General features: G+C 52.1%; 1 protein-coding gene across 1 annotated transcript; it reads right to left on the bottom strand.

Moving 5' to 3' along the window:
• Nucleotides 1-38,908: 38,908 nt before the first annotated feature.
• IGFN1 (immunoglobulin like and fibronectin type III domain containing 1) lies at nt 38,909-68,665 on the bottom strand. Its single transcript, XM_078076879.1, has 24 exons — nt 68,648-68,665; nt 68,046-68,154; nt 66,763-66,902; nt 65,729-65,828; nt 64,244-64,288; nt 63,917-63,962; nt 62,962-63,136; nt 61,955-62,068; nt 60,620-60,788; nt 59,172-59,444; nt 58,404-58,457; nt 51,990-52,103; nt 51,368-51,492; nt 50,272-50,413; nt 49,629-49,931; nt 48,765-49,064; nt 48,058-48,231; nt 46,902-47,030; nt 44,750-45,052; nt 43,678-43,766; nt 42,227-42,422; nt 41,184-41,483; nt 40,093-40,419; nt 38,909-39,211 (listed from the first exon to the last, which is right to left on the bottom strand). Exons 1-24 carry the CDS (start codon nt 68,663-68,665, stop codon nt 39,198-39,200), a joined length of 3,759 nt encoding a protein of 1,252 aa, XP_077933005.1. The 3' UTR covers nt 38,909-39,197.
• Nucleotides 68,666-70,779: the final 2,114 nt, after the last annotated feature.

Raw genomic sequence — 70,779 nt, 5'->3', positions numbered from 1 at the left:
TAAAATGAAATGAAATGAGAAATTCAGTTCTTCAGACACACCAGCCATGTTTCAAATGCCTGATAGCCACGTGTCCCTAGCGGCCACTGTGTGGGACAGCACAGGATCATGCTGGAGCTTCCAGACCTCTGTCTGGGTTTGAGTTTTATTCTGAGAGGGATAAGAGGCCATTGAGAGGCCTTAACCAAGGAGGTGACAAGACACTCCCACCTCCTGCCTTCCTGCCGCTTGTCAACATGTCCATCCTATTGATCCCCGCTGAGGACTTCTCAAATTAAATTCAATACCCTCCCCTGGGACCCTTTGTACCTGGTGCCTACTTGTGCTAAAACTCTTGTCCCTCGTCACCGTTTTCACCTGCCTGTGTGACTCTGGGCAGCCTGTGTGCTATTCGTCTCTCTCTCCCCACTGTCCACATTGCTGGTACACGTGGGTACTCAGTGGATGTTCGTCTCCTTGAACTGAATTTCCCTTCTTGCTCCGGAGCAAGTTCTTCACTGGGTCTCTTGGATAACTTAGACTCAGTGCACCCAGGTCAAGCCTTTGCTTTTTTCTAAAGGTCAGTTTCTCTTACGACCTTTTGTCCTCATCTTCCGCGGGTAGGGATACTCTGGGGAATGCACGCGCAGTCCCTGCGCCATGGCGCTGAGCTCCGAGAGAGCACAGGGAAACTGCCTTTCTCACCGCCTAAGGGAAGTTTACTTCGGGAAGTCAGAATGTGTTCACCCCTTTGCCCTGTCCTGGTCAGCTCGGGAGAACCCAATCCAGGAAGCCATCTTCCCAAGCATCTGAATGGATGAAACTCTGGAGTGAACTCATCAGGAACGGGCCAGACTCTCTGCCTGCCCCCTGGTGTGACCTTAGGACACCCTCGCCGTGGGTGCCTGCAGCAGGTCCGTTGCCCAGGACCATTGTGCCTGGAAGGTACACAGGGTGCCCAGAGAGCCTCCCGGCCCTGAACAAGGATACAGGGAAAATGGAGGGATGGGCGCAGCAGAGGCCACGCCCCAAGCCCTTTGGCAAGCACCCTGATTGGAAGAGCAGAGCACGTGACTCTGGATCTTCCCACCCATGAAGGCCTGGACCGGAGGGTTGGCCGCTGCCCATTCATAGCAATGCTGCTCTGCTCTGGAGGAAGATGAGCAGGAAGGGCTTGGCAACAGGAGATGAGAGAGCAGGGGGGTCTGGTGCGGAGGCCGGCAGAGCTGGGCCTGGATGAGTCCAAGGCCGGCGGGGCTGGCCAGCTAGGGGGCGAGGCCAGGGTGTGCACCCAGGGCTCCCCGACAGGCCAGACCCACTGTCTCAGAGCTGCCTTTCTAGTCTCTCTGGGCGGGGTGGGTGGAGCCACGGCGAGAGCGGGAGGGAAGGTGATGAATAACACGGCAGTGTCCCAACTGCTTGCTGTCAGCACTAGATTGCCTCTGCATTCCCCCCCACCCGCCCCCTGCCAACCCAAAATTCTAGTTGTGCGCTCCCGATACCAGCATCCGCGGGACCTGCCTTTCCATCTGTCCTCTCCCCCCAGGCCAGCAGTGCTGTTGTGCAAACCCTTGGCAGGACTCCGGCTCTGGGCTTGAGCGCCAGCCTCAGGACGCCGGGAAGCGCTCGGATCTCTGCCCTAGCAGAAGCCACTTGAGCACAGACCCCAGGGCCTTCCCGGGGAGGCACCCTGGGGCAACAGGAACGGGGCTGGGGAGTGCGCAGAGCAAGTTTTGCACCCCAGCATTGCTACCGCTCCTGTGTGAGCTTGAACAAGCCGCTTCGCCTCTCTCGGTACCTCAGTTTCTTCATTTGTAATGTTAGGTTAGTCACACCGACCCGTCAGAGTTCCGGGGACCATAAACCTATATAAGCTATCTAACACAGCCTTCCTTCCTCCCTTAGCGCCTCTGACTGCCCTCTTTTCTGCTCTCCACTTGACCCTGTTACCCACTTCCCAGCGTGGGCCTCTCCTCCTCAACCTCAGAGCCTCACACATTCCTCCCTCTCCTGGGCCATGCCCCCTGCCAGGTGCTGTCGACCTCTCTCCCATCATCCCTGTCTCTCCTCCCCTCCTGGCCCAGTACTGCTGTCTACAACGGGGCCCTGTCATGATTGCCCCTGGAAACGTCAGAACCTCAGAGGTGGAGGGGACCGCGGAGACCATCTGGTCTAGCTCCTTGATTTGTCGGAAGAGGCAGCCGAGTGCAGAGAGGCACCGTGACATGGCCCTGTGAAGGCCTGGGTGTCTGGGTCGGGGGCACGGTGCCCTCCTCCCTTTGGGGGAGGATGGCGGTAGGGGATTGGGGGATAGGCCTGGGGTTTGAAGGGAAGCCAAGGCAGGAGAGGGGCCCAGGAGGTGGCGGTTCCTGGAAGTGCCACACCTGCGGCTCAGCTGGAAGAAGCGCTAGCATATGGGGGGGGGGGGCAGCAGCCCAGGGAAAGGCTGTGGGAGCCACGAAGCAGGCAGCCTCGTGGGGTGTGTGCCCAAAGAGCTGGGCAGCCGTGCTCTCCCCGTCTCTGCCTCACAGTCACCGGCCCAGCCCCAACCCCAGCCCCGCACAGCCTCGATGGTAATTTGATGAGTCACCCGCCCTCGCCTGCAGGCAGGGCAGCCACACCCAGGGCAGGTGGCACCCCGACAGTGTTTCTGTTCCGAGCTGCTGGGCCAGCAGCCTGCCAGGCCGTGGACGGGCACTGAGGGGAGCCATGACGCTCCGGGGCCCTGGGCCAGGCTAAGGACCTGCTGAGTGGCAGAGCCTCCTGTCTGCATTGCCCCATTGCCATGGCCAAGGCCTCCTGAGAACGCCCCAGCCCAGCTGCCTTCTTATTAGGAGCACCAATCACAAGCAGTGGGCCAGGCGCCTCCCAGATCTGTGCTCAGTAGGGCCCTGGGCTTCGGGCAGCTCCCAGATCTGTAGGCTGCCACCAACCGGATCTGAATTCGGAGCCAGGGCGAGTCACTTGATCTAGCTCCCTCTGCCTGGCAGGCTGTTCTTTCATCTCTGCCCATTCAGTCCCCTTGTCATCCTGCCCACCTAGCCCATCTCAGATGTTCCCACCTTCCCCCCACTGGCTCCCCAGATGTTCTGAGCTGAAAGTCCTCCTGTCCCTCCCCCAACTTTTGGTATAATTTGTACCTCTCTTGAGCCACTTAGCGCAGCATGCTTTCCCCCATGGGAACACTGTAAGCTCTTTGCATCACCAGCAAGCCTCCTGCAGGGCCCTGAATATTGCAATGGCTCAGCAAACATTTGTCCTGTTGATCTACATTCCATCTCTGTGCTCTGTTACCACATCCCTGTGACCAGACGCCCCTTTCGGCACTTTTCTGCTCCCACCTATCCCTGCCCTCTTTCCAGGTCCTATCATACCAGAGGCCTTGACTTTGGGCCCTGCTGGAGTTGGGGCTGGGCCTGGGCCCATTTTGGCAAAGCGCTCTTGAGGAATTGTGGGGTCGGTCACATGGCACCTGGACCCTCCAACTGTCTCTAGTCTTAGCTGTCCACTGGCTGCCACAGTTGCCGAAGGTGATGGGGCAGGGTGGCCAGATCAGGGGAATCTGTTCCCCTCACTCCTTTCCAAGGGGCCTGTAGACATGCTTTGCACCTGCCAGTCTTGGACCTTGACAGGCTGCCCTGCGAGCCCCTCCTGCCCCAAGAAAGACCCCGAGGGGCCTCTATGACAGAGGATTCTTTCTTCCACACCCCACCCCTTCATGGTCTTGGAAATTGGTCAGCCAAGCAGGAATCACTGGGGTTGGGTTGGCACGAGGGGTCAGTGCAGGACTCCCCTGGTGACTTCCGAACTCCTGTTTATGCTCCAGCACTGGGGCTAGGGATGAGGATGGGCCTGGGGAGGGTGGGCAATGTGACAGCAGAGACAGAATTTGGAGACCTTCTGGAAAACAGGCAATAATGGACAGCACAGAACTGTGGAAGCCAGCTTTGTAGTCCAAGACAAAGAGTTTTTGCTTTTAGTGTGGCAAAGGGAAATCATGCGATGACTCAAAAAGAGTGAATACTTCTGATTACTTGCTGGTGTGGCTGGGTTTTGCATCTGCTCTCATCTGTTTGCGAGTGGAATTACAATAATGCTTCACATCTATCTAGTTCTCTACAAAGTGGTTTTCTGTCTTTTGCCTCTTGGGATCTGCCTGTCCACTCGTTGAGAGGAATATTCAGCCCTGTTTTCACCCCATTGCAAGGTTGACAAGACTGAGGCTCATTGAGGACTTGCCCGGAGCTGCTGCTGGTGAGTGGCAGAGCTGAGTCTCAGAGGTCCTTCCTACAACCCCAGGCCAGTGCTTTTCCTCCACACCACACCACACATACCACAAGACCCTTCTGGGGTGGAGAAAAGCTGCTGAAGTATAGTCTTTGGGGGACACTGTAGTAGGTTGAATGGTGGCCTCCCCCCAAGAAGCTATGTCCATGTTCTAAATCCTAGGACCCGTGAATGTGACCTTATTTGGAAAAAGGGTCCCTGCAGATGTCATTAGGTAAAGAATCTTGAGATGAGATCATCCTAGATGTAGGTGAAGCCCTAAATCCAATGACAAGTGTCCTTCTAAGAGAAAGGCAGGGGAGGTTTGAGACACAGAGGAGAAGGCCATGTGGAGACAGAGGCAGAGCCTGGAGTGATGTTGCCACAGCCAAGGAATGCCAGAAGTTGGAATAAGTGTGGAATGGATTCTCTCTCAGAGCCTCCGGAAGAAACCACCTTGATTCTGGATTTCTGGCTTCCAGAACTGTGGGTGATAAATTTCTGTTGTTTGCGGTGATTTGTGTGGCTGCCCTAAGAAACAGACACTAACTCGAAACTCTGTCAGTCACCTGACATGAGCTGTCAGCCCCTCTCAGCAAACCCACTCAGCACGTGGCTCGGTGGGTATGTGAGACCCAGGACCAGCCCTGGGCCATGAGGTGGGGCGGGGGACACACTGGAATGACACAGTCCCTCAGCAATGGTACCAGGCAAGGACCGGCTGGCTCCCAGTCAGCACCAGACAGCCAACCTCTCACCCCTCTGCTCCGCCCACCGTGCCACTGACTTTTTGTTTGGTTTCACTCCATGCCAAGGACAGACTGATGCACCAGCGGCTCTGGGAAAAGAGAAGCGGCCTCGGACGACGTCACCTCTCCCCCAGGAGGAATTTATGAAACCAGTTACGCCTCTGCCAGGAAGTCAGAAGGGCCCAGCCTCTAATAACTGCCAACCTCTCAGCCCTGGCGGCCCATCATTTTCATACTTCCCACTTAATGGGGTGTCTTTAGGCAGTCAACGCCACGCAGCCACAATTAAACACAAGAAGACATAATGGGACTTTGTCTTTCCACAGGGCTTTCATTCTGAAAGCTCGGGCAGTTTTATGAGCCTGGGGAGGCCCCCTGATATTCCCTTTTGAGATGGGTAAACTGAGGTCCTGCTGAGGAAGAGAGCCAGCACAGGGCTACTGGGCAAGACCTTGTTTCTGAAGGTCCATCTGGCTCCCACCTTTGGTTATGTCTACCAGGCTTCAACAAGAAGCTTAGCTTTTTTTTTTTTTCCTTCCAGAAAAGTCCTCAGGATTCACTGTACCTTCTTTGAGATGGTCAGAGTGGGGCTAGGCCAGTCTCCCCAGCTTTGTGAGCAGTGGGAACTGAGTGGGGCCTGACAAGATGGATGGTGAGGTAGAAAGAGCATGGACTGCCCTTCTTCACTACCTCACTCTACCTGGTACAAGGCAGAGTTCTGGGCCTGGCTTGGCCACCAACTTGCTGTGTGACTTTGGACAAGCCATTTGCCCTCGCTGGGTTGCAGGTTCCCTGCTTGTAAAATGAGGGGGTTGGAGTAGATGCTCACAGTCAGTACTTCTCAAATCTTAATGTGCACTGAATCACCTAGGGATCTTGTTAAAATGCAGATTCTGATTCAGCAGGTCCGGGGTGGGGCCTGACGTCCTGCATTGCTAGCAAGTAACCAGGTGATGTCGATGCTGTGGGGCCTCAGACCACACTCGAAGTAACAAGTCTCAGGACAGCTCACCTAACCATGATCTGTCAAATGCCACCGTCTCTGTTACTGCCCTCCCTAGGGTGCTGTTTGAAGAACAAGACTCCCTGTTTGGTACAAGAGCACTTGATAGGCTCTAAAGCAATGTACAAATAAATTTTTTTTTTTTTAAAGATTTTATTTATTTATTTGACAGAGAGAGACACAGCGAGAGAGGGAACACAAGCAGGGGGAGTGGGAGAGGGAGAAGCAGGCTTCCCGCCGAGCAGGGAGCCCGATGAGGGGCTCGATCCCAGGACTCTGGGATCATGACCTGAGCCGAAGGCAGACGCTTAACGACTGAGCCACCCAGGCGCCCCCAAATAAATGTTTTTTAAAAGATCACCAGAACTATGATTAAGACTTGATATTTGGAGCCAAGCGACTTGGCTCAAGACCAGCACTTGTCACAGCTAAGGACCTCTTAGGTGAACACTTCATTTATCTGAGCCTGTGAAATGGGGGGAAGCACCTACCTCACAGGCTTGTTACAAAGATGAAATAAAAGAAGATCGTTGAGAGAAGAAGGAACAGCATGGAAGAGCTGCACAAAGAAGGCACTGGGCCATCCTTCCTCCTCTTGACCCTGCTCCCATTTACAGGATGGGAATAATCAGGGGGAGTCTGCTGCTTCCGCCCTGTTTTTTCCCCTCCTATCCTGGAGTCCAACCTGCCAGGTCATGATAGAATGTCCAGTTAGTCCCCAGAGTCCCCCCAGGTCCCACACAACCTCCTCTGCTTCCCTACTGCCCTGAGGTGGGACCACCTGCTCTTCCAGATCCCCAGACGGTGCATGTGTCTCCACTTGGAACTGCTGGGGTACCTGAGTGAGGCCTGGAGGTCAGGGGTTTGGGCGAGAGGGAGGCCAGTTGGCTCAGGTCAGGGGAATCTGCATTTCATTTCCCTTGGGAAACTGCCTGTTGCCTGAAGGTGAGTGGGTTTGGCCAGAGCAGCGGTTGGTCTCCATGGTGATGTGGTTTGTGGGTGTAAGCAGGCAGCGGGGACCCCAGTGCCACTGGATGCTGGGGGCGTGCTCAGGGCTCCTACCCCCGCCTTCCAGGCCTAGATAACGGGACTTCCCCCAGCAGCAGCTTTTCCTCTCTGCACCCCACCTCCGCATCCCCCCTCCCCTAGCGCGAGCACCTTGCAGGTGGGCGCCATGACAAGCCAGAAGCAGCAGTATGTAGCCCTCGGAGAGGCTGCCAGGTGTCGACTCTCTCCCGAACCCATGCAGTGAAGTCTGGTTATGTCTAAACAGAACAATTACCCTAATTGCTGTTTGCGTTGATTATACCGTCATCATTGGTCTGACAATAGGAGAGGCATTACTCACCCCAACTGGCCATGGAATAGCAGCCCGCTGGGAGCCAGAGCCGGGGCCATGGAAGATCCCTGACCGAGCCGGGATGCCCAGCCCAGTCCTGTACGAAGCCAGAGCCACTCTGCACTGTGCTCCAGGCCTTTGGGGTCTCTGACCCTGAGGAGGAGAGTTCTTAGTTTCTAGGTGTGAAGGTGTAGGTTTGCCAATGTGTAACGTGTACAAAATATACTCAAATGTGCAAAAAGGGGAAAAAAGTAAATTAGCTTATTGTTTTATACTTGATCCTATGGAATTCCCGGGCCCCCTTTCGGATTTTGATGATGGTGGGAAATCTCTGACAGAAAACAAACCGAACTGCCCATTTAAGGTAACTGGGGTGCTTATTTAGAATAAGGTCTTTTGTATTCATTCACAGTTATCTGCGGGATTGAGCCATTCAAAATCAAAATTCCCCATCAGGGCTGATCCTGTCCATTTCAAGGGTGCCCCAGAGACACCTTTGAGATCCTGGAGAGTGAGGTGTGCACACTGCCCTCTGCCTTCAGTTTGCAGCTCCGTCTGCCCTGTCTGAGGCCAAGCTCTGGGGTTGCTCCCGAGGAGCGTGGCCATCTCCCTTGCCAGCCAGATCCCATCCTATGCCAGCTCCCACTGGCCCTGAAGATGCCCTGAGTCCTGGCCATGACAAAAACTCCATCCCAGCCTGGGTGCACCACCCTGCTGCCTTTGGGCTGCTTTGCCCACTGCAGCCGTGACTCCTTGGCATGTCTTTCAGTCCAGACTCTCAGATCCTTTGGCAGGACCTTCTGGGTGTCCCACGTGCCTCATAAAGGAGGTGGGGAGCCAGGGGGCAAGAGCACAGGACCATCTCTCTAGATAACCCGCTTGGTCATTCAAATCTGCTGCCCTGTCCCTTTTCATATGTGGCCCCATGGGGACTAGGCTTTCCCGATGGGCTTGCCATTTTCAGGCCCATATGCTAAGAAGCTAAGAGCAAGACTCCTGCATGGGGATCCCCACCAAACCTCTCTGCGTGTTCACAGCCCCAACTTGCACTTCTTCCCTCCCTTGTCTGGAACCTGAAGGTGGGCGGAGGGCAGGACTTTCATGTCTCCCTGCCCTGCTCCCTCTCCCAGGCCACAGAAGGGATTTCTCATATCTCCTCCTGTTGGGTGGAAGCTTCTTTACATCATCCCCTTTTCTATAGTCTTCCCTGGGCAATAAACCTTCTGGATTTTCCTAATCACAGAAGAACTACAGGGAAAGGAAGAAAAAAAACAACTCTGGATTACATTAGGAGAGATTTGAAACACCGCAACAACATTATCCACAAAACTCATGGCAACCAGGGATAGAGGAACGCCTGAGACTGGGAGCCAGAAGGACTGGTTTGGGACCCAGCAAGGCTTCTTCCTTCCTCTGCTTTTTGTAGGCAGGAAGAGCACAGAAAGACAGGGATGTGGGAGCAGTGTGGGGAAACCGGGGGTTGGGGTGGAGCTGGGACAGCCCCTGGGAGTTCTTATGTACCACGCATAGGCACCCAGGAGCCATGGGAGAGTATTGGGACGATGGGAGTTCCAGCCTTTTTTCGAGAACACCTCCCCCCTCCAATTCACATGGGTACAGCGGCAGCAGCAGGGCTCCCAGGCACCCTGCTTCTAAGGTGTGATGCAGCTCGGCCCCAGGCTGCAACCATTGGTTCATCCTCATCTCTGGGTGGTGGGGACCCATGTGTCCATGGTGTTGACCCGCAAGCAGAGAACCCCAGTGCACAGAGAGACACACACAGGGGAGAGAAGAGGGAAGAAATGAGCGTCTCAGTGGACTCCTAGCCCCTGATTCAGGTGACCTTGCAAAGTCCTCCTGGTGGGCTCCATGACAACCAATAATGGACTGTTTTGAGCAAGGGAGGGGCCTGGTCCACGGAGAATAAAACCAGTGATGACAGCACCCCCATTTACCAGGTGATGCCACTCGCTCTGGCTCACAGCCAGTGTCCACCCTCTCCCAGACGCTTCCTGCGGACACGTCCCCGGGGATAAACCTCTGTGAATAATGAATCATCCTGGGATCCAGACTTGGGGGTACAGGGGAGTACAGGGGAGTCTGACAGTGATGGGAGGAAGGACCCGATGACCTGTTAGGCCCTTCCTGTCCCAGAGCCTCCCATCCTAAAGAATAGCTCTGCTGGTGGCGTCAGGTCACAGCAGATGCGGGTTAGCTCTCCCCGACCCTATCTTGGAGCTTCTACTGCTGAGGCTGCCAGGTCAGGTCTCCCCAGGGAAGATGGGCTTCTAACGGAGACAGCAGGCTGCCAAGGACACGGTCCTGCACCAGCAGAAAGAGGAAAATGGTGTTCCTGGACACAGCCCCCTGGTCTTGGGAAAACTCTGGTCATTCCACAGACTCCTTCAGCTGCCCAGTTTCTTGTCATTAATCCAGTCTCTTTGCTCTGATCCTATTGAGCCATTGGTTCTTAAACTAGAGAGCCAAAGAATCATCTGGAAGTACTTCTTTTAAAAGGCACATTTTAAGAACCCACCCAAGTCTGGGGCGAGGCCTAGGAATCTGAATTTTAAAGAGACCTCCAGGTCCATCTAATATTTTGTGTGCATTTAAAAAATCGCAGATAAAAAATATATATAACATAAAATTTACCACTTGGACCATTTTAAAATGGGCAGATCTATGTCAGTAAGTGCATCCATTGCTGTGCAACCATCATCATCATCCATCTCCAGAACTGCTTCATCACCCCAAACAGAGACTCTGTGCCCATTAAACACGAACTCCCTCTCCCCCACCCACTCCCTTCACTCCTGCAACCATCCTTCTACTGCCTGTCTCTCCTAATTTGACTATTCTAGGTCCTGTAAGTGGAATCATATGATATTTGTACTTTTGTGACTGGCTTGTTTCACTTAGCATATTGTCTTCCAGGTTCATCCATGTTGGAGCAGGTGTTGGAATTTCCTTCCTTACTAAGGCTGAATAATATTCCATTGTATGTATATACTACCTTTTGTTTATCCGTGCATCTGTGGATGGACACAGGAGTTGCTTCCACCTTCTGGATTGTGGATGGTGGATAATGCCGCTTTGAGCATGGGCGTGCAAATATCCATTGGAGTCCCTGCTTTCAGTTCCTTTGGGTCTCTACCCAGACCCCACACTCACTCTAACTCTGCCATTTCACCCATTTTGTTCCCATTTTCTAGAACACCTGTTTGGGTTTCTGTCTTCCAAGTCCCATCATATTTCTCTTGCCTCTTCTAAACCTACTCACACTTCTTGAAAGCCAACCTGGGAGGCAGGGGAAGAGCATGGACTTTGGGGCTGGACTGGGTGGCTTTGTGCTCCTGTCTCAGAAGTTCATCAGGCTGTGTCCTTGGACTAGTTACCTAACTTCTCTGAACTTCAGTTTTCTCATCTATAAAAGGAAACTAATGAAAACTCACTTACAGGACAGTTTTGAGAGGATTAAGTGTAAAGATAAGTGTAAAGCGCCTGACACTTAATAAATGGTGGCTTTTGTTGGAATTACTCAAGAAAGGCTTTCCCGACAGGGTGGATCTGGGTGGAGGAACTTTGCAAAGAAATCTCTGTGCTTAGAGAAGGTGGGATGAGCCAAATCCCTCCCCACAGCAAAATAAGCCCAAGATTTTTGCTCCTATAAAATTAATTAGTGGCAGGCAAACTCTTGGAACTTAGCAGGCTATGTTTTCTGAGTAACCTCAATTTCTCTTGTTATAATTTAAACACATTTTTTCTAGTTTTGTCCCCAGTAAACTTTCAGAACTGCCATGGAGAATCCTCTGTCAGTATAAAACACTCTTTCAGGACTTGAGAACGTAATACAGCCCCAACCGCTCATCATTCTAGTCAGAGCTCAGATATCTAGTTGTGTGTGTGCGGGTCCAGCAGTATAGCAGGGAACAGAGAAGAATGAAGTATGGTCCTTGTCTCTGGGATGCCGCAGGCACGAGGGCAAGATTTACATGCATGAGGCAATCCAGGGAGCCGTACAAGACTAATGTGATTCATCCGTTTTATATCAAAGCTAATAGAGGGTGTGGACAGAGCTGCTCATGTTAACATAAGCAATATGAAAAAGAAATAGCACAGCAACTCTGAAAATCTACTATGGGGGCAGGGAGATAGGAAGGAAGGAACACAGCATGAAAACGATAGGTGAAGAATCCCTCCTGGAAGAACATCAAAACTGAAAACAGAAACATAGCCCTCACTAGTGTTTCATGTTTGGGGAGCATGTTAATTCAACATTCAAAGGCTAGATAATAATAAAACTGAATGAGATGAAAAGAGGTTGCAGGGTTAGGAAAACAAAGTGAGAACTAAATACAATTACTAATCTAATGAACGATTTCAAAACAATAACACAGAAGACTAAAAATAGAATGGCACAAAAGAAAGGCTTGACTCCATCGCAATCAACGCAAAGAAAAAGACAGAGATAAAAACAATTAGAGAGAAGATAATAGGTTTGGAGGACAAAAAAAGAAATAAATGAAGATCAGCTAATATAAGAATAATTAATATTCCTGAAGTAGGGAACTATACAAAAGAAATAGAAAAGATATTTAGGGCTATTTTTTAAAAAGATTTTATTTATTTATTTGTCAGAGAGAGAGAGAGGGCAAGTGAAGTGAGCAGAGGGAGAGAGAGAAGCAGGTCTCCCCTCCCTCCCCTCCCTCCAGCAAGGAATCTGATGCAGGACTTGATCTCAGGACCCTGGGATCATGACCTGAGCCGAAGGCAGACACCACCCAGGCGTCCCTATTTAGGGCTATTGTACAGAAAAGTTTTCCTTTAAATAAAGGAAGGATTGAGTTTGCTGAGACAAAGGGCACATGGCATTCCAGAAAAAATAGATCGAGAATGGTCAACGCTGAGACACATCCTGTTTAAGTTACTGAACTTCAAAGTATCAAGAATTGTTCAGGCATTCAGGCAGAAAAAAAAACAAGTCATTACAAGAGGGAAAACCCAGGTTAGCCTCAGACTTCTCCACATTCAACGCCAGAAGACCAGGAAGTAATGGTCACAAAATCCGGAGGGACAGAAAGCATGACCCACAGACAGTACACCACGTAAGTCTAAAGGCAACAGGTATCTTTAGACGTCAGAGCCTGTCTTGAAGATGTGACAATAAGTGGCAGAAAGCCATGAATGATTCAAGCTAAAGAACTCAAAAGTAAAGAAGCCAAAGGAAAGACGGGTGGTGAGCATTATATCCAGTTAAAAATAAAGTTGCAGAATATAAACATTTAAAACTCCCAACAAAATGAAAATTGTGTAAGCAACAAAAATCAGGATGTGGGAAAAGCAGAGGGATGAAGTGCAGGGTGCTTATCATCTCGTCTTTCATAGCAGAATCAGCCACACTGTCTCTAATGAAAGCATAATTTTAAAAAATCAATGACTATGACCTTTTTTAAATTTGAAAAATAATCATTCTCTTATACGTAGAAGCAGTTTATAGGTACGAATGTCTCTTGTGGTTAAGAAACATTTAACCAAGATACAATAATGCCTTCAGTTTTATTTTCCATTTTATTTCCTGTTATATGTAAGTACACATAAACTTAACATTTTTATATTTTAAAAGCATGTAATATATGATCCCATTCTTAGATAATTATTTCTGTTTGTCTAGCATCTACCTACCATTCTATTTGTATCTGTGCTTAGAGATATGTCAGGACTGATGTTCAGCAAATATTTATGTTGGTTATTTCTGGGTGGTAGGATCTGGGTGAGTGATTACATTCTTCTATGCAGATGTCTGTGCTGTTCGAATTTTTATAACAAGCATGTGCCATTTTGGCAGAAATCATCAAAAGCATTACTTAGGAACACAGACAGAAAGCTGAACGTGACTGTAGCCAAGAATCAGTGCTACAGCAGAAGCGGTAGGTCCTGCAGGCTGCTGTGGGTGGGATGCATTGGCTCCTTCCATGAACTCCATCTACCTGTCTGATGACAGGATGGGCAGGAGACAGGAGGAGCTTTCTTGGAGGAGGTCGGCTTTGAGCTGGACCTTGAAGAACAGGCAGTTTTGGAGAGCATCTCTTTTTCCAGACACATCATGGATTATCTTACTTAACCCTTCTGGGTCTGTGGGGTAGATAGTATCATCTCCATTTTTTGGGTGAGGAAACAGACCAGACAGAGAAGTGAGGGGAGAACATGGTAGACAGAGTACAAAGCACAGGCACAAAGCACAGGGTAGACTGGGGACTCAGGAAGCCAGCTGGCCGTGCTCGGACCTGGCCTCCCCAGGGCAGAGGCAGAGCAGAACTCTGAGGGAAAGTTGCCCTGGGCACAGTAAGAAGGTCCCATACAAAGACTCTGAGGAAGGACCTCATGACTGTATGTATGAACACAACAGGAAGTGCCCTCAAAGCATAATGGCAATGAGACTGGACAGGGAAGAGAACAATGATCGGTGCCATCCCATGTCACTACTACGAACAGGGCCCGAGCTCTGGGACCGGCTCCCGGTAGCTGTGGGCTGTGTCTGGTTTAGGTTGAGCTCCTCGATGGAGATTCCCCAGGCCCAGGGGAGGAGGGGGCCAGGAAGACTGAAGCCATAAAGCAGGCAAAGGTCAGGCTGGTGACTACACCCACCCAAACCTGCAGGGCATGGAGATTCAGCTTTCTACTGGGGTCATGCTCTCAAAGGCCATAAATGGCTCCTTCACCTCCCAAAAGGTCATTAAGTCATTAATTACATAGCAAGTGGCAATAAAATGGTCTTGGGTTTCCTCATCTTCCCCAGAGCCCAGGGCCTTGTGATCTGAAACCCAAGGGCTCTGTTTTGAGCCAGCTGCCTTGCTGTATCTGGACTTCAGCAGCCCAGTGGAAACTGGTCATTGCCTGGATAGCAAAACAGTCATGGCCTAGGAGTCTTGGCCTCTATGTCCAGCCCCACTACTCACTGCTGGACAACCATGATGAAGCCATCCAGCCTTCTCCCCATACATGGCAGGGGCTGTTTGTAAGCTCAGACTCATAGAGGGACTCAGATTGTCCTCTGAGAACATTCATCCTACCCCCCATCATCACTTTGACCTTTGAAGTTCATCCCTTCCCTTCCCATGGACGGAATTCCCAAACCCAACTCCCACCTCCAGGGCTCTGAAACCACCACATGGGACAAGCTAGAGGTTAAGAGTCCAGACTTTGAAGTCCAATAAATTTTATTTGAATCATGGCTCTGCCACATACTAAGCATGTGACCTAGGCTGGCTTCATCAACCTTGTCAGAGCCTCAGTTTCCTGACATAAACTAGAGATAGTATTATCTACCCCATAAAATGTCGTGAGGATTAAATGGAATGGTACAAATAATGTGCCAGATGTACACTGGATGCATGACCCTTCTGCTGGGCCCTTTTCTCCATGTTGTGCTTGCTGATTTCCTTCGCATTCCAGATCCCTACTCAGATCTACATTCCAGCTGGTGGCTCGGATCATCAGGTGTCCTCCCTGGGCTGTTTCTTCACCAGCACTGATAGGCTGCCAGTCTAGTATAATGACTAGGCCTCTGACCATTGGACCTCATTCACAGTCCCGGAGGTCGGCCAGTTAGGAGGGTAGAGCTGGGCTGTATGCAGTGCAGAGCCCTAGGGTTCCAGACAGGGCAGGGAACCACCAAGAGACACATCGAGATCGTGGTGGTCCAAAAAATATAATGCAAACCACGTATGTAATTTAAATTCTTCTGGTGATTGCATTTAAAAAAGTAAGAAGAGACAGGTGAAATTAATTTTAATAATATTTTTTTTATAATAGTAGTTTTTTTTTTAAGATTTTATTTATTTATTTGAGAGAGAGAATGAGATAGAGAGAGAGAGCATGAGAAGGGGGAGGGTCAGAGGGAGAAGCAGACTCCCCGCTGAGCAGGGAGTCCGATGTGGGACTCGATCCCGGGACTCCAGGATCATGACCTGAGCCGAAGGCAGTGGCTTAACCAACTGAGCCACCCAGGCGCCCTTAATAATATATTTTATTTGACACAATATATCCAAAATAGTACTTCAACATGCAATCGATATAAAAATCATTGAGATATTTTAGCCTTCTTTTTATCATATGAAGTGTTTGAGATCTGCACTCTATGATCAGGTGTGGTATTGGACAGCACAGATTTTCAAGCTAGAGACACAAAGAGTATTAAGGCCAGGAGACTGGTCTGGACAAAGGAAATAATAAAATATGCATTTATTCATCCATTCATTCATTCAGCAACCATGAGCTCCTCCTCCTGACCTTTGTCAGGTTCTATGCAGGAGGACCCTGGGTGGTGTGATTCCCTCTCCTGGCCCCCGAGCCCATCAGCCATTCTGTCACATTCCTCCCCATCCCCCATCTTCCCTGGCCCTACTTCCCCATTCCCAGGGGCAGCTCTAGGCTAAATGGTGAGGCGTCGAGCCCAACTGTGGGTCCCATTCCTGACAACTTGGCTCTCAGCAGGTCCCCTACCTGGGGGAAGGGAAAGGAAGGGAGAGGAAGGGACAAAGAAAAGGGCCCTCTGGATCTCTGTCCCTGAGGGGATTTGGGAACAACAGGATCCAGCCCCAAATTTTCTCCCCACAACTTCACTTAACACATTTAATGGGGCATCAGGAAGGGTGGTAAGTAGGCCGGCGCAGCCTCTGCCCTAACAGAGCTTCTACTTCAGAGAGGAGCAGACTTGCTTGGTGCTCATGAGGCTTCATGCTTGTCTGGAAAGAGCTGGAGACCCAGACCTCCAGAGAGGTCTGAAGAGCCCCTTGCCTCCTGGCTTGTCTTGCCCAATGAGCAGCTGGGCCCAGGAATCCAGCCCTGTGCTTTCTACCTGTCACTCTCGATGTCTTGATGTCCTCAGGCCACCAGGACCCCAGGCCCCACTCCCCTCCATGGCCACCGGCAGTCGGACCTAGGGCAGCTGGTCTACAGGGTCACAGAAGGCCTGAAAGAAGATACATTCCCACCTTCTGCTGCCCTGAGGATGGGAAAGCACAACAGTCAAACTTCCTGGTGACAGTAGTCCCCTGAGCAAAGAATTCCCCCATTCCTGCCATGACACAGACTCTCCGCTTCATGCCTGGCATGTTTGCTGAGTGACTGTTGGGTGATGTATATCTCCCAGCACAACAGAGATGACCATCTGGACCAGGATTCTTCCACCCTGCTGGACTCCTCATCATGACCTGACATTCCTGGAGGGAACCAGTTGTGTAATCCCAAGCAGATTCCTCTGTACTTTCTGAGCATATTTCGTGTCTATAAAACGGGGTAGTAACAACCCCTTTGTGGGATGGTCATGAGAAATAAATGAGGTCATGGATATAAAGACTTACAGCACACAGTAAGTGCTTAATCAATAGTTGGTCACTTCCTCTCCTTCTTTTCTGCAAGGGAGAGCCTGGCCGTCACACCTGCCCCTTCACAGTAGGGGGGTATCTCAGGGTGACCTGGGATCCATGTGTCTCTGTCTGGAGTGGGCTCTATCACCAGGGACTTCAAAGTGTGGAAGGAACCCAAGGATCTCGCTGGGGCCACCTGGAGCTTCTGTGGGAAGGGGAGAGGGCTTTTCTTGGTGGCTGGGGTTCTGAACACTTCATGCCCAAGTCTGAGTGGCCCCACTTCTATCTGCTTAGTGTATTAGGATTTCAAATATCATTATTTGAAAAGATATTTTTGGTGCCACAAAAGGTTGAGGTCCCTTCTTTATAACGTCCTCATTTTAGAGACTAGGGAACTAGGCCTTGCCCCAGTCATAGCACGAACAAGGTACAGGGTCTAGCACTGAAGCTAAAGCTTTCATGGCTACAAGCGGGCTAACTCCAGCCGGAGCAGGTGCTGCTGACACAGGAGACCCGCTGCCTCCCGAGGCCGGAGTGGGCTGGCCTCCCCCAGGCAGTGTTCAAACTCAAGCCTCAGCTGTCAGTTCCCCCAGAACAGGCAGGGCACTCAGCTCCCCGGCTCCCCACCTTCCTGGATCCTGTGGGCCCAGGCAGGCACCACACAGGGAGTGAGGGGACCCTTGAGCTGTGGACAGAACTCAGAGGCAAGGAGCAAAGAGACCATGGTGAGTGGATTTAGCCTAGACCCTATAAGCTCAGTGGGGCTCTCCCAAGCCCACAACCAGGGCACCCAGAGACCCCCTTTACTAGAGAGAAGGTGTGAGGGGTCCCTTTGTACAGGGAAGATAAGCCAATGTGGGAAAACCTTCCCTCGTACAAACCTGTACCTGGTGCCAGGTGCAAGAGAGACACAAAGATGATCGTGACACAGGCAATGCCCACAGGTGACTCTTCACTGTGAGGAACTCTCAGGGGCGCTGGGGATGTGCTAATCTTGATTTGTATACATTTATCAAAACTCATCAAAATGTACCCTGGAGGTCTGTGCATTTGACTGTATGTAACACACCTCGATAGCTGAAACAAAGGTATTGAGAGAGACAGACTCGGAGGGAAATGATGAATGGGGGCCAGCAGACAGGTACATGTCCTCTTTACAAAGGTAGCCTGAGACAGGAGGGCATGGGGCGATGGGTGTGGCTCCCGGTTGGAGCAGGGGCCCTGGGAGGGGTGAGATGGAGTCTCTGGCCGGAAGGCAGGGCCGGACACACCCATTCCCGTGTGCACATTTCCCCCAGAACCTGCTCTCCTCAGGCCTTGCTCAGTTCCCAGACCGGGTCCATGTTAACTCCCTCCTGGTCCCTTTCCGGTCCTCAGCCCCACCCTCAAGGCTTGGTTGGGGGAATTGGTTGGAGCTCTCAAAGGGGGAGCCAGCTTCATTTCCCTCCAGTCCATGGCTGGTCTCCCTCCTCCAGAGGGCCAGGGTCCCAGGCCTACTGCCCAGGGAGAGGGGCTCTGGGAGCACTCCTGGATCTGCGGCTCCCCAGATGACAGGGTGTGAGCTGTCCGCGGCTTGGGGAGGCAGGCTGGGAGCCATGTCTCATCGCTTGGGAAGCCGGGTGCAAGCGCGGACAGCTCCCCTGACGCAGGCGGCAGGTTGGGGGGGGAGGTGCTGCTGCCAGGGGAACAGCGGGCCCCCACCCTGGCCGGCCTCCCCAGACCTGGGGGTGGGGGAAGTCCCCCAGTGAGCGGTCCATGCACCCAGCACCCTTTACCAGGGGGGCCAGAGCCTACACCTGGGCCTGGCCTCTAGTGGGGCAGGGGCAGCCTTGCCTGGGAGTAGGCGGGCTCCTGGGTGACAGCTCCCAGGGCAAGGCCGGGGGGGCGGGGTGGGGGGGAGAGAGGTGGGTCTACTAACTGCAGGCCCCAGGAAACAACAAAGCCACAGCACTGTCCCCTGAAACAGGTGCGAGTTCCCCCACCTCCCTTGCCTGGGCCAGACCCATCGCCTGCCCTCTCCCCTGACTTCTTGTGGTGGCCCTGACCAGCCCCTGCCATCTGGGAACACAGCAAGCTCGGCTGCCCCAGCTCAGGGGGTGGAGGGGAGGCCAGCGGTGTCCCCTCAGAGGAGGCACAGAGCGGCCCCAGGCAGCCCCCAGCTCCAGGGGCTCCTTAGACAGCTCGGCAGCGCCCGTGATGCTACCAGGATGAGCCAACGTGGGCCAACTCCCTAATCATTAAAAAACCAAACACCTCTCAGGAAGGAGTTCGAAAACGGTGAGCTCAGCAGAACCGGGGGCCTTTCCTTTCCCCAGCGAAGCGAAGAGGGAGGGGCTCACCAGGGCCTCCAGGGGCCAAGTGAGCGCACCCCCCCCCCCCCGCCCCACCTGCTGCAGCCCTGTCTTCCTCCGATCCTGCCGAGGCCTGCTCTGCCCAGGGCGCGCTGCTCCTAGGTCAAATACACGCGTAGATTCCAGCTTTTGGCCTCGGAGTGGGCCGTCCCGGGGGATGTTGCCAATGGAGATGGGATAGGACAGCAGAGTGGTGGTGGGCACGCAGGGCCAGCTGGAGGCTCCCCAAGCCCACTGTCCTGTGGATATGAGGACAGCTCCCAGGATCCCAGTCCGCCCTCTGAGCAGGAACACAGCTTGAGGCGCGGTGGCCTCCTGCCTTAGTAGGCACTTAGGCATCTCCTCCATGGTCCAGCCGGGAGTCCAGAGTGTGCCCATGAGACCCCGAGCCTGGAGAACGGGCCCCCAGGGGTGGGAACTGTTCATGGGGTTGGTGAGAGGAGGTGAGGGGGACAGAGGGACAGGGCTGGGTTTCCTGGGGGTGGGGTCCACCCAGGGAGGAGAGCTCCAGAGAGCACTGTCAGGGGTGGGGTGCAGGCTGGAAGGGCTTCGAACTAGCTGTAGGGTCTGGCTGGGGCTTTGCCGGGAAGGGACAGGCTACCTTCCAAGGGGAGGTCGGAGCTGGTAGCATCGCCCAAGGCCGATGGGACGCTCACCCCGCTCTGGGAGGAGCCCTTCCCCGTAGCTCTGCGCAGCAGCGCCCCGCCAGGCTGCTCCCGCAGCATTAACTGCAGCCAAGAGCTGAGCAGGAGCACCTGTCTCTTTACCCTCGGGGACCCCACCCTCCCTGAGCCTGGGCCCAGCCTCTGCCCCACATCCCAGGCACCTCACCCAGGACACCGTGTGCTAGGAGTGTGACAGCGCTGTCAGCCGCCAAGGCTGCCCCCTGGAGGTGCCTCCGTCCTGGGCCAGTGGGCTGCTCCCCGGCTGAGGGGGGTAAGCGTGCAGGGAAAGGGTCTCACTCCATCGTCCGGGAAGGACCTGCTGCCACGCAGCCAAGTGTCAGCTCTGGGTCTGAGCCCCTGGTTAGGCCTGGGGTCAGTTTGCTCTGCCACCAGCCTCATCTCCTCTTCCTTGGCCGTGGCCATACCCTGTCCTTGTCGGGACACCCTGCAGTCCTGTCCAGGCCATCTGAGCCTGGGCCCCGAGGGAACTCCACTCTGGCCTTCCCCCCGGGCACCACGCTTTGACCCCCAGAGAGACCCCCAGCTTTGGACTTGGGAAGAAGAGAGGAGGGTCAGCTCTGTGGGCCTGGCCTCTGCTCTAACCCTGTCCTCTCCAGGGTCCAGCAGGGGGAGAGGGGGAAGCAGTCTGGAATCCTGCCCAGGATCCAGGAAGGAAGGTGCTAAAGAGAAGTACACGTGAGGAGAGGTGAGAAGGCCAAGCAGGCCCACATAGCAGAAGAGGGAGGGTGGTGTCAGGCTGGGTCCTACTTTTCCTGCCTACTGTCCCCCCACACAGGCCATGCAGGACACCCAGACCTCCAAGGGTCCTGCCTCCTGACCTCCACTCAGAAGCTCTTCTCAGTGACATCCAGGGCCCTAGCCCTGACCCCCAGGAGACCCCAGGCTGAGGGTCTGCTCAAGCTGAGGGTCTGGCCAGGCTGAGGACCATGGAGGGTGGCGAGGGGAGGGGGCTGGGGAAGGAGGCATCCCTCATCCAGGCTCAGTACAGGGGTCCTGGGTCCAGCATGAAGTTCTCCAAGAGAGACCTGGGAGAGAGCAGAGGGGGAGGGAGAACCTGCTAGTGCCCACCACCTCCTCCCGGCTCCAGAGTCCAGCTTCTCTTCCATCCTCCTCACCTGGTCCCCGGCCTCCAGGCTGTCACCAGCTTTCTCCAAGGGCCCTTTCTCCTTGCCCCAGCTGCTACCTTCTCCAGCCCTGCTGCAAAGCCTGTGGTGCCACCTGGTGGTTAAGCCTGGGATGGCAGGCCATATGACACCCAGGACTCAGAGGAAGAGGCTGAGGCCTCTGTTGTCCCCTCCGAGCGACCTGTGCCCTCCTGGAGCTCCAGGTCCTTCCGCTGCTGGACCCCACTGCCCTGGTAGCCGTCTGCCCGCTCCAGCCGCTCGGTGGTGTTGGAGAGCTGGGCCTCCAGGACCTCCAGCTGGGGTGTGAGAGATTTAGAAATACCAGCACCGGGATATGGAGTAATGGTGGATCCTCACAACAGCACACTGGGGGAGGTTCTAGGATGATCTCCATGGTACGTATGAGGAACTGGGCTCAGGGACAAACTCAAGCCTTGGAGGGGAGAGTGCAAAGAACACTAACCCGGGAGTTTTGATTTTAATCCCAGCTCTGCCACTAACTTGCTGTGGTACTCTGGGCAAGGCACTTTCCCTCTCTGGGCCTTATGCATCCCCCGAGGGAGTCAGATCGGAGCATCCTCCATTAGACTGGGGGATCCAGGCTGCTCACCCAGGCCTGGGCTGGGACAGCTGCAGCACTCCCTGGTTCCCCCAGGACACTGGGTACCCAAAACGCCGTCACATGTGGTCCTGGGGTTCTGACATGCGGTGTTTGAAACGGGCCTCAAAGGCCATAGAGAGTGTTCAGCGATACCTTCTTCCTTGCCCCCGCCCTCCCCGCTCTGGGAAGCACTTCTGGCAAGTCTCGTAGAACCCTCAGCTTCCCTCATCATGCGCCCCTCAGAGCCCCTCTCTCACGCCCACAGAACATGGTGTCCAGCCACCGTGGGCGTTTCTCTGGTGACTGCAAGGCCCTCTTCCTGGCCTCTGAGAATGTGCAGGCCCTTGTACCCCCAGATTGCTCCCCCTCACCTCATTGCCTAGAACGTTCCGCCCTCCAGCGCTCACCCAGACGAGCAAGGGTCCGTGGGCCATGTGGCCCCACAGCGGCCAGCGCCTCACGTGGAATATGGAGCCTCCCGGAGCGGGAGCCTGATTGGAACTGGATTCTCAGGCCCGCGACGGACTTGAAAACCTTAAGAACGTCCGTGCATGGCCTGACATGACTATTGCCACCTACTCATGTTTACTCAGTAACACAGCACCTGGCCGCCTATTTGCTTCCGCCCATTTCCCGGTCCCCAGCCCCTCCTATCCATGTCTGGACAGCAGCTATGCACCCCCTACTCACACGGGGGTTGAGGAGAGGCTGCTGTGGGGGCTGCTCAAACCCCGACTCCAGCCCGACGTGCTGGCTCCCAGGGCTCCATGGCCCAAGTACCCTGGGGAAGGGGCCTGTGACAGTCACACCCACTGCCATATAAGGCACGTTCTCCTCCCCTGGGCAGGACAGCACACACCTGGGGAGATGTACTCAGAAGTGTGGGAGGGAGGGGGGCACAGCCCCACCGTGGCCAGAGAGTATCAGCAACACAGACTGAACAGGCAGGAGCCTGGGGGGCACAGACAGGGGAGGGGACTTGCCCAAAGTCTCTCAGAGCTCAGTCAGAGACCAGGTGTCCTGGCCCAGGGCTCCTCCACTCCCTGTGGCCTCGGGTGCCGTGAGGGGGGTCTCCAGGGCAATGCGAGAGTCCCTGACCCGCTTCCCAGCATGGTTGGGGTGGGGAGGGCTCCTGGCGGAGGAGACAGGAGCAGAGCCCCCTCCCAGCTTTCCTTTCTCCCAGGCCAACCCCCTGCTCCCTGGGCCATTTAGATCCCAAGCAGCCTGGCAATGAAGCCTCTTATGATTGCCCTTATGAATATTCATTGTCATGTATTCTAACATCAGCTGGGCACCTGCTACATGCTAAGCACTCCCGCACACATTTCCTCACTTAATTCTAACGACCCCGAAACGCAGGCATTATTACCCTCATCTGACTGTTGGGGAAAAGGAGGTTTGCGGAGATTAAGCGGCGGGAAGTCAGGCTCGGGCTGCTGGTGTTTGCTTCTCTGCAGCTTCTCAGGACTTCTCTCTGCTCCCTCTCCAAGTATCTCTTGTAAGAGGCCGACATTCACCCTTAGGGTGGGGCTTGAGGACAATGGTGCGGGGAGGACTGTCCTCTGGGCATAGAGCAAGTGGCCAAGCTGGACCAGGAACCAGGTCGCTTCCTGGTGAAAACATTTAGCTGGCTACCCAAAAAAAATTGACCAAAGGATGAATGCCCGATCCCTTAGGGTATATGCTCAAGGCCTCCTCTCCTGCCGCCACCCCAGATTCATCCCCAGTGCCCTAAGGATGCTGAGTCATTCTGTTCCCTGCCTTTGTCCATGTTCCTCCTCCGCTGACCTCCCATCCATCAAGCTCCAGCAGAAATGTCACCTCCTCCATGAAGCCCCCCAGCACAAGTTGCTCTCCTGGCCATGCCCCTACTATGGTGGCCCATTCTTGCCAACATCCTTAATGTTGTGACCCCCAAGCTCTTCGCAGCCTCTCAGCCAATCCCCTCGGTAGGTCTGGGGCAGCTGTCCTCATGCCTTCATGCTCACCTCCCGCAGGGCTGGCAGCGAAAGAAGCTTTAGGCCCATATCCCAGCTGGGCTCATCTGGGGCCCCGGGCCTGCTCCCTCTCGGGTCCACTCCAGACAGTGCCTGCTGGGCCCCTCACCCACAGGGGCTCCACGAGGAAAGGCCAGAACCCCCTGCGCCCCAGCCCATCCACAGCCGGGCCCCTTTGTCCCTCCTGCCCCCCAGGCCCCAGAGAGACGCCTGCTCTGGAAGGGCTGATTCTCTCCGCTCCAGCCACACCCAGCAGAGCCTTCTCAGGCTTGACCTTACTTGACCTTCCAGAGCATCCAGTGTCCCAGATCCTCCCTCCTTAACACTCTACTAGTTTCCTTCCTACCTCCTTGGCTACTCCTGAGTCCTCGGTGTCCACCTTGGGGTCCACTCTGACAGCCCACCCCAGAGTGACCACACCCCTCCCACATTCTCCTACCCAAAGGGACATCTCCCACCCCGATCCCCTACCCGACTCCCTGCCAGCCTCCCCACCTGGAGGTACCAGACACGCACGTGTGGCCTCCCCTCTCAGGAAGTGGCACCGCTGCCCCTCTCAGCCGACAGCTGAGCCCCAGTCTCGAAGATTCAGTTGTGAACCCCAACCTTTACTTCTTTTTCTCCCAAATGTGCCCACTGTTCACTGGCACCTCTCTCTGGAAACTCCTTATGACTCTAATCGCTGCTTTGTCTTTGGGATTCTGTTCAGGTACCCCTGTCTCCAGGAAGCCTGCCTTGACCCCCCTCAGCTGGGTTAGGGGCCCTCCCTTGGCACGTGTGCCTACCTGTAAGCTCGCACTGACTCAGCGGGAAGGCACCTGCCCAGTCTGGCCGGTGCGCTCCTAGAGCCGGGCCTCTACTGCGGAGAACAGACCGTTTTGTTCTCTCAGCACCCGGCTGGGGCCTGGCACATCAGAAGCCCTCGGTGACAGCCGGCTGAGGGAACTGAGACATTAATGAGGATAATGCTTGGGAAACCCTGAGGCTTCGGAGCTAGGAAAGAATCTGCAAGGGAAGAGGTGAGCCAGCCCATGAGGTCTTCTCTGCCCCAACAGTCCTGCCACCGGCCGGGTGATGAAAGCTACCCACTGGGGGGCCAGTTATAACACCACTGGGTGTTAATACTGCTCAAAGTGTGTTCTTCCTCATGGCCTTGTGAAGCACGCAGGACTGCAGGATCAGCCGACTGCGGGAAAGCCCAAGACCCAGGGTGGTTAAGGGGGGCGCCCCAGGTCCTCAGGAGGCGGTGGTAGCCTGCCTATACTCAGTGCAGTTTGACCCACCCCGCTCCCACCAGCCGGTGCACCCTGGGGCCACCCCTGGGCTCTATCACCCCATCCTTCACCTTCCCCAGTCCCCACCGGCTCCTGTCCAGCTGCGGCTGCAGAGCCTGAAAGAGCCAGCCCCCCTGGGCCATGACCCTCTCGGCCTCTCAGTTTCGCTGGGTTCCGCCCCCAGTCTCTGCTCCAGCTTCCAGGCAGCCTCTTGGGCCTCCCGCACTCCTTTCCGCAGAGACTGGGGCATCCGCGGGGTCTTGCAGAGGCTGGTGGCCGGGGACTGGGCAAGGCACTCCAGGCAGGAGCCTGGTGCCTGGACCCAGCCCAGCCCTGGGCGGAGCAGCCTCGCGGGGGCCCTGCTCCAAGTGGGACATCCTCTCCTGTAGCCTAACCAGCTGACCTGCCGCTCTTCCCCAGCCCAGAGTGCCTGCGCCAGTCTCTCTGGAGGGACGTCGACCAGTAGCTGCTGAGCCACCCCTGAGGCTTCTGGGAACTTCAGCTGCAGCTTGACCTGGGCCATCTGAACCTCGGTAAGCTCTTGGCTGCAGAAGCCTCAGGCCGTGGCTCTAGAACCCAGCATAGCATGTATTCATTCCTTTTCTAAGCTTTACTACATTTCCTTTTCTTTTTCCATCTAGTCTACTGTTGATGGACATTGGATTATTTCTAGTCTGTGACTATGGTAAGAGCCACGATACTGCTGTGAATGTTCTTTTCCACGGGGCACATACACAAATATATGGGAAAATGTGTCTAGACTATATACCTAGGAGTGGGGGTGCTGGGTCAAAAGGTAGAATTCCTATAATGGTGAATTTTATGTGTCAACTTGGCTGGGATAAGGGATGCCCAGATATCTGGCAAAACACGGTTTCTGGGTGTGTCTGTGAGGGTGTTTCCAGAAGAGATGAGCATTTGACTCTGTACGCTGAGGAAAGAAGGTGGTCCTCACCAGTGCAGGTGGGCACCACCTAATCCGTTGAGGGCCTGAATAAAGACAGAAAGGCAGAGGAAGGGCAAATTTGCGCTCTGCTTAAAACTTGGCATCCGTCTTCTGCTTGTGGATACTGATGCTCCTGAGACTCAGACCAGGGCTTACAGCATTGGCTCCCCCAGTTGTTGGTTCTTGGGTGCTCAGGTTTGGACTGAACTACAGTAACACCTTCCTGGGCCTCCGGCTTGCAGACAGCAGACTGTGGGAGGTATCAGCCTCCACAGTCCCTCATGATAAATCTCTACGTACCTCTATATATCCTATTAGTTCTGTTTCTCTGGAGAGCCCTCACCAATACAATTGTCATGGTCAACTTGATGAGGTCATGGCGGACCTTCTCGAATTTACGCCCCTACCAGCAGCGGGTGAGAATTCCCATGCCTCAAGGTCTTACCCAAACTTGAACAGAGCTGATTTTTGCCAGTTCGATAGAGCTGAAATGTTACACAATTGTGTGTTTAATGTTAATTGTGTGTTTAATTGTGTGCTTAAGTCTTACAAATTAGGGCTTAGAGTTTAGGGTTACAAGTGAAGTTGAACATTTTCCCATATATTTATGAACCAATATTCATACTACCTCTTTTATGAAAGGTCTGGTTGTGTCTTTTGCTCATTTTTCTCTTGAGATGTTTATCTTTTTCTCATTGATTTCAAGGCGTCTTTATAGACACTAATTATGAACAATAATTCTTTGACAGATATATGTGCAGCAAATCTTTCTCCCACTCTCTGGATTATTCTTTCATACACTTTGATGTCTTTGGATGAAAACACAGGCCTAATTTTAATATAGTCAAATTTATACTCTTTTCCTTTATGGCTTTGCCTTTGGCATCTTGTTTAAGGAATCCTTTCCTACCTCAAAGTGAAATAGACATTTTCCTACAGTATCCTCTAAGATTTATAGTTTCACCACTTACATATAGATTTTTAATACACCTGGAATTCATTTTTATGTGTAGTAGAAGGTAGCAATTTGACTTCACTTGAATAACCAATTGTCCTAGAACAACGTAGTAAAGAGTTGACTCTTTCCTATTGATTTATAATGCCCACTGTGTCATAAATCAAGTTTCCAAATAGGCATGTGTCTACTTGTTCTACTATTTCTGTATGTCTATTGATACACCCAAATCTCACTGTTTTAATATCTCTAGGGATAATAAATCTTGATAACTGATAGAACAAGTTTCCTCCTTTCTTTTTTATTCTTCTTCAGGAATGTTTTGACTTTTTTTTGGACTCTGTTCATCCACATAAATTTTAGAATTCCTTTATTAATTTGTATGAAAAACCCTGTTGGGATTTTTTTATTGAAAATGCATTGAATCTGTAGATGACTCTGGGGAGAACTGACATCTTGGTAATATTATCTTCCTATCCGGGAACATAGAACGTCCATCTACCCATGCCTTTTAAAACTTTTCAATAAAGTTTTATAGTTTCTCCATCTATGTTTTGTACATCTTCTGTTAGATCTATTCCTAGGTATTTTTTAAAAGATTTTATTTATTTATTTTAGAGAGAGAGTAAGAGAGAGAGTGCGAGAGGGGGGAGGGTCAGAGGGAGAAGCAGACTCCCTGCTGAGCAGGGAGCCCGATGCGGGACTTGATCCCAATGTGGGACTTGATCCCAATGCAGGGGACCATGACCTGAGCCGAAGGCTGTTGCTTAACCAACTGAGCCACCCAGGTGCCCATATTCCTAGGTTTTATGAAATACCTAGGAATAGATCTAAATGATCTGTTGCTATTCTAAATGATATATTTTTAAAGTTACACTTCTAATTGTGTGTGGCTGTTTATGAAAATACAAATTATTTTGTACATTATTTATTTTACCCAGAATAAATTCTCTTCTTGATTTGTATAATTTGTAGATTATTTTGCATTTTGTGTATAGGCCATCCTATTGTCTATAAGTAATGCTGGCTTTGTTTCTTTCTTTCCAATTCTGATTTATTTGTTTTTCGGGCGCTGGCTAGGAGCCCCAGTGCAATGTTAACCATGAACGGTAATAGTAAGCATTGTATCTTTCCTCAGATTTTAAAGAGAATCCTTTCAACATTTCAACAGTAGGGCGCCTGGGTGGCTCAGTTGGTTAAGCGTCTGCCTTCGGCTCAGGTCATGATCCTGGAGTCCCTGGATCGAGTCCCGCATCGGGCTCCCTGCTCGGTGGGGAGCCTGCTTCTCCCTCTGACCCTCCCCCATCTCATGTGCTTGCTCTCTCTCATTCTCTCTCTCTCAAATAAATAAATAAAAAATCTTTAAAAAAAACAAAAACAAAAACATTTCAACAGTAATTATGGTATTTGCTGCAGGGTTTTGTAGGTGCCCTTTATGGATATTATGGATATTTACTTCTTTTCCTAGTTTGCTAAGGGTTTTTTTAAAATCACCCATATAATAAGAGCGAACATACATAACCACATGCAAGGATTGTTCTAAGTGCTTTACATATATAAATTATCTTAATCCTCACAGCAAACCCATGAGGAAAGTACTATTATTATTTTCATCTTTATAGATAAGAAGGAAACGGAAGCTTGGAGAGATGAAATTACTTGCTGGAGGTTACAAAGCTCCTTTTTTTTTTTTAATTTTTTTATTGTTATGTTAATCCCCATACATTACATCATTAGTTTTAGATATAGTGTTCCATGATTCATTGTTTGTGCATAACACCCAGTGCTCCATGCAGAACGTGCCCTCCTCAATACCCATCACCAGGCTAACCCATCCTCCCACCCCCCTCCCCTCTAGAACCCTCAGTTTGTTTCTCAGAGTCCATCGTCTCTCATGATTCTTCTCCCCCTCCGATTTCCCCCCCCATTCTTCCCCTCCTGCTACATTCTTCTTCTTCTTTTTTTCTTTCTTAACATATATTGCATTATCTGTTTCAGAGGTACAGATCTGAGATTCAACAGTCTTGCACAATTCACAGCGCTCACCAGAGCACATACCCTCCCCAGTGTCCATCACCCAGAGGTTACAAAGCTCCTAATGGTACGGTCAGTATTCAGAACCAGGCAGCCTGGCTCCAGAGTCCGTGTCTGTAACACGCTCAACTGTCATTAGATGTTGAATTGTATCGATGCTTTCTTGTACATCTGTTGAAATGATTGTACGGCTTGGCTTTTATTTTATCCATGTGGCGAATTACATGGATGGTTTTTTAATATGAATCCAGTGTTGCAAGTCTGATATAAACCTCTCTTGGTCATCATCTATCAACATTTTTCCTCCTTGCTGGACTCAGTGTGCTATTTGTTAAGGATTTTGCATCGATGCTAATGAGTTAGATTGGCCTATAGTTTTCCTCCTTTGTGCCGTCCTTTCGGTTCTGGCATCAGGATTAGGTTAATCTCACTGACCAAGTTGGAATGGACTCCTTTTTCTATTCTCTGGAGAAGTTTTCAAAGATTGTAAATGTTCTTCAAACATTTGGAAGAACTTTTCACCCATCAGATTGCTGGGCTATGTTTTCTCTGTGGGAAAAATGCTCAGCTACCGACTGAATTTCTTCAATGATACAGGACTATTCAGGTTTTCTATCCCTTCCTGGGTCTGTTTTGGTAAATGATCTTTTTCTACGAATTCACACATTCCATTACAATTTTCAAGTGTATTAACATGTAGTTTTAAATAGTATCCTTTGTTTCTGCTCAGTCCATAATGCATCCTTTTTCATTCTTAGGGTTTATTTTTGCCATTTCTTTTTCCCAGTGATTAATCATGACAAAGGTTTGTCAATATGATTAACCATTGCAAAAAGATAATCTTTGAATATGATTATCCTCTCTATGATGTGTTTTATTTCATTAATTTTTACCCTTCGTTGTTTTCTTCTAAATTTTTAAACGTTATTCTGTTTTTGTTTTCATTTTTTTTTAACAGTGAAGGTTATTTTTTTTTTTAATGTTTTATTTATTTATTCATGAGAGTCAGAGAGAGAGAGAGAGAGAGGCAGAGGGAGAAGCAGGCTCCCCACCAAGCAGGGAGCCCAATGCGGGACTCGATCCCAGGACCCTAGGATCATGACCTGAGCCGAAGGCAGACGCTTAACCATCTGAGCCACCCAGGCGCCCCTGTTTTCATTTTTAAAAGGTTATTTGCTGTATTAGTCAGGATGGGCTAACTGCCATAACAACCTCCAAACCTCAGTAGCCTGATAAGATACAGTTCAGTGGACTGGCAGGCATGACCTTGCTCTACCTGAAGTCATTCAGGAGCTTGCGTTCCTTTCATCCTACAAAGGATTCCTTGCATCTAGAAAGTGGATGCTTGCAAAGGAAATTTAAGGGTTAGACCCAGAAGCTATTCACATTACGTCTGCCCATACGCCATAGGCCAGAACTCAGTGTCATGATCATATCAACCGCAGGAGGCTGGATAAATTGTCTCTGATACGAATCGTCTCTCACTGATTTTGAGCCTTTTTTTTTTTCTTTTTTAGAGTAAGCATATAAGCCAAAAATATCCTTCTACATTTGATTTTCACTGAAGTCTACAAGTTTTTATAAGTACTTTTATTATTATTTATTATCATTAATTCTAAATATGTTTCTGTTTTCCACTATGCTTTTTGTGGTTGTCGTTTGAATCATTAATTATTTATAAGAGTATTTTTTAATTCCCAATTGTATGAGATTTTTTTCTACATATCTTTTATTATTGAGTTCCAACTTAACTGCACTGTGGTCAGTGTGGTCTACATGATGCCAATCATTTAAAGTTTGTTCAAGCTAGCTTCATGGCCTAGTACGTAGCAATTTTCATAAATGTTTCAGGTATGCTTTAAAAGAATGCTATTCTCCATTTGTTGGGCACAATGGTCTATGTGTATCCATATATCAAACTCATGAATAGTGCTGTTCACATCTTCTATATCCTTGTTACTTGTTTGCCTGCTTGATACATTATTAACTGCTGAAAGAACAGTGGTACACTATCACAATGATTAGTTATTTTTTCTTGTAATTCTATCAATTCCTGCTTTCGATGTTTTGCAGCTGTATTTAAAATATATTTGGGGGCTCTCTGTTGAGGTGCATACAGGTCAGAATTGTTATATTTTCCTAGTGACGTAAACATTTTAACCTTTCGTAATTACTCCATTTATCTTTAGTAATGCTGTCCTCAAAGATTTTAACTGTTGCCAATAAAGTTATTGATAATCAAGGGTTAGTTTTTATTTGTTTGTTTTAGTTTTAGTTTTTGGTTTTGACTAGTATTTACTCAGAGTATCTTTTTTCTGTTCTTCAACTTTCCAGCTTTTGGAGTCCTGTATTTAAGTGTGTCTTTAGTAAAGAGGACATAGCTGGTTTTTAAAAATCCAGTCTGATGATCTTTGTCTTTTAACTGGAGAACTTGACTTATAGTATTTGTGATTACTGATCATTTCTATTTATTCATATTTGTCCCAGTATTGCTGTTTCTCCTCTGTCTTCCTCCACCTCTCCCCACCTTCTCTCACTCCTCTTCTTCTTCCTCTCCTCCTCCTCCTCTCGTACCTGCCCTCTTTTGGATTGATTGAAGTTATTTTTCTCTTTCTGTATTTTGTTTGAAAGTTTTATATTCTGAGTCTAATCTTAGGCATTACTCTAATTATTCCCAATATGTGCACTTAAAATGTAAAGATAATAAATATCTTTCAATATTTTATCTCTGATCACGCCTTCCCGAAATTATGCCTAATTTTTTCCCAGGATTGTAGTCTCTTATTAAATATTATGATTATTATTACTTGCAGCCAGCGCTTTTTATTTACCCAAATATTTAAAAATAGCTTTGCTGATCATTATTTCTTGCATCTTAGAACTTATTTCTAGAATCATTATTCTTCTATCTGAAGTGCAGTATGGAAATTATTCTGAGTTTTTGGTAGTAAATTCTCTGTTTCTGTTTTTCTGAAAAAGTCTCTTTTGAGCTTATAATAATAAATGCAGAAAAGTAAAATTGCTGTATCACTGAGAGATTTATACATGTTAAAGCAATTTTGATACATATTAATTCATTTTTTTTTTTGCAGAGTTATTATATCAACTTATAGACCAACAGTGTATGGAAATTTATATTATTTGACACACTGGATAATTCTTTTTCTTTTTACTTTTTTTAAGATTTATTAATTTAGGACACCTGGGTGGCTTGGTGGACTAAGCGTCTGCCTTCAGTTCGGGTCGTGATCCCAGGGTCCTGGGATCGAGTCCTGCATCGGGCTCCTTGCTCAGCGGGGAGTCTGCTTCTGCCTCTCCCTGCTGCTCCCCCTGCTTGTGCTCTCTCTCTCTCTGTCAAATAAATAAATAAAATCTTTAAAAAAATAAAGATTTATTAATTTATTTTAGAGAGAGAGTGTGTACGTGAGAGAGAGCGTATGTGAGCAGGGTGAGGGGCAGAAGGAGAGGGAGAGAGAGAGTTTCAAGCAGACTCCCCACTGAGCGCGCAACCCAATGCAGAGTCTGATCTCAGGACACTGAGATCATGACCTGAGCTGAAACCAGGAGTGAGAAGCTCAACTGACTGAGCCCCCCAGGGGCCCCTAGATGATTCTTTTTAATGCTTGCTAAATCGAGTGGTAATAAGTGGCACATACTTGTAAAATCTGCTTCATATTTTTATTTATTTATTTATTAGATTTTTTAAAAAAAAATTATTTGTCAGAAAGAGAGAGATAGAGCACAAGCAGGGGGGAGTGGCAGGCAGAGGGAGAAGCAGGCTCCCCGCTGAGCAAGGAGCCCGATGTGGGCCTGGATCCTGGGATCCTGGGATCATGACCTGAGCCTAAGGCAGACTCTTAACGGACTGAGCCCCCCAGGTGCCCCTGCTTCATACTTTTTTGATAAACTACATGTTTCCTTTTTGTGCAATTGCGTATTACAGTGTCTTTTTCTTATTGACTTATAATTCTATTTATTGTTAAATTTATTGTAAAATGCTGTAAATATTTTTTTTTTTAAGATTTATTTATGTATTTGAGAGAGAGAGAGCATGAGCGGGAGGGGCAGAAGGAGAGAGAGAAAGACTCTCAAGCCGACTCCAAGGGGAGCAGGGATCCCGAAGAGGGGCTCTATCTCACAACCCTGAAATCATGACCTGAACTGAAACCAAGAGCCAGACACTTAACCAACTGTGCCACCCAGGTGTCTCTGTGCTGTAAAAATTTAAAACTAATTTGCCATTTGCCTTTTAACTTTGTTTATGGTCTTTTTAAAACTCAAAAGTTATTTTGTTATATAATCAACTCTATACAAAGTTTTTATATTTGATATACAAAGTTTTTATATTTGATGTAAAAGGCTTAGCAAGTCTTTTTTCCAGCACCGAGGTGAAATGGATAACAACTCATTATTTTTCTAATTATTTTTACATGCATGCTCTATTACTGTCTCTTTAGTTCATCTAAAATGTATTTTGGTGTATAGTATGAGGTAAGCCTTGACTTCTTTTTTTCCAGACAGTTTATTAATTATCCAAGTGCCATTTCCCTACTTATTGAAAAAGCCATTAGCTGTTGTAAATAACACTAAAAATTTCTTTTTTTTTTTTATTTGTTCAGATAAAGTTTTTCTCCCAACCCCCATGGAATTAGGTAAATGACCTCAGTCCGGTGTGACTGGAAGTTGCATTTATTTCCATTTCTGTACATTTGCCTCATAGTCCCCCTTCTTTCATTTTTATTCATTGAGTCAAGAGAGGAAAAGATATGTGTGTGGTTGAGTCTCTGTATGTGGGCCTTTTGAGAAATTGGAGGTGACATTACCATCTTGAGGAATAATCAATAAATATTTGAGCTTGCTCAATGCCAGGGACTAAGTGAGAAAAGGAAGATCCAAGAATGAATAAGGGCCAGTCCCTACTTCCATGGAATCGATATTCTAGTTGGAGAGGAAACAGACTCACACGTGTGCAGGACCACAGATAAGAATGGTAGCAGACTTCTCAACAAAGCTGTAAGTCAAAAGATAATGGAGTGACATCTTTGGAGTATTGGAATAAAAATGAAGAACTGTCAACCTAGGATTCTATGTCCCCCCAAATTTTTTTTCAAAAATTAAGGATTGGGATAATGCGACGTTGGCTTAAGCTGAATCTCCTGGTACACATGTGGAAAACAGGGTCATTTCTGTGGCACCCCAGCTCCAGAGTAAAATCTATGCTCTTATTTTTTATTAAGGCTTATTTTTGTAACACATACACACACACACACATATATCCCAACCCCCCCCCCCCCCGAAAACTTCTCAGTGGAATCCTCAAGATTTCTGAAGTGGAAGAGTTATACTTTAGAATATTTTTCCTTTCTGCAATGTAATAGTAGCTGTTATATACATCTCTATTTTGAGTCTTATTATGTTCAAAAGTAGACTTATTGTTTTAATTTTTATTAGTAATAACATCACATGTATGAATATTGTATTTGGAATTAAGCACTTGAATTCACTCATTACTTCAGTAAATATTTATTGAGCACTAGTATGTGCCTGAGTTCTATCTACGTGCTGGGGATAAGTAATAAACTAAGTCCCTACCTTTATGGAGAGTAATAATGAGTTAATATTTATTTCATTTTTATCGGCTCATTTCCCCAAATATAACACCCTGACTTCACCAAGTTTTCTGAGATTCTGATCTAAAGAACTGCTATCTTTTATAGCACAAATCATCTGAAGGAAAGAGTGGTCAATGATGTATTTTCTCTTTTATAGTTAAAACAACCGTAAAAAGAGGAGAAGAGTTCTGAGGGTAGAGACTAAAGGTGTTCCAGTCTTCTTTCTGGATTGCAGATGGAGTCTCTCCTTCTAAATGATGCCCTTACACTTCATGAAACTTTCTCCTCAGACCTACCCCAGAACAGGACACTTTTAGGACTGTAGACTCATTTACCTTCTAAAGCTTTTGATGGCACTTGGCAGCCCCCTAGTGGCCAAATCCTCTACCTGACAAAAGTCTTTTGCTACGCTGAGTTGTTCACGTGTGAAGTGTACTCTAGTGTGTAACTTACTTTGAAATGTATAAAAAAAACAATAGGATGGATTAATGGATGAATAGAGAGATGCATAGGCGATTAGATATGTGATGAAGCAGATACAGCAATGCTAACTGTAGAATCCAGGTGATGGGCGTATGGGTCACTGTATCATTCTTTCAGCTTTTCTGTGAACATTTATATAATAAAACATTGAATAAATATCTCTCTGGTAGGCTCTGGAAAAAATGAAGGGGAAATAAAGACTTTTTCAAATGAATAGTAGCTGAGAAAATGCATTGTCAAAACATTGTACAAGAAATGTTCCAAGAAGTTCTTTAGGCAGAAGCAAAACGATACCAAGTGGAAACCTGGATCTACACAAATGAATGAAGAACACAGCAAATGGTAAATATAAATGTATTTTTTCCTCATTAAAAATATATTTAAAAGACAATTGAGTTTTTAAAGCAGAAATAATCACATATTTGGGGTTTATAACTTATGTAGAAGTAAAAGGCAGGACAAAATAGCACAGAGGATGGGAGGAAGAAATGCAAGCCCCTGGTGAGGTTCTTACTTTATGCTAGAGGCATATTATTTGAATGTAAACTGTGATAAATTAAAGATATATATTATACACCTTGGACAAATCCACAGTTTTGTTGGCTAGGTCAACACTCCTTTCTCAGGAATTGAGAGAACAAATGGAAAGAAAATCAGTGAGGATATAGAAGATTCAAACAACACCATCAACCAACTTTACTTAATCGACATTTGTCTAACATTCCCCGCAACAAAAGCAGAATGCGCATCCTTTCAAGTGCACAGAGAATATTTAACAAGATAGACCATATTTGGGACCATGAAACAAGTTTCATTAGATTTTAAAAAGGTAAAATCATAAAAGTGTGTTATCTAACTGCAGTTAGAATTAAAGTCAAAGTCAAGAAGGGACAGCTGGGAAATCTCACCTATTTCAAAATTAAATGACACTCTTCTAAGTAATCCATGGGTAAATGAAGAAGTCATAAGGTAAATTAGAAAATAACTTGAACCGAATGAAAATGAATACATGTGTCAAAACGTGTGGATATAGCTAAAACAGCATTTAAAGGAAAATTCATGGTATTCAATGCTTATGTGTTATAAACCAATAAAGGTCAAAAATCTGTGATCTAAGATTTGACCTTAACAAAAAGTGAGGAAAAAAAGAGCAAGTTAAACCCAAAGTGAGCTGAAGAAAGGAAATAACAAAGATAGGAGCAAAAATCAATGAAATTGAAATCAGAAAACTAACAGAGAAAATCAATCAAACCAAAAGTTGGTTCTTTGTAAAGATCAATAAAATGGATAAACCTGTAGCCAAACTGATTAAGAACAGAAGAGAAAACACACAAATCACCAATATTAAGAATGAAAGAGAAGATATCACTAGAGATCGTACAGACAGTAAAAGGATAATAAGGGAATATTACAAACAACTTTATGCTGATAAATTCAACAATCTAGATGAAATGAATAAATTCTTTGAAAGTCATAAACGATCAAAGCTCATTCAAGAAGAAATTGATAGCCTGAATAGCCCTATATGCCTATTAAAGAATTAAATTTGTAGTTACATCCTTCCCATAGAAAACTCCAGGCCCAGTGGCTTTATTGGTAAATTCTGTCAAACATCTGAAGAAGATACTATATCAATTCTATACAAACTCTTCCAGAAAGTAGAACAGAAGTAGGGAAGACAGAATCCAAAAACAGACCCACACATATACAGTGGATTGATTTTCAATGAAGGCTCCAAGGTAATTCAGTGGGGAAAGGAAAATCTCTTTCTAAATATGGTCCTAGGCCAGTTGGATAATCAAGAATGAAAAAAAGAAAGCCTCGACTATTACCCACATCACATGCAAAACTTCACTCAAAAGGGATAGATCTAAAAGTAAGAATTAAAACCATAATACTTCGAGAAGAAAACAGGAGAAAATCCTTGTGACCTTGGGTTAGGAACTAGTATTCTTAATTTACAAATGAGGACTCAGTCATTAAACAGGATAAGGGACTTGCTGAGGTCACATTAGCTAGTTAGGAAGCAGAACTAGTCCTCAAACCCTTAAATTCATACTCAGATTTGATGTACTTGACTGGCAAGGGCTTTGGGCTTTGTGTGGAAGTGAATGAAAATGCGCACGACTGCTCCCTTCTTCTTCACATTCTGCTCTGGTCATAGAAGTATGCAAGCCCCCTCCCAGGGACACACGGCTTCACTTGCCCCGGATGTGAGCACTACCATCCACCACCAAACAGGCACTGCTTTCCACTGTCCTGGGCCGAGCTGTTCAAACCAAGCCTGCGCTCATAATGTTCTCCTCCCCTCTGCAGGCCCACTTCCTGCTTATCCCTCAAGGATGTTACTGCCTCCTTTAAGAAGCCCTCCTTGACGCACTCAGACTGCAGGTCTCCCCTCCTCTGAGGTCCTCAGGACTTCCTTGGGGCTTTTGTTAGTCTTATCTCCCTTCCAGAAGGCGGGCACCTTGAGGGCAGGTCCCATGTCCTGCTTGTCTTTGTATCTTCCTGCATAGCACCTGCTCAGGGCCCGTCAGATGAATGAATGTATCTTGAGAAGCCATCACGAGTTAGGGTCTTTTGTCCTTGCATCTCCTTGGAAGGTCAGGCCCCCACTCCACCCTCAGAAACGTAGAGAGGGCTCTCCGCTCATCCTTGCTCTGGGAGTCCCTGTTCAGGGCCAGGCAGGCCACAGGCACTGGGTCATCCCCTCTGTGCAAACCCCCACTTCCCCCGATTGCTGACACTGCAGTCTGAGCTGAAGCCCTGCCCTCCCCGCACTGCAGGACCCCGTAGCACAAAAAGTACTTAGAATAGTTCACGTGGGCCGAGGTAGTCAGCCACCGCCTCGCCGTTTCTAAGAACTTCTTTCTTTGCTCCTGGCCCCAGTATGGCCTGCTGCCGCAGCAAGGCAAAGATGGAAAGAGAAAACCCAAGGGAAACAGCTCTTGTAGGTTTCCCTGGGGACGGCGGGCAGGAGTGTACAAAGTCATCTAGTCCATCCCCCTGCCTCTGGGGGCACTCTTGGTCTATTTTGGGTGGACAGTTATCTCTGGCATCCAGAAAGCATTCCCTTGGTTACGTGTTTCCCATGCCTCAGAAAGGTGTTTTTGACATCCACCCTCCATCCCTCCTGGTGGCTTGGGTTCCCCCCTTCCTGCGTCTGACCTGCGGTCGGGCATGAGAGGAGACAGGAAGGCAAAAGCCTGCATCCCAGCAGAGGGAGTGAAGAGCACACGGTGTCAGGCCACTGGCTAGGCTTTGGAGCAGACACACTGGGACAGAGTGGGGCTCAGCCTTCCTGGGGCTCCCTCCTTCCTTCTCACCCCCCAGGAACTCTGGAGTGTTTCCTGGGAGCCTGGGAGGTTCAGGGGCCTTGAGGACGGAGGAAGACAAGAGCTTCTGCGGGAGGTCACGTAGAGGTCCTTCTCTGGAAAGGGAAGCATCCCATCCTGTGTGTGACACAGGGCAGTGGGGGCCGTGGAGGAGGGGAGGAGGGGCCCACAGAGCCCTGAATGAGAGCCAAATCCCCATGTGATGGTCTCTCTCAGCGCCTTCTGACAGGGGCCCCCAGATCACATCCTGGAGTAGGATCTTCCCCAGCCCAGACTCTTTCTGGCCCCGGGGAGGGACAGGCAAAGGCCCCGGCTCTGTGTTCCCCACACTCTAACACCCAGGAAAGCCTCTCGCTCTGTTGCTCACAGGCTTTTTGCCAGAGGTGTGCGGGACACATGGGTGAAGAGTGAGGGAGGAGACTCTCCAACCCTTCTCCGATTTCCCGCCCTCAGAAGCCATGGCACAGAACCCACCTGTCCTCCCCGAGGGAGCCTGGTATGAAGGCTCTGCGGTGGGAATCTTTCCTCCAACACACCAACCCCAAGTTAACTTGCAAATGACAGGCTTGTGTCAGCCTAATGTTTTAATAATGAAAAGTACAGAAAGCCCCCCTCCACACATGCCCTGGATGCCCTGGCCCTCACTCAGGTCCTCTGACCTCCTCATTCCTCCCTCCTCTGCTCACAGCAGGCCCAGCTCTTCCTGCTCTCCCTCCAGGAACCCGCTTCTGGAAAACAAGGAGTTGGCCTCCCTCTTGCAGACAGGTTCTCTCCGGATCTCCCGATCTCCCAGAAGAAGTGGAGAAGAAAGAAGCCCCGTGGAGAGAGTGGAGGAGGTTCATGGTCATGTTCAGGGACTTGGCTTGGGGTGGAGAGGCTGAATGTCCTCCCCTCTTCTTCTTTTTCTTCCCCAAAGGACTCCATGCCCTCCTGCTCCTCACTCCTGCCTCCCTGGGGCTCTGGGCATGACCAGTGTCCTTCATCCTTCAGGACCGGCTCTCTGGGTCAGTGTTGGTGTCAAGAGCGAAGTTTCGGGGATCTGTCATCATCCCGTGGCTGTGGAGCCAGACAGGGCCATCCCGGGGTGAGGCAGGGCTAGGAGCTAGATTCTGCAAGACACGGAGCACCGGGATATTCCGGCGGGTCCTGAAGGAGCAGCTGCCGAGGGGCCACCCCTGTTCCGCGTTGCTGTCAGGCCCAGGGGCTGTCCCAGCAGGGGCCATGGGTTCAAATGCAGAGACACCGCGTGCTCTCTGAGCTTGGGCAAATTCCTCCCCTGGCAACCCCCCGCCCAAACACTTTTTTGAAAACAGCCTTTTCAGGATGAGGTGTGTGCATGCGCTGGGGCACTTGGTGAGCGGCTTCCCGAGGGCCTGGGCGTAGATGCCACAGAGAAAAAAGATGCTCTGGTTCAGTGCTGAAAGGGCCATTTTTACACAAAGGTCAATTCTGAATAATTTAAAAATGTTTAGGGGTTACTTTGTTTTCTATTCAAAATATAAGATGTTTTAAGTACTCTTAAGGAAAGATGTTTTCTTACTAACATAGGTTATTTGCTTTACCGAAGAGGAGACTACCAGTAGGGAAATCAGCAAGGCTTTGGGGGCACTAAGTGTCTGTGTCTGGGCATATTTATGAAGGTATAACACAGAAGACAGAAGAGGCCCCTTTATCTCTCTCGAGATGTGTTGCAGGCCATCCTGGGAAGCTTAGTCGGGGGTGCATCGTCCCTTAAGCCAAGAGTTAGTCCTCAGTGATCTAGTTCAATACTGCATTTTGCAGATGGGTAAATCAAGGCCCCAGGAGGGCGAGTGACGGCCCAGCTGAAGTCACAGAGTTCCTGTGGAGCCACGGCGCTTAGAGGACCCTGGTATCCTGACCCCCAGCCCAAGCACTCCTGAGGGCACAGGGAGGGCTCCCTGAAGGCAGGCAGGTGGCTGCCCCTCTGGTTCTCCTTCCCGTCCCCCCTCTGCCAGGGCAGCACCTTTACCTGGGACAATGAGGGTGGCGGTGCTGACGGCCTGGCCCAGCGCGTTCTCCGCCACGGCCTTGTACCGGCCGCTGTCCTTGGGGGAGACGCTGGGGATGATGAGGGAGCACACGCCCAGCACGTCGGTGCTGTACACCGCGGGGTTTCCCGCCAGGCTCCGGCCGTCCTTGAACCAGGTGACGTGGGGCCGCGGCCAGCCATGCACGGCGCAGCTCATGCAGCACTCACAGCCCTGCGGCAGCAGGTGGGTCCGCAGGCCCACCAGGAACCGGGGCTTCTGGCTCAGGTTGGGCTCCCGGTAGCTTGGACGCCTCACCGGGAACCTGTCTGTGGCAGACACCGGGGCGAGAGAGAGGAGGGTCAGTGAGCGAGGAAGGGAGGGCCGAGGCAGGAGTCGGGGTGGCAAGTTCCTGGTGGAACGTAGGCACGTTCTGGGTCCTTCCGCCACATCTTACCAGTCAATTTGGCCCTCACGGCTTGACTCACTTTTTTATCCTTTTCTTAAAATACATTTTGGATTTTATTTTTTATTTATTCTTTTATTATAAGCTAACACCCATTCACTGTGGACAAACTAGAAAGTGTAAGAAAGTCAAAAGGGGAAGGAATAAAAACCAAGCATAATCTCACTGCCTATCAATGACCAGAGCTAACATTTTGGTGTGGAAACTTCCAGACATTTTTGTGTTTTAGAAATATGGAATCACGCATTCTATTTTATAATCTGCTTTTTCGAGTGATTACTTTGAAGGCCCACCATCTATTTGACTGTAAAATATGCTTGGTTTTCAGAGAAACATTAACCTCTCTTTGCCGTAGGCCTGCTGCTTATTTGAGACCCCACCCAAAGGCATCCTGGACATGCAGACACCCACAGCCCTCGGCTCTCTCCGGACCCACCCTGAGTCAGGGACACAGAGGACAGCAGTGCAAGTGGGTTGAGCCAGCTGGGGAGGTGGGGGAGGTGGGGAGGTGGGCAGGGTAACGGCTCCTGGCCTCCAGCTGGTGGTGGGGCCAGCAACACATTGAGCCGCACTCAGCCACCTCTGCTGGGGCTGTCCCGGATGCAGCCCGCATCCCCAAGAGCTCACCTCGCTGCCGGGGGATGCACCAGGGCTGGCTGGTGTCTGAGGGCAGGCTGGCCCCCAGCTCATTCTTGGCCACCACTCGGAAGTGGTACTCGTGGCCAGGGAGCACTCCCAGGAGGGTGAAGTGGTTGGTGTGCACGCGGTCAGCCGCCTGGCGCCAGGGCCCGTGTGCTGAGGAGCGCGTCAGCACCTCATAGTACAGGGGGACATCCCCAGCCTCATCTGGAGAAGGTTCCCACTCGGCCGTCACTGTCCCGGGCACGTTCTCCTGCAGATGGATGGGCCCGGGCGCCTTTGGGCATGCTGCACAAGAGGAAAGGCAGCTGAGTTTGGGGGGGAACCTGGCAGGGCACCCCAGAATGCCCACAGGCTTCTGCATGCCCTCCCCCAGGTCCCCAAGTCTTCTGGGGTCCTGGGGAGTGCAGTCTGCCCATGCAGGCAGCTGGAGCCCCCCAGAGAGAGCTCAGCTGGGGGTCTACAGTTATCTCTAGAGGGTAGCAAGCCTCTCCAACAAGAATCATTTGAATTCACTCTGGCTTGTAAGTAAAATGACACAGGATGTGGACAGTGCAGGGGTTTTCACAAGATCAAGTTGCAGAACCCCCATTGTTAGCTGTTGGTCATTTCTGTATTCCAGAAGCTCCTCCAGGGTGGGCAGGGGCTGTGTGGGAGTCCCAGTGGGGAGGGCAACATTTATCTTGTACGAGGACCACAGACAATCCTTCCAAGGCTCTTTCAAGTGAGGTAATGGTGGTGACTGTCTTTGCTCACTGACTGTCACAGACCAGGGAAGGGCTGTGACTTAACTGTCCCTAAGTTCCTGGGGCAGAAGGACAGTGGACCCCCACGCCCCGCCCCACCCCAGACTCTCCCTCTGCCTTTCCTCCTTTCTTTCCTCCAGCTCTTAGGAAGGGCTGGTGGGGTGGTCACCTTGTATACCCAGGCTTGGGAGAGTAGCTGAGACCCATGACCAGGCCAGCTGGAGAGCTCCATGCCTTGGCTTGTGGCAAGCTGGTGTCGGGAGCCCCTGCCCAGGCCGGCCTCACCTGCCACCCTGAGGGAGAAGCGGTAGGCAGCCTCCCTGCCCTGCAGGTTCCTCAGCACCACAGTATAGAGGCCACTGTCTGAGAAGCTGGCCACAGGAATCAGAAGCTGGGTGAGGCCATCCTTGGTGGAGGTCACATTACTTTTAAGCAAGGGCAAGCCGTCCTTCAGCCAGGTCACCTCAGGCATGGGGACAGCCTGGGAAACGAGAGGAAAGAAAGATAAGGAGGCGACGTTTTGTGGGAGTGATGGCATTGAAGCTGGTCCTAAGGTGTAAGTGGGAAGAAGAGCATTCCCAGAGAAGAAATGTCTGAGCAAAAGCACAGAGTGGGGAGGTGCCTACTTAGGGAGAGGCTGGTTGAGAAGGGGTGATCCAGGGAGGTATGGGAGGGGATAACGTGGGATAACGAGGAAGCAGGAAAGGGGGAGTAAGGCAAACCCCCAGCTCCCCGTGAGATCCTCTGGTACTGGTCACACTGGGCATCAGAGTCAAACGGGGATGCTGACCGTAACTTGCCTCACAGGATTGTTCTGAGGACTGAAGGAGTTAATAATACATGGAAAGCATAGAGAACAGGGCCGAGGAACACTCAGTGTGTGTTAAAAATTTTTGTCACCATCATTGTCCTTATTATGGTCTAATAATTAAGAACATGTAATTTAGAGTTATATCTGGGTTTGAATCAGGCTCGGCCACCTATGAGTTCCCAAACAGATGATGATGAGGATGATGATGATGATGATTTTAACCATAATAACAACAACAACAATTAGTAATAGATACCACAAACTGGGTGCTTGCCATATAGCACTACTTATGTGCTTTCAATGTATTAATTCCTTGAATCCTCAGAAGAATCCTTGGAGGTAAGTTACATCATCCCCATTTGACAGATGAGGAAGCTGGAACACAGAGAGGTTAAAATATTTGTCGGAGGTCAAACAGCTAGTGAGTAATGATGCTAGAATCTGACCCCACGCAAACTGTGCTCCCAGCCCCCACACTGTACGGCTATCCTATCTACACCCGACAGGTGGTGGTGGTGGGGGATCATCTGAGTCAAACGCAGTTCATGTGCTTGTACAATACTCAGACTCAGACTCGGGTCATTCTAAAGTCAAAAGGGACTATCCATGCTGCAGCCGCACTGCATTCCCAGACGAAGTAAGGAGGGAGGTGGAGAAAAGTGGGCCTGGTAGTTTAGAGGTGCAGTAACAGGAGCTACCACTAGAGGGACCTAGAGACAAGTGCAGAATGGCCCAGGGGCCAGGTGAGGATCGTGCCTTCAGGGAGGACCCTCTTCCTTCCTCACTTCTGGCCTGATTTCCAGCACAAGCCCGGGCCACTGGCTGGGGACCAAAAAGGAGGGGGGTGAAAGAGAAGCACAGGCTGGAGTCTGGCTCCCTTGGCCACTCTGGGCTCCCCTCCCCATTCCCTATTAGATATACTCACTTCAAAGGAGACAGGCACACGAATGGTGTCCCCAGCTCTGACCATCAGCGAGTCCCTTGTGCTGGAGTCCATAAGGAACTTGGGACGGACTGGAACACACAAGATGGCTTGTCACCTCCCTCCACTCTTGGGACTCAGCCCCAGGTCTCCAACAAGGCAGAGCTGGAGGGGGATACCTGGGCCAGACTAATAGATGCAGAAATCCATGGTGGGGGTCAGGGAGGGGCTCTGAAGGAAATGTAGAGGGAGCTGGGAGGAGAATCCTGGGGGAGGGGCAGGGAGCTGCAGGAGCTGGTGGGGAGATGCTAGCCCGGAAGGAATAGGAGCTGAGAAAGGAAAGCCATCAGGGAGCGGGTTAGGGTTAGGCCAGAACAGAGGACAGGGAAAAAGTCATCCAACTCTTGTTTTGCAGACAAGGTAAACACTGATCTGAGGCAGGAAGTGACAGGCTTGAGACCACATCCAGCTGGGGGCAGAGCCAGGACAAGTTTCCAGGATTCTGGACTCCAGGTGCAGTGTGCTGTTCATTGTACTTGTCTCCCTAACTGTTACTGTGACAACCAGGACTTGTTGGGATGGCCCAGGTCAGAAGCTTCCAGCAATTATAACCAAGGGAAAAGACAATCCACGTTTGGATAACAGGGAGCTGGGTGTGTTCTACTCTGCACATGAACCGTGTGTGCCGAGCAGCACTTACACCTTCTTAGGTCATGCTCGGGAAGCAGCAAAGAATCCTGGAGAGAGCCTGGACTCTGGAGTTAGAGTCACCTGGTTTAATTCCTGGCTCTGCCACATACCAGTGGTGTGACCCAGGGCAAAGCACTTTTGACCTCAGGTTCTTTATCTGTAAATTGGGGGTAAAAACCTTAACCTTGTAGGATTTCTATGAGTTGTAATGAGAAAACATTTCCAAATGGGCCTGCCTAGTCCAGTGCCTGGCTCATAACGGGTGCTTGATAAGGGGCACTTTATTAAACTGGGGAAGGGGATCCTGGCTCAGCAAGTGCATGGTTGCTGCTCAGAGGTCCCTCTCAGGAAGGGCCTGCGGGAAGGGGAAGGTGATGGGACTCACCGGCAACCGGCATGACTTGCACTAACGTGTCCAGGGCGGTGGGCTGGCCAAGGCCCCCATCGTTAACTGCTGTCACCCTCACGAAGTAGCTCTCTTGGGGCCGAAGCCCTGTGGCTGTGAAGCTGGTGACTGGCACGGTGCCCTCGTGGCAGGGACTCCACTGCAGACTGTCTGAGCCGCGCAGCTCCACCACATATCCCTGGGCTGTGTCCCCATCCTGTGCATCCGGCTGCGCCCAGCTCAAGGTGATGCTGGTGTGTGACGTGTCTATGACTTGGAGGTCCCGCACGGGCCCAGGGGGTCCTGGCCAGGCACCGTGGGAAGGTCAGGAATGGCGTCACCCTCCCCTGAGGGAGGCCACTCCATGTGGATATGCATTAGTCTTCCTGTGGGAGGCTGGGAATTTCTTCACCCACCTGTCAACCCACTTTCCCAAACTACCCTGCTGTAATTCCTGAAATCTGGCGTCTTAGTTGGTGACTTCCTGGGCTTCAAATGCCCGAAGACTAGAATTCTATATCTTTTGGTTCTGAGCTCTAAGTTAGTCAAGACTGCCTTTTGGGCACTCAGTCCATACTTACTCTTCTCCTGTTAAGTGGGAAGGAAAATAACACGGGCCCTACCCACCCACAAGGGTTTTGGAGCAAAGGTGTGATGTGTGTGAAGGGCTTTGTACATTGCAGAGCAGTCTCCCAAAGCTGGTTGCACAGTGGGATCTTGTGGGGAGCCTTAAAGACACTGGTTCCTAGATCCCATCTCCAGAGATGTGGATTTCATTAGTCTGGGGTGCAGCCCAGGCAGCACGAGTCTTAAGAGCTGCCCAGGTGTTTCTAAATCGGGGCTAGGATAGTGTTTCTCAAACTTTAATTTGTTTATAAACCACCGGGGGATTTGGTTAAGACTTCAGATCCTAATACAGAAGGGCCTGGGTGAGGCCTGAGATTCTGCATTCCTACCAAGCCCCCAGGTAATGCTGCCAGTCCGAGGATCATGCTCAGTAGCGAGGGCCTAGGAACGGTCATGACTGGGGTGGCTATCGTAGGACACCCTTTATGCTACTTGCTGTCTCCACTCTCTACCAGTGATGAGAGAGAGAGAGAGGTTGATAAACTAGGATGGGGTTGGTCCACTTGCAAGGAATAAAATGCATGTGTCACCTTTCCCCTCCCCGTTGCACACTCTGCCCTTTCTAGGACTAACCCTTAGGTGCCACTCGATCCATTAAACTTGTACGATGTTCTGTTTTTGCTAGATTCAGTCCAACAGCCCAGACCCGTACACTGCACCAGGCCCTGTAGGGATACAAAGGTGCTCTCAAGGTGACCACATGGCCAGTCGGCAAGTGCCAGAAACGTGCTGCCCCCTTGGTGGCTTGTCACCAGCAGGCTCATAAGGGCTCGTGAGATAAGAGGCTCAGGAGGGGCATACAGAGCAGCATTTCCTAAGCCGTATGCCTTGGAATGAGGTTTTTGATGGCTGTTTTGTGGAAAAGGCATCCTCTACCCAAATTTGGGAAATTTGGCTCAAAGTAGGACAGGTCTCTTTCCTGTAGGACTTGGAAATCTCATAGGCTAGGTGTTAGAAACATCTTTGATCACAGATCTTTTTGGCTGTTTGTGTTGTTCTCAACATGTCCACTGACATCTCTCTGTGCCTGGATGTCTGAAATCACAGAGAGGAAAATGCTGTTCTACACCAGAAGCAGAGGCCAGGATTTATTTACCTAGTTCCTGGCACAATGTTAGCCATTGTGATGAAGATGCTCAGCAAAGATCTGCTGGATAGTCAATGGTGAGGTTCCACGGCGACCTCCCACCTGCCCCACGGCAATGACAAGCTCTCACTGGGGTGGGTGGATGGTTGTAAGGTGGGAGCAGGTGGGCCAGCTCGAGGACTGACCTACCCAGAGGCTGAAGAGTGAGTAAAGTGACCCCACTGCCTGACCTCTAGGCCTGTTTGATCTCAATTCCCCGGGCCCCTAAAATATGCCTTACCCCAGAGGCCCTTCGACCTGTGTCTCCCAGCCTTCCTGACCATGTCCTTCAGGGCTGGCCCTGACCTTCCTACAGCCCCTGTCCTGTCCCACGGGCCCCAGAGCTATCCCCTACTCATCACCACCACCACCCCCAACCTGGGTTGGTGCTCTACTTACTCATGGGGTCCCGAGCAAAGACGGCATCCGATGGGGGCCCAGGCTCTCCGGGACCAGAGGGAGACATAGCCGTGACCCGAAATTCATACTGACAGCCCTGCCGCACATCCGCCACGGTCCACCTCCTCTCTGTGAAAAGCCCACCCCACGTTTGTCCCCCTGTGACAGGACCAGGCAATGGGCACACAGATGCCCTGGTGCCTCCAAGCTCTGGAAAAGACCAAGCCTAGGGACCTAAAACATTCCTCCTCTCCAGCCAGCCAGCTCGGGGTGACTCGGGTGTCTCCAAGGTAAAAACAGCACTGCTCAGGGTCTGGTTGGACCTGTCTGGTTCTGCCACTAACTTGCTGGGTGGTCTTGGACAAGTGCCTTAATCTCTCTGGTTCTCTCTGCCTTAAAGACTTCTAAAAGTGGCTATAAATTTATATAGATTTATAAATAAAACAGAATGACTAGATAGTGAAGTTGGAAGAATGCCCTTAGTTCACCACCCTCTTTCCAGAGATGAGGATCCTGAGGTCCTGAGTGGCACAGCCCTGGCTAGGAACCCGGTCTCCTGACAACCCGCTCAGGGCTTGGAACCTGTTCTTTCTTCTGCAAATGTTGGATTGGAGTTTCTGAGTTCTTTCTGATTTTGGAAAGCAGTTTCCTGGAAATTGTAGGGAAGTTAGTAGGACAGGGGACACGTCTCCTCATCTCATGGATGAGAAAGGTAAGATCCAGAGAAAAGAATGCACTGCCTGAAGTCAAGGCCAGAAGGAGAGGGGTCAGGGCTAACTGCTCCATCTCTGGCTTCCATCCCGAGACTTCTGTTAAGCCAGGGTTTCCTAACCTTGGCCCTACTGGCATTTATGGCCAGATCATTCTTTGTTTGGGGACATGGGGATGGGACAGGGGCGTGGCCCTGTGAATTGCAGGATGTTTAGCAGCTTTTTCACACTAGATGCTACTCCCCACCTTCCTGCACTTCAGTTATGACAACCCAAAATTGCTAGACAATTGCCAAATGTCCCCAGGGGGTGAAACTGCCCCACGTGAGACCCACTGTACTAAAGGGATCTGGCAAGATGGTGCCACAGGACCCTGGAGCCAGGAGGTCCTCTAGGGAAGCTTTGGAGGCCAGGATAATGTGGAGCATCCATTCAGGCACACTCACCAGGCACAGGCTGGGCATTCACTGCTGTCCAGGTGTTGCTCCCCTTCTTGCGCTTCTCGATCAGGTAGCCCAGGATGTGGGCACTGTGAGGGCCCCGAGGTGCCATCCACATCAGCGTGATGCCCTGGCTGGAGGCCGACTGGATGGCTGGGCTTGAAGGGGGCCCAGGGAGAGCTGGGGGGCAGAGAAGATGCAGGTCAGCCAGAGGCCGAGGAAAGATGCCAGCTCACAGCAAGGTCCTAGGGGACGGGGAGTGGGGCGTCTGGGAGCGGGTCACACTCTATTCTTTCCTAGGGAATGTCAGGGGGGCTGAGCCAGCCTGCCCTAGGACACTGTTCTGGCTCTGGCCTAGGAGCCTAGAGGCAGCCCTGAGGCCCCTCAGCCTTAAGTCCCCTGATAGATGCTCCAGAGGGAGGGCATCTGATGGAGGATGGTGCCTGCCCCACCCAGCTTCCTGAGAAAGTGGGCTCTGCTTGTCTACCCCTACTCCCAGAGAGCCACCGCTGAGAGAAGACCCCACAAACCTTGTTTCCTGATCGCCTGCCAAATCCCAAATGAAGCTGACGTAAGGAGTCTCCACAGTGCTCTACAAGGGCCCCAAGACACCCCCACCCCCCGCCAGGTCCCTCCAGTGCCTGGGGCAGCCCCGCCCACCCCCTGGGCACGGTGGAGAGCCCAGAATGCTAGGGCCCAGTCCATCCTCTTACCCTCAGGAGCCACCAGCACCTCTGTGGACTCCAGGGCCTCCCCAGCCCCCTCAGAGGTCACAGCCCGCACTCGGAAGGTGTATTTCCTGCCCTGCTCCACGTGGGCATCGGTGAAGGCCGTGCTGTCTGCGGGGGGCTCGCCCACCTTCAGCCAAGTGCTCCGGCCAGCTTGCCGCCGCTCCACCACGTAGTGCTCCACGGCCCGGCCCCCGCTGTCCTTTGGTGGCCGCCAGTGGAGGCAGACCCCAGCCCCCTGGCGATCCTGTACCTCCAGGGGACCTTGTGGGGGCTGGGGCTTGTCTGGGGTCCCACCGAGAGGAGCAGGAAGAGAAGAGGGGGTCAAAGGAGCTGGAGGGGAGTGGTGCTAGGCCTCCCCCCTCATCAGCGGATAAGCCTGCCATGGGGTAGAATATCCAGAGAGCCTTGGACATTACCTGGAAGTGTCCCTGGTCTCCACCCCCCAACACACACATATACCCCACAGAGGTGACCCGGAATGCACCACTGTGGCTGGTACAGGCAGTCCTAACTTGCTGGCACTGCTCAAGGCTGGGGGCCACCGTCCCGTCCCAGAAATGCCCCCCCTCCCGTCCCAGAAATGCCCCCCCTCCCCCGGGGCCCAGTGCCTTAGCTCCCAGAGAAGCACCACCAGCGGGAGCCCAGCCCTGTCTTTATCTAAACTGCTGCTTCCTAACCAGTCTGAGGAGGGGAGCAAGAACAAGGTGGAGTAGGTTTGGATCTTAAACAGCATGCAAATGAGGATCGGAGCAGGGCGGCACACTCTGGGCCTGCTCCTGCCGGCAGGGAGATCCCAGAACCCCGGGACCTTTGGGCCTTGGCTGGGGAGAAGGCTGGGACTGGCACCTATAACTTGCAGGGTGAGCTCAGCCTGCACAGAGCCGCCCTCGCTCCTCAGTGTCACGCTGTCCTCGCCACCATCCTTCCTGCCAGCGCTAGGGAGGCACAGCCGAGTGAAGCCGTCCCCCAGGGCCACCTGTGCCCCCTGGGGGCTGCTGCCGCCCACCACTTCGGCTCCGTCCTTTTTCCAGGCAGCCTGAACTGGGAGGTGGCTCTGGAAGGGGATCTTCACTGTCACTGGCTTCCCAGCCTTGACCACCAGCGGCTCTCTCAGTTTCTCTGTGACATCAGGAGCGATGACGGGGCGATCTAGAGATATAACAGGGCCAGGGAGTCAAAGGCAGCCAGGGCACTGTGCACCGGGGCAGTGGGGAAAGAAGGACCCGGAGTAGGAAGTGTAGGCTGAGAGTAAAGACCACCCCCCCCGAGAACTACCAAGGGGATGAATGGGCTTCATCTGCAGCAGGAGGGACTAGGGCTAGACCTCCCCAAGGACTTCCTGACAAAGAACAGGGAGGATGTGGTTCTCAGACTGAGGATGAGATTAGGCACTGGCGGCAGACTAGCCACACAGTCAGGGGTTTAGAGGCGGAGCATAGCACCTGCTGCAGAGAGCCTGCCGAGCAGGGAAGGGCGGGCTGACCCTCACCGTGGACACTCAGGGTGGCCTCGCTCCGCTGGTTGCCGGCTACAAAGGTGTACCTCCCAGCCTGGGTCCCTTGCACATGGGCAATGAGGAGACTGTGCACGAGACCGTCTTGCTCAAAGACGACTCCATCCTGGGTGCTGAGCTGCAAACAAGGGCCACGGAGGAGCCCTGTCATCCCCACCCCTGCTCAGCTCCTCCAGGTGGTGGGGGGGGCAGGGGTGGGGGGAAGCAGGGCCCCTTACTAATGCAATGTAGGGACTGTAATAAGAGCGGGGTCAATGGAATGCTTGTGACGCCCCAGGACGCCCCAGGCGTGTGCTGGTGCTCTCCATACTCAGTACCTCATTTAATGCTGCAACGACCTTATGAAGTCAGTACTGTTATTGGCCCCATTTTATAGGTGCAACCAGAGGTAAGGGGCAGAGCTGGGATCTGAAGCCGGGCTAGCTGACGCCAAGGCCTGTGCTCTGAACCCCTGTGACATCCATTCTCCTGGGAGGACAGCCGTGGTGGAGGACAGAAGGGCTGTTCAGAGAGAGGAGAGGTCCTGTCTGGTTGGGCTGAGGGGGCGTTTGTACCACGCCTTGAAGGACAGCAGAATTCAACAGGCGCTGGGACAGGACAGGCATTTTGGATGAGGAAGAGGCATTTGGGAGAGGAAGGGGTATGTCCGGGGGCGGGGCGGGGGGGCAGCGAAGAGGATACACACCCACCTAAAAACCCAGTTTTATTTAAAAATACCAACATGCTGGTTATTTAGACTTCTCCCAGGGTAGGTGCTTTAGTAAAATGAAGAATGAAAAATCTTGGGGCGCCTGGGTGGCTCAGTTGGTTAAGCATCTGCCTTTGGCTCAGGTCATGATCCCAGGGTCCTGGGATCGAACATGACATCGGGCTCCCTGCTCAGTAGGGAGTCTGCTTCTCCCTCCACCCCTCCCCCCCCGCTTGTGCTCTCTCTCAAATAAATAAAATCTTAAAAAAAGAATGAAAAATCTTTCTTGCAAAGCCCCTACCTTCTACTCTTCATTGCTTCACCCCCCCATCCACACCCCTCCCCCTCCCCATAAACGGGTCGGTAAAGCACGGGGGGCAGTACCTTGACTCCATCTTTAAACCAGGCACCCGGGCCCAGGTCGTGGGCGAGGGTACAGGAGAGCGCGGCATCCTCTCCCTGCTGCACTTCCGTGTCAGCCAGGCCCTGGGAGAAGTGGCCCTGGGGGCCTGGAGACACACAGAGGAGTCTGGGGGCTGGGCATCCAGGGATTTCCCCCAAGGTCCAGCCTCCCAGACCGTGGCCTACACTGAGCTCTGGGAGGCCACCATGTCCTGCCAGCTGGGCTGAGCCCGTGCCAGCAAAACCAAACTGGTTTTGCTAGGCTGGTATAGGGGACCTGGGGTACAAGGTGGATGAAGGGCCCCCCTTGAGTGACAAAGACGGGAAGTCTGAGTAACCCACAGAGAGATTTCAACAGCTCCAGTTCTTTGGACATAGGGTGTTAAGACAGAGACCCAGAGACCTCTGAGCCCCATGTAGCCTGGAGCCCACCTCCACAAGGAGGAAGAGGTTGATTCCTAGATGGGAAGAGATCCCTGAAAATGGGGGGGGGGCACTGGCAGGGACAAACTCCTGGGGCTAGAGGCAGAACTGAGACCGACCCAGTCATCCCCGTTCCCCTTGGCTCTACCCCACTGGAGCCATTTCCCTGAGAAATACCTACCTTGGGCCTCCTTGGAGAAACCGCCAGTGCCAGGCTTGTATCTGGATCTGGGACTCTGGGTGGCATCCCTCCCCTGGCTGTAGATGTCTGACCTGCCCTCCAGGCCACCTCTCCAGCTGCCAAGGTGACTCGGGGGCTCCCAGCTCTGGTCTTCGTGCAGAGTCACCGCTCGGCTCTCTTTGTCCTCTCCTCCCAGTGGCTGCCCTGAGCCTCTGGCCTCATCTGCTCCCCTTCTCTTTGCTGTTCCAGGCTCCACCCCTGACTGTCTTTGAGACCTGCTCCTGAGCTGGCCAGGCCTTCTGTCTGACCCTCCAGACTCTTCTGCTCCCCATCCCTCATACTCCTTTAGGGCCCCTGGACCTTGGGCTTTGTCATTCTCAGCCCCCAGGGACCCCTGATACCCCAGGGACCCTCTTTCTCCTCTTTGTCCTTTGTCTAGCTGAAAGCCCAGGCCCTGGATGCCCCCAGATCTGTCCATAGAGTCTTTTCTGACCAATGGACCATCTAGACCATTCCAGGCTCCCTGAGGCCCTAAATCCCCAGGGTTTTGGGTGAGGCCATTCTCCCTATCAGTGGAATTCCCCTTATACAAGATGCCTGAGTCCCCTGAGCCAGTAGACTTGCCCCTTTCAGGACCTGAACCTTTGCTATCCAGGAACCATGGATCTTGACACCCACCAGACCCTCCTTGGCCTAGAGCACCCTTCCTGCCCCTGGAGCCCTCTGGCCCTTCATGGGTCCCCCTGAAAGTGGCATCTTTGTCTTGCAGAGATCTGGAAGCTCTGGAGCCTGGGGACTGATTCCCAGCACCTATGCTGCGTTGGCCAAACCCCTGGTCTTCCCTGCTTGGGACCCCAGTGTGGCTTACCCCTTGTCCATCAGCAGAACCTGATGTTGATTTACCCCTTTCCCCAGGCATCCGGCTCTTGTCCAGAACCTGGCCTGTGCCCACTGAGTGCTCGCATGTTGCTCCCATCCTTCTGCCTCCCAGCGGTGAGTCCCCACCTGCCTGAGGTGCCAGTCCTCCCAGGCCAGCTGCTCTGCCCCTATCTGCTGTCCCTGGCCCTGCTTTCCAGAAGTCCTGCTCATGTCCAGATCCCAGAGCAGCTGCCCCTGCCCAGGTCTCGCTCTCCACTGCCCCCTGACCATCAAGAAACCCAGAAGCCCTCATACCCCCTGCTTGGTCTGCAGACCTGCCCTCCCTACTGGGAGCCTCTCTGTCCCCAGGAGATCCTGGGTCCCTAGCAGCATCTTGCCACTCTCTGACACCTGATTTTCCCATAGAGCCAAAGGCTCCCAGCACCTCAGGAACCCCTGAGGTTCCAGAGCCCCCGAGATCATTCTTGGAGCCTTGCCCGTCTGAAAGAATCCGTGGCTCACCTTGAATCCCCTGCATCTCTGGGCCCCAGGGGCCGTCCCTGCATTCTGTGCCATCTGAAGTGCCTGGCATTCCAGCCATCCTAAACCCCACTCCAGGACATGCTCCTTTCACAAACCCCATTCCTCTGCCCCTCTCTGAACCATCCTTGGAGCTTGTGCCACCATCAGACCTCTCTGATGCCGTCCGGTATCTTAACCCATGCTCTACGGCTTCTTGGCTGCTGGGTCCACCTTCATATCCCACTCCAGCCTGTGTGTCTGTTACTCTGAACTTCCCTGAACCATCTCTGTAGCCCACCTCACCTTCTGACCCCATTTCTGCAGATCCTCCTGAGCCTCCCCTATAATCTGACTCACTTCCTGACCTCAGTCCCCTAGCACCCCCCAAACCATCCCTATAGCCTGCTTCATCCCCTGACCCAATTCTCCCAGGACTCCCCAAACCATCCTTATAACCTGCCTCTCCCCCTGATCCAATTCTCCCAGAACCTCCCAAAGCATCCTTATAAACTGTGTCACCCTTTGACCCAATTCTCTCAGACTCCCCCAAGCCATCCCCATAACCTGCCTCACCCCCCACCCACATTCTCCCAGAACCCCCAAAGCCATCCCCATAACCTGCTTCACCCCCTGCCCCCATTCTCTCAGACTCCCCCAAGCCATCCCCATAACCTGCTTCACCCCCTGCCCCCATTCTCTCAGAACCCCCCAAACCATCCTTATAACCTGCCTCACCCCCTGATCCAATTCTCCCAGAACCCCCCAAACCATCCTTATAACCTCTCTCACCCCCCATCCCCATTCTCCCAGAACCCCCCAAACCATCCTTATAACCTGCTTCACCACCTGACCCAATTCTCCCAGAACCCCCCAAGCCATCCCCATAACCTGCCTCACTCCCCATCCCCATTCTCCCAGAACCCTCTAAGCCATCCTTATAAACTGCCACACCCCCCATCCCCATTCTCCCAGAACCCCCTAAACCATCCCCATAACCTGAGTCACCCTTTGACCCAATTCTCCCAGAACCCCCCAAGCCATCCCCATAACCTGCTTCACCATCTGCTACCATTCTCTCAGAACCCCCCAAACCATCCTTATAACCTGTGTCACCCCTTGACCCAATTCTCCCAGGACCTCCTAAGCCATCCCCATAACCTACCTCACCCCCCACCCCCATTTTCCCAGAACCCCCCAAAGCATCCTTACAAACTGCCTCACCCTTTGACCCAATTCTCCCAGAATCCCCAAAGCCATCCCCATAATCTGCTTCACCCCTTGACCCAATTCTCCCAGCATCCCCCAAACCATCCTTATAACCTGCCTCACCCCTTGACCCAATTCTCCCAGAATCCCCCAAGCCATCCCCATAACCTTTCTCACACTTTGACCCAATTCTCCCAGAATCCCCCAAGCCATCCCCATAACCTGCCTCACCCCCCATTCCCATTCTCCCAGAACCCCCCAAACCATCCTTATAACTTGCCTCACCCCTTGATCCAATTCTCCCAGAATCTACCAAGCCATCCCCATAACCTGCCTCACTCCCTATCCCCATTCTCCCAGAACCCCCCAAACCATCTTTATAACCTACTTCACCACCTGACCCAATTCTCCCAGGACCTCCTAAGCCATCCCTATAACTTGGCCCACACCCTGACCCCATTTTCCTGGAACCTCCCAAGCCATCCCCATAACCTGCTTCACCCCCCATTCTCCCAGAACTTCCTAAGCCATCCCCATAACCTGCCTCACCCCCCATCCCCATTCTCCCAGAACCCCCCAAACCATCCTTATAACCTGCCTCACCCCCTGACCCAATTCTCCCAGGACCTCCTAAGCCATCCCTATAAACTGCCCCATGCCCTGACCCCATTTTCCCAGAACCTCCCAAGCCATCCCCATAACCTGCCTCACCCTCTGATTCCATTCTCCCAGAATGCCCCAGGCCATCCTCATAACCTGCCTCACCCCTTGACCCAATTCTACCAGAATCCCCCAAGTCATTCCCATAACCTCTCTCACCCCCCATCCCCATTCTTCCAGAACCCCCCAAACCATCCTTATAATCTGCCTCACCCCTTGACCCAATTCTCCCAAAACCCCCCAAACCATCCTTATAATCTGCCTCACCCCTTGACCCCATTTTCCCAGAACCTCCCAAGTCATCCCCATAACCTGCCTCACCCTCCACCCCTATCCTCCCAGAACACCCCAAACCATCTTTATAACCTACTTCACCACCTGACCTAATTCTCCCAGAACCTCCTAAGCCATCCCTATAACCCACCCCATGCCCTGACCCCATTCTCCCAGAACCCCCCAAACCATCTCCATAACCTGCTTCACCCCCTGACCCAGTTCTCCCAGAACCCCCTAAATCATCCCTATGATCTGCCTTACCCAATGAACCCATTCCCTCAGGAGTTCCCAAATCTTTCCTATAGTCTGCCTCATCTACTGACCCCATTCCCCCAGAAACCTCAATACTATCCTTATAACCTGCCTCACCCCCTGGCCCCATCCCCCCAGACCCAAGACCCTTTGACCTTCCTTTATAAGCTGTTTTCCTTCCAATTTGCTGAGACCCTCGAATTCCCGATCCACCCCCAAGAACAGGCATGCCACAAGACCCATAAGTCTCTTGGCTTTCAGAACCGGCCCCAGCATGAGGAGCCAATGCCTCGGGGAAACTGGTATCGTCCCAGTGACCAGCTCTAGCTCCAGAGGCCCTAGCACCAAGGTCCCTGGTCCCAACCCCATCATTCACTTTGCCTCCTGCCTTCAGGTACCTTGGCTCCATGGCTCCTGCTTCCCCAGAGCCATCTTCATGGCCTCCTTCTCCAAAGGCCCCCAGAGCCCCTGAGGCTCTGAAGTCCCCATAGTCTCCAGTCTGGCCCCAAGGACTTATTCTTCCAGAGACCCCTGGTTCTGATTCTACATGTCCCTCCTCATCAGCCTCCATGGTTGCAGAGGCCCCAAGGCCACCTCTGCCCACAGACCCCACTGTCCCAGGACTCCCTAGGCCACCACTGGAATGATGCCTTCCCCCAGGGCCAGTATCCCCCTGGCTTTTGGATGCATCCCTGGCCTCTGGAGGCATCCTGGCTTCATCCATGGGCCCTCTATCAGGGCCACCTGAGCCACTCTTGAGATTAGCAAGTCTCTCAGACCCCCTTATCGCAGGACCGTAACTATCGTTGTTTCCAGACCACATTCCCCCAGGCACCCCTGAGCCATGCCTATAACCACCCCCTTCCTCAGACTCTGTTCCCCCAGGTGCCCCAGAGACAACTTCACAACCGGTGCCATAACCAGAGCCCATTTCTCCGGACACTGCCGAGCCATCACCATAGCCAGACCCGTTTTCAGGACCTATTCCTCTAGCATACCCTACGCCATCACCGTACCGAGACTCCATTCTCCCGGGACCTCCTAAGCCATCCTCGTAGCCTGTCTCACTTCTGAGTCCTTTTCCTCTGGAGTTCCATGACCCATTCCAGAAATCTGGTTCAGAACCCATTGCCCCTGGACCTCTTAATCCATCAGTGTCTCCTAGTGTCCCCCCAGAACCCTGAGCACCCAGGCTTAGAGACCCAATTAGCCTGTGGCTTCTGGTATCCACCCCCTGACCAGACCCCATTAGTCCAGCCCCCTGGGTACCACCCACACCACCTTCCCCTTCACCAGACCCCAACATTCCAGGCCTGTGGTAGGCCCTGGTTTTGCTGAGGCTGGACCCTGTGTCATCCCAAGGACCTGTGCTCCCAGACTCTATTCTGCCAGCAACCTCTGCTCCCCACTGACCTGCTGGCCAGCCTTGGGAATACTGGAAGCTTCTGGAGCCATCCCCTGCCTCACCCAAGTCTTCTGCTGTCTCCTGGCCCTCCCTTCCTCTGGGCCCCTGTAGGCTCCTCTCCCAGCCCCTGGGACCTCCTGGGCCTGCAGGGCTGGTTTTGTAGTGCTTTCCCCTACCCACAGACTTCCCTGGGCCTCGATCAGCTGTCTGTAGTGACCCTTCAGCTTTGGCCTCAGGCCCCCCTTGTCCCAGGAGGAACTCTCTGCTACCAGGTATTAATGGTTCCTGGGAGTTCTTTCTTATAGATATCTGCCCTCGAGACTCCTCTGGCCCCCAGCAGCCCCCCGCTTCCTCATCATCAGCATCTCTGCCACCCTGAGAGCCCCAGGACTCAGGGCCTATGCCTGTCTTGGAGCTAGAAGCTCTTTCTCCAGGATATTCCTGGGCCCCAAGACTACCTGTCCCACTGCTGTCTCCAGCTTCCCCCACACCGGTCCCCCTGCTCCACACTGCCCCTGTGGCTCCTCTCTGTGTTTTCCTGCTCAGATCACCCCCTCCCTCCACCTCACCCAGGCTTTCCCCCTGCAAAATCTTCTCCATCACTCCCCCTTCTGACCAAGAGCCCTCAGGACTAGACTGGGATCCCCTCAGGGCTGTTTGTCCTCTCCCAGGTCCCAAATGAGCACTGAAGAGTTGTTTCTGGCTGTGCCTGTCCAGGGGACTCCCATGGTCCTCTCTGTACTCCTCTCCTTCCCCGCTGCTCCCCAGTCCTCCCACTTGAGGGTACCTGGACTCAGCCTCCCAACCTCCTGCTGTCCTACCACATCTGTCCCCATCACTGTCTCTGCCATGATCTTGCTGTTGACCTTCCATGAGACCTAAACCTGACTCTAGGCCCTCTCCCTGTATATAGGGGCTCCCTGGAAGGCTTATGCCCCAGCCTCCCTCTCTGTGGAGCTGATTTTCCCCAAAGGGAGTGACTGTGCTTCCCTCTGCTTCCAGAAAGCCCTTTCCTGCCTGCCCAGGGCCCCAGGCTGAGCCAGCTGCCCCATCACTCCCTATCAGGGAGTAGCCATGCCCACCAAGGCCACCTGTCTCTAGGCCAGCTGTGAACTGTAGCCCAGAAGCAGGCCTGGCCCCATTAAGGGAGCCCTCCAGCAGGCCCTGCTCTCTGGGTTCCCCTCCCTTGCCGCTGATGCTCCTGGAATCTTCTGCTTCTGAGGTCTGGGCTCCTTGGGCTTGCAGCTGATGGTCAGCACTTGCAGTCAGAAAGTTTCTATCCTTCCCTGCTTTGATAAGAGGTCAATGCCCCCATAGAGAGACAAAAGAAAAGACCTGTTAAATCAGGTCAAGTCACCCGTCTGACCCTAACTGCTTTGCCTGACCCTCAGTTTCCCCAATAGAGAAAAAGCTGACCATCTCAGAAGGAAGCCAGGGTGTGCCAGCTCATTGATAGATGAATCCTATCACCACCTCCCCCAGCCCTGTACCCACAGACACCCTGCCCTGCTATGTGGTTCATGAGGACTTTTGGAGAAAATACATAACCTAAAACTCATCCTCTTATCAAACTGCCATGAACAGTTTCATGATTTTTAAAAGCTCTATTTGCTCACCATCTGCCTTACAAATGTCCACTTTACAGTTTCCTGGGATCACCTTGAACCTAAATCCATAGGGGAATTTAAGGGTGTTCTTTGGCCTGACCCAGATTCTCATCCATAGTGAATCTGAGCCAAGGCCTGGCCAGGAGCCTCGGGCCATCTTGGATCTCTGCTCCCAGAGGCATTCCAGAGGCCCATGGAGCACACACAGCTGAGGAGGACCAGGCTGGCTGCGAGGGCCAGCACTGAGATGGGTCAGGAATAGATCTCAGGAGCCTTCCTCATTCCCGGACAGTGAAGGAATTATCAAGAGAGAATGACTGACCAAGGGAAGCCCCTGGCCCTGGCCTTTTTCATGCCCTTCTCAGCCAGGGAACGACAGAGGTAAGAACCACTCACCTTCAACCACCAGCCAGGCAGTAGAACTGTGGAACCCAGTGCCCAGTGAGTAGGGGCCCATGTCTGAGAAATGGGCCCCCCTTACCACCAGCCTGTGGGTCAGCCCATCAGGGGACACAAACATTTCATATTTGTTTCTGGGCTGGAGTGGCCGGTGCCGGAAATTCCAGGTGGCGTTGGGGCAGGGGCTGGAGAGAATGCACTCGAAGACAGCATCACCCTGCTCTTCACAGTGCGCCTCAGCCAGCGGGACCACCACTCTGGAGGGGATGGCTGTCAGGGAAGCAGGAATGGGGGCGTCAGCTTGGCAGCGTGACCCAGCATGACCTGACACAGCGAAGCTGGGAGCTCAGAAGCCCAGGTTCAGACCAGCTCAGCCACAGATCCCCTGTGTCACCTGGGGCAGGTCACTTCCTTATCCCAGGTGACAGTTCCCAACATAAAATGAGGGCTTATAATGAGGTTATGAACAGTAAGACTGTTTTCAGCTCTGGAATTCTGTAATCCTAAATCCAGAGATTATGTCTGGCGGTAAGATGGGTACATGAAGAAAACCGATATGCTGACTGCCAGAGCTTCATACATGATCTCTTATGAATCCTAGGACCACCTCCCAGATAGGTATTATTATTTCCTTTTTACAAGTAAGGAAACCCAGTCTTACCCAACTAAGAGGCAGCCCGGGCAGGATTCACACCCAGGTCTGGCTGACGTCAAAGGCCCTGCTCCTTCCCCCCTGCCACGCCATTTCTCGGCTTTTCAAAGCCCTGTCCAGGCATACCTGGAGACCTCATGCCCTCTTTCTTCCTCAACCTTGATTTAGAATCATGTTCTTTATGTTCTGTCTGCCCAAAGCTTTCTTCTCCAGGCCTCTCCTCCTCCCGGGAGGCCAGGTGTGGGGGGTGGGTGATGATGTGTACACAGCTACTCGAGGGGATGGGACAGAGTTTGATGAAAGAGGAAGGGACAGTTCCCAGGTGGGGTGGGGGCACGGGAGGCAGGGAAGGAAGAGGGCTGTACGGGGCACAAGGGTTCCGCACCTGGGTGGATCTTGTGCTGGGGAGTGTGGGAGGTGAGAGTCTGCAGCAGAAAGCAGTGAGGCTGTGGCCAGAGCCTGTGAAATTAGTCTGGATCTAATCTGGAGATAGAATCTCCGCGGCAGAAGGTCTGCGAGCAGGGGCGTGGCATGGACATTGTACGTCTGTGGCTGGAACTCAGGAGAGCTCAGCTCAGCATCAAGAGAACACAGACCTCGGACCAAGACTTTTGGAAAGCAGAGATCATTTCAATTTAACCACCTGGGTGTGCATTCCTCTCCCTCACAGTCTTTGCAAGGGGTGGGGGAGGCATATCACATTTATCTTCCCCACCCCCTCCCCCTGCCATGGCACATGGGCCCCCCTCCTAACAGATCTCCACTCCAGCTTCTGCAGGGGAAGACCACCCACCGCTAGCATCCAGTTCCGTGGAGAAGATTTCGGCATCCTCCACCTTGACCTGGTAAATGCCGGCATCCTCAGGCTGCAGGTCCCGGATCTGGAATTGGTAGCGCTTCCCCAGCCGCCGCAGACAGTGCTTGGTCTGGTTATCAAAGCTGTAGGGGATCATCTCACCATCCTGAGGCCAAGAAAGGAAGAGGGAGGTTCAGGGCTTCAGTGGGGCCCCAGCACCTCCTGCCTCAACCCCACTCTGGCAGTTTTCTGCCACTGGCCCAGGCACCAGACAACATTGCTGGAACCACAGAGGAGATGAGGCGGGGGGCAGGGGCAGGGGTGGAGAGCAGGGGGCAGGGGCAGGGGTGGAGAGCAGGGCTCAGAGGCCTTGAGAACAGGGAGTGTGAGGTGAAGGAATACTGCCCTAGGAGGGTCGCTGACTCCGACAATGGAGTAAATAATCTGCACGTATCACACAAGAGACACCTGAGAGGGGGAGACCTCCGCTCAGATTGAGGAACCACCCGAGCAGCCCCAGGGCTTTACCAGGGGGCGGGGAGGCAACACCGAGGGCCCTAGGGGCCCCAGGACATTCATTCTCGGAGGGCCACAAGAAAGTACTACCAGGTATCTTTAGGGGTTCTAGAAAACCCAGTGATCCATGCACACGCCCCCTTTAGCTAAAGCCTAGATAGATTTGCCACTTGACAGATATTAACAACAGCTCGTCTTCAGTTGCCTACTGCGTGCCAGGCACTGGGTTGGGTACTTGGGGCACATCAGTGAATAAAACAAAGATTCCTGCCCCCCAGGGAGCTAAAATTCTAGGAGGGACACAGACAAATAACATATCATAAGCAGATAATATAATGTATATTAGAAAGAGATAGAATTAGGGAAAAGAAGAAAAGAGAGAGGAAGATACGGATTCAGGGATGTAGGACGGGGCTGGGGGGACGCAGCACCCAGAGGGTGGTCAGGGGACATCTGGCTGCGGGTGAGGGAATTAGCCGTGTGGATACCAGGGAAGACCATGGCAGGCAGCAGGACCAGCTAGAGCAAAGAAACAGATGCAGGGGGGCGGGGGTGCACTTTCTCAGAATCCTCTTTTTACCCCTGGTGTCCTGGCTAGAGAACCTCGTTGCTCAGTGAGAGGTAAGAAGAGTCTATGAAATGTCTACACCAAAGTTTCACCTCCCTCCAATCAGGAACTCCAGGGGATTCAGGACTCACCATCTGTGTGCTTGAGTTGCTCCCAGAGGGGAATCCATGGGACCCATAGTTCCTCCCCCCAGGACCTGCAGCATCCCTGCCAGATGCCTCCCTCCTCAATGACTCCTCCAGCCTCACCTTATACAGGTGAATCTTGCTCCCGGAATACTTGAGATCCAGCTCCAGATCAAATGTTGCGACCCCCTCCTTGCTGACCCTGATGTGTCTCAAGTTGGAGACGGCGTTAACGTACTAGGGAAGACAAACGCACCGGGGGATCTCTCTGAGCTCTCTCTTCGGAGCACTCCAAACCCTCGGACCCCAGTCCCACCCCCCACTATGTCCCACTCGAGCATGCATTTGCCTATTTTACAGGTGGGAAGAAATTTTCCAAGATGAGACATCAGGTCAGGAAGCAAAGTGAGAAAGGACCCCAGGTGTCCATCCAGGTGCTCTGAGAACATGGTAGGACATTTCCGTTCATCTGCTATTCCGGCCAATAAAAAGTAGTTGAGCACCTACTGTGGGCAAAGCCCTGTGTTAAGGTCAATGAGAAGGCTTGGAGGACAGAAAACTGAGTCCCACGATGTTTGATGAACCACCTTCAAGGTGATAAAATACTATTTTCAGGATGGTGAAAACTAGTTGTTTTGCATTTCCAGAAGACAAATTAGACTAGTGCTATAGTTATGTTAGACCCAGGAAAGAACTGCCTATACAGTTTATAAGACACTGGGATAAGCAGGCAACTGTGAAATCCCCTCCACAGGAAGCCTTTAGAAATAAGACAGGTATCCCAGGTCTGGGGAGGATGACAGCGGACAGGAAGCCCTTGCCAGGCGTCAGGCACTCAGCTAAGAGCTTTAAGTACATTCTCTAGTTCATCCTCTCCCTAACCCTAAGAAGCAGGTACAACTATAACACCCATTTTACAGGTAAGGAAACCAAGACACGGAGGCCCTAACTTGCCCAATGCCCCAGATTTTAGTATCTGAACCAGATTTCAAAGCCAAAACATTGACTGGAGGCCCCGGTCCTTGGCCACACGCGGCCCTGGGAGCTGGGTGAGGGCCGGCCCTGCGCCAGGCCCAGCTCCAGGTGGGGGCGCCCGCGAGGCACCGGGCCGCGGGCCCCGGCGAGGCTACCTGCGCCATCCTGTCCTCGTGCTCCTTCCGCAGCTCCTTGAGCTTGCGCAGCATGCCCCGGTAGTCCACGATGCCATACTTCAGGCAGATCCGCTCGTAGTCCTTGCGGTCGGCCGTCATCAGAAGCTGCCACACCTGCTCCAGGTCCACCTTTTTCTTGGTGGGAGGCGGGGCCCTGGGGAGCAGGGCGGGCAGGTCAGAGGCCAGGGGAGCCCCAGGAGCTGCTCCCCTGGGCCTGGCACCCTGAGAGGCTGTGGGGAGCCGCCTTCTCTGCACTAGAAGAAAGGGATGGGGAGGCTGGGCTCTGGGTCTGAGCACTGTCGGGACACGATGGACACAGAGATGGGCAAGGGCGCCCCCCACCCCAGTCCGAACTTTCAGGGGAGAAACTCTGCTCCTAACACCTTGTATTGTGGATCACTGAGAAAGATGGCCGGGGGGGGCGGGGTGTGTGTGGGGTGTGCAGATTATTCTGTTACTTTTTTTTTTTTTTAAGATTTTATTTATTTATTTGTCAGAGAGAGAGAGCACACAAGCAGGGGGAGGGGCAGGCAGAGGGAGAGGGAGAAGCAGGCTCCCCACTGAGCAAGGAGCCCAATGCAGGACTCGATCCCTGGACCCTGGGATCATGACCTCAGCCAAAGGCCTCCACTTAACTGACTGAGCCACCCAGGCGTCCCTATTCTGTTACTTTAACACTTAAAAAAAAAAATCATTGTTCTAGTGGAGCACCCCATTTTACAAACAAGTGAGTCAGGACCGGAAGAGAAGAGATGATTCATTCAAGGACACAGAGCTTAAAGGCAACAGAACTAGGGGGTCAGCGCTCTTTCCTCTTCCTATTGGCTACCTGCAGTCTAGCTTCCTAGCCAGTGGACGGGAGAACTGAGCCTGCCTTGCTCATGGATGTAGCTGGGGAGACTTCAACCCTGCCCCTGGATAGGCCCACACCCACCTCTTTTTCAGAAGATTTCGGTAGTCCATCAGCTCCTTCCTGAGGTCTAGAAAAAGAGCAGGAATGAGGCCCCAAGCCCAGGGTGGGATTCCAAGGGGCTAATGCAGGGCTTTTCTGTGGCAATGGGAGTGGGGTGGGTGTGTGGGGGGGTGGCAATCTGAGGACCTGTGGTCCATGGCTGACAACCGAGCTTTTGAAAGTTGCCCTCCTGTGGACTGGTGATGATCTGTAAGGTGTTGGTAGGGGCTTGGCCAAGTCAGGAGCACCAGGCAAGGAGTAGCCCATTCCCCAAAACCCAAGAAGATTTCTGACAACCCTTACACCTACCCTCCTGGGGTTCCTTGTGCCTCTTGCGATTCTTCCGAAAGCCAACTGGACCATCAGGAGAAAGGAAGAGATTTATGTGGACAGATAGGGAGAGAAGCGAGACACATTGATGGTCTTCCTGAGAACCAACTGAGTGCCCCAGCCGTGTCCTCCCCACTGTCCAAAAGGGCAAGACAACAGCTCAGCAAGAGGGATGAGCGGAGGGTCCATCATAAGCTTTGATACCCAGAGCCTTAGCATGACTGATGTGGAGCTGACCTGATTATCATCACATGCGGGGGAGGCCCGCTGACGTGTCTGCAGGGGCAGGGGGGCGGCAGAAGTGAGTGCAGAGACTGTGGCTGGCTGCAGGGGCAGCAGCTCTCCCATGCCCCCCAGGAGCTGCCATTTCAGGGTACGGGCCAGATGTTGCCCAGGTAGGCCAACACTGCTGTTTGAGCCTGCAGCCATGCCCAGTCCTCATTGCCTGTTCCCACTAGTAGGAAGGAGGCTGGAAAAGCTAAATCCTTGCCTTCCCAGTTTCCCTTGCCACCAGGAGTGGCCATGTGACACGGTTCTGGTCAATGAGATGTAAACAGAAGTCTCCAAGGAGTTTCTGAGAAAGCTTTTGCTTTCTTGATAAAAGGGCCAGCTGTACCTGGGGCCACCTCTTTCCCCTTCTCCCCACCTTGAATGTGGATGCAGTTGGGATCTGCAGCAGCCGTCTTATGACCACGAGGCTATAAGCCAAGCCAACGTCTTTGGGTGGCAGCTCAGTGGGACAGGAAACATCTGGTTGTCCTGTGACAGCGCTGAGCTGTGGTTTGAGCCCTGGGTTCCAACCTCAGGACTTCTTATCATGTGACATAATCAAGTGTCTATTTCTTGGGCTATTTGTAGTAGGGTTTTCTGTTATTCGTAGGCAAAAGCATAACCAGTTGAAAGACTAGATCTGCTTTCTCAAGAGACATGCCCCTTCCCGTTATTATATGTCAAAAATTAATTTAAAATTTGGAAACACTGTGCCAGGCAAAAACAACCCACCCCCACGTCTGAGAAAGGATTTGGCCTTCATATTACCTGTTTGCCACCTCTGACGTAGGCCTGCACAAAGTATCCTTTGTACAGTGGAGAAACTGGGGCCACAAAACTGGGGCCCCCCTCAAGAAAACGAAGCACATTGAAGGAGTTAGCAGAAGGTTCAGGACCAGAAACCGACCTCTGGGTCCTGCTCTCATGCTCCAGGGTTAAGAGACTATCATCCAGAGCATCTGCAGTGGGGCATCTGCTGAGTGTGTGCCTTTTAGACCACGTGCAGAGTTGGTATGTAAGTGCGTGAAGCCAAGGGCCCTGGGACCAGATGGGACAGCGAACTTGCTGTCCCTCTCTCCTTTCACCCCACCAGCTGCCCGGCCTCTGAGGCCTCTGAGGGCTCTCTGAGGAGAAAGCCAGGGCCAGCACCCCAAGCACCAATGAGACAGGATGAGGGGAGGGGGTCGAGCCCACCTTCGATGACCAGGAGCCTCGTGGAGCACGTGGCCTCTCCATAGATGTTCACTGCGGTGCAGCGGTAAAGGTCTGAGTCCTCACCCGTCAGCTTGTTGATCTGCAGAGAGGCCAAGGCCGGGGGGACACGGCTAGCACCCCCTCCCCCCTTCCTCCACTTACTAGACATGGCTAAAGGTATATCAAGATGAATAAGACACAGCCCTTTCCTTACAGAGCTCACAGTCTTCATCAAGGAAGTCAGACCCCAAAACAAAAAGCGGGATCATGACAGAGAGTGGATGTAGCATCGGCAGGTTGGGGGAGGGCCTCTTAGCCAGCAGAGGCGATGTGGTATAGCAGAAAGGCTGGCTTTTGGGGGGCAGGTGGATCTGGGACTACGTATCGTCTCCGTCACGTATTACGGGCTATGGGACCTTAGGTAAATTACCTAACCTCTCTGAACCTTAATTTCTTATACGGCGAGAATAATAATGCCTCAGAAAGTAGTGAATGGTCAGGAGTAAATGATATCATCTATGTCAAATGTTTAGCCCAAGGCCCAGCACATAGTAGGTGTTCTGTGACTGGTAGCTCTAATTATTACTAATATTGGCAGCAGGGACAGAGTGCTCGCTAGAGGCCAGACACTGGTGAGATACCTCACGTAAACTTTTCATATTCGTAACAACACTGTAAAGTAAGTACTGTTATCATCCCCGTGTCACAGATGAGGAAACGGAAGTACAGAGAAGTAAGGAACTTTCCAAGGCCAAGGTGGTGGGCCTGGGATTGGAAACCAGGCCATCCGGACTCCACAGCTTGAGTTCCTGAGCTCCAGCCTCCACCACCTGCCAGGTTATCAGCAGAGGTACGTACCTGCAAGCCTGGCAGGTCCCAACCTGGCTCCAGCCACCTGGAGCCACAGGATGGAGCTGAGTGGGCTCAACCCCAGCTGGGAGCATCTACTCCTCCGGGGTTTGGAGGCTGCCAAGGAGCCCTTCAAGGGGACTGGGAGAGATGATCGTGGGTCGGGGGCGAGCTGCAGGTCCTACCTGTAGCATGTGCTCGTTGCTGCGGGGGGAGGAGGAGATCTGGTACTTGCTGGAGTTCCTGAGGGTACCTTTGGTGCTCTGCCAACCCACCTCGGGTTTGGGCTCCCCACAGACCACGGCCCGAAAGATGGCATTTTTCCCTGTGGCAGGAGAAGGCGGTCAAAATATTGGCAGCTTGGGGGAGGGCTAAGAGTATACTTTATTGGGACTTTAATTTGTTGTTCTCACTGCTCTAGGTATTTCCACTGCCCATTCCAAGAAGGGTGTCAGGCCTTGGTGCCCTGACTCAAGGAGTCTTATGATGCCAGGCAGAGAGCAGCAGTTTCCAGGCACCCAGAAGGCAGATCCGCACCCCCCCCCCCGGCTTCTGTATCACAGAGGGTGGGCTCCTTGAGGAAAAGATGCAGCTGGACTGTCCATGGTGGAAGGAGAGGCAAGCAGGGCTTGGGGTGGAAGGGTGCATTTCTTTGCACGTAGGTGAGGGAGGAGTCTGAAGGACCTCCCAGGACTGGGAAGGGGACGAGTCTTTTGGGGGTTCCGTGTCCACTTTCAAGGCGGGATGATCCCGAGACACAGGGTTCCAGCCTCAGAAAAGAGCCCAAGCTCCATGTGTGGCATGGAAGGCCGGGAGCTGCCCACCCTCAAGAGATCCCTTGGGCTCCTGTCAGGGACATCTCCATAGAGAGCAGTACAGAGTGAAGACCCAAGGGCCCTCCGCAGTGATGAGAGACAATTGCCCATGACCTTTGTATTTTGAGTGAGGACTTAGAGTCAGATTTAGAAAAATAAAGTGCCATTCTTTTTCTTATACCGAAATGATGTAAATTGCAAAGTATTGTAGGAACCTGTGCTGGGAAAAAGAACACCAATTCTCACCCCTTCCCCCAAAAGTCTTTGCTCCCATCACTTTCCTGGGCACTTTTCTCATGTGGCCCAAAAGAACTTCATTTTAACAGTGTCTACAGCGACTGCTCAGAGGTCAGGAGAGGGGAGGGGAGCTCGGCAACACCACCACCTCTCCCGCTCCCCAGTGAGCATCCCCCACGCTTGTTCCCAAATATTTCTTGTTTCAGCATACCCTAGTATGTCTTCACTCCCTTTGCCCATTCTGCCCCTCAGGTCCCTGGCCCTTCTGGGGACCCAGGCAGGCAGGCACCCCAGAAGCAGAGGGAGACATGGTGTGGCCTGGTGCTGGATGTGGGGGCTGGGAGGCCGGCTAGGAAGGATGGGGGTGAGCCCCCTCCACCGTGGAGACTCTCAGCAGCTCCCCTCCCGGGTCTCACCTTCTTGCAGCGCCAAGGCGACGGGCTTCTGCTGGAAGTCTGGTGTGCTGCCGCCTTCGGGGATCTCCTCCACCAGCTGCCGAATGCTCACCCCATGAATGGCGGACTTCTTTGGGGGCTTCTCTGGAGAAGGTGGGAGAAACGGAGATGAACCTTCCCTACTCTTCCTCGTGGGTGACCCTTTAACACAATGGAGCCCTGATGCATGCATCCACGGAACGTGAGCCCCTCCCCACTCTCCCACCATTGGGCGGGATTGTCTCTCAGAGCTCCTGACTTGAGCAGGGCTTTTGAATTTTCTAGTGGAATTGGGCAGTGGTCCTCCAGCAGTGTGAATGGAGCCCCTGGGAAGTGGGCAGGGGGCACCCAGGGAAGACCCTGGGAGCGTCACTGGGGTAAAGTCGGAGAAGGGAGAATGGGAAGGGGCTCCGCATTGGGGCTGTGCATCCTTTATTCAGGAAAACAAATTAAAACCCAAAGCCTAAACTGGAAAAAACAAAGAACCAGGCAAGTTCCCGAAGATCTCTGAGCCCTATCCTTCCCTCATTTCCACCCCGTGAGGAACGCCAGTGAGGGACTAGGACGGGGGAGGGGAGGTCAGCTCTTCTCTCACCTGCCATAGTTTGGGTGCCTCTTTGGTTACTGAGGGTGGCAACTGATCTCCTGAGAACAGAAGACAGAATTGCTTATGAGAGTGCAGGCTGGTCTTACCCCATCTCCCCACACCATCCGTGCTTCGGCTGGTCTCTGGCCTGGGAGCTGGGTAGAGTTGCTGCCCCCTGAGAGCTTGTCTAACCCCACCTAATGGTATTGATCGGTGTCCTGCAAGTCTCTGCTCCAGCAAAACCAACTTCCCCGAGACAGGGAGAGGGTGGGTTGCTGCTCAGTTTTACCTTTCCCAAGTAACGGAGCCCATGGGGCTGAACCTGCAACCTGTGCTGGTGGCCTGGCCTTTCGGGTGGGGCCCCAGGCCTGATGGCCACTCAGAGGATGAGACACAGCTTCCCCAAACCTCAGGAAATCAAATGCCTGGCATCCAGGATTCCTTGAACGATTTCGCAGCCTGCCCCCTCTTGACTGTGGAATGTCAGTTTTCCAGGGATATTCTCTGGGACTCTTGGCTCCAACCCCAACTCTGAGATTTTCTAGCAGGGTCCAGCGGCCTTCTACCTCCCTCCCTCAACTAATCTGGAATCTTTCTGATCACCGGGTCTGTGGGGGAGAATCCCTTAGTTGGCTGTTCTTTAGCTCTTCTTAACACAGGCTGATAGGATCCTCATAAATCCATCTGCCCCCTTCCAAAGCCAGTGATTTATAGCGTCAGGTGAAAGAAATGCCCTCCAGCTTCTCCCAACCATCATCACCACTGTCTCCCCCTGATTTTCTCACAATTGCATCCTTCCATCATGGCTGCTGGGGAGTGCCACCCCGGGGAGAGAGGGGGCTTGGCTCTGGGCTGACATGAGAGCCTTGGTGAGAGCCATGAATTGGAGGGGGATGGGGGGGATGTCTTGAAAGAGTTCTTCAGCAGTCCCACCTCCTGTGCGGCTGGCCCGTGGCCAAGGGTTCCATTTTGAAGATGCCATTCCCTGCCCAAAGAGCCTTGCGTTCAGGATAGAATCACACATGACAGAGCAAATTCCTCCCCCCAGCTGACACTTGCATTTCACAACTGCCCACCACTGGCACTTCTGGCCTCGGGGTGTCCCATCTACAGTGCAGCGGCTGCCCCCCAGGGCGCTGGAATTCCATGGCGCGCCAGGGGCGTTCTGGAGCGGTCACCGGGCCACAGGCGCCGCGCGGCAGGGAGTCAGGAGGGAGGGCGAGGATGGAGCGCCGCCGCCAGGGGAAGAGAACGCAGCTGACCACAGGGGTGGGAGCTGCTGGGGTCTGCGTCCCACCCGTTCCCCAGCACATTGCCTGGCACCTGTCCTGGAGTAATTTGAATTTAACACGGACACCTTAGTTGTCCTCTTCATCTTCCTCATCACCGCCATCAGCCTCATCACCAGCTCTCAGGCACTTACTCTGCCGTTTGCCACACATGAAGTGTAATGCTAACACGGCCTCTGTCCGTCCAACCTCCTGCCTACAGGTCCCAGCTGAGAAGGGCGAGAGAAGCAGACCCCTCCGGGAACTTAAGGGTCGGATGTTAAGCCATCTTGCCCTCTAGACCTCCATTCTCTTCAGGAAGCCAGACTTGGGACAAGGTTAGTGGCGAATGGGCAAAAGGTCTGCTTGGGTGGAGACGAGATGGATATCATCTCAATCGGGGGGACAGGGAAGGAAATGAATTCTCTTCCCATGGTTCATTCCCCCCTTTGGAGAAGAAATCTTAATTTTTCTTAGCACCAGACAGCAGCCGTTTCCTCAGTTCAGCCTATCCCACCAACACTCTCAGCCCTGGCCCCCCGGGGCAGTGTCTCCTGGTCCCTCCAGGACCCACAGCCCCCCGGCACCCCCTGCTCCCACCTGCCGTCATCTTGCGCCTCTGGGTAGCTGCTGCCCCCACCTTCCAAACTGGTAGGGTTGAGGCAGGAAGAGCCAAATGGAGTTTGTCTCAACTGCTTTGACCAGGTTATTAATCCAGATGTAACGAGTCCTAGACCTGAGGTCCTCATTCTAGACAGCGAGTCAGCTTTTTAACCTGGTCATCATTTCACACTCTAAGCCAAACAGTGCCTGGAAAATCAGAGCCAGGACAGGGCCCCCCCGGACAGGACTCACTGAAATT

Source organism: Halichoerus grypus, chromosome 7 (genome assembly GCF_964656455.1).
Source record: "Halichoerus grypus chromosome 7, mHalGry1.hap1.1, whole genome shotgun sequence".
Lineage (NCBI taxonomy): Eukaryota > Metazoa > Chordata > Mammalia > Carnivora > Phocidae > Halichoerus > Halichoerus grypus.
This window is presented reverse-complemented; position numbering and strand designations above follow the sequence as displayed.

What these genes read in the sequence shown, in the direction of transcription:
- IGFN1 (XM_078076879.1), bottom strand. An exon ending in CACGGAACTGGATGCTAGCG is followed by an intron (nt 59,445 to 60,619) that starts GTGGGTGGTCTT and finishes CTTCCCTGACAG; the next exon opens with CCATCCCCTCCAGAGTGGTG. An exon ending in GGTTTAAAGATGGAGTCAAG is followed by an intron (nt 50,414 to 51,367) that starts GTACTGCCCCCC and finishes CCTTGTTTGCAG; the next exon opens with CTCAGCACCCAGGATGGAGT.